Source organism: Camelus ferus, chromosome 23 (genome assembly GCF_009834535.1).
Source record: "Camelus ferus isolate YT-003-E chromosome 23, BCGSAC_Cfer_1.0, whole genome shotgun sequence".
Taxonomy (NCBI): domain Eukaryota; kingdom Metazoa; phylum Chordata; class Mammalia; order Artiodactyla; family Camelidae; genus Camelus; species Camelus ferus.
In genome coordinates this window covers 794029-866117 of record NC_045718.1, presented here as the reverse complement: position 1 = coordinate 866117, position 72089 = coordinate 794029, and the positions used below count along the sequence as shown (strand labels likewise).

General features: G+C 38.6%; 1 long non-coding RNA gene across 1 annotated transcript; it reads right to left on the bottom strand.

The window, feature by feature from the left end:
* Positions 1–14142: 14142 nt before the first annotated feature.
* On the bottom strand, positions 14143–67414 carry LOC116659324. The gene is made up of 3 exons (XR_004314640.1): positions 67286–67414; positions 14930–15035; positions 14143–14733 (listed from the first exon to the last, which is right to left on the bottom strand). It is a non-coding gene; the product is annotated as an uncharacterized LOC116659324 (long non-coding RNA).
* Between the last annotated feature and the right edge of the window lie 4675 nt (positions 67415–72089).

Sequence of the window (72089 nt, the reverse complement as noted above, 5' to 3'; positions counted from 1 at the left end):
CTTTCACTGGCCCCTGTGCTGCGGAGGATACGTGCACCTCATCACAGACAGTGGTCCCATCTGGGGGCAGAAGAACAGCAAAGCAAGCAGTGGCCCATAGCGACCCTGGACAGAGACTACTGAGAGTCAGCTGCCAAGGGGATGAATTTGGGAAAGGACTAAGATGATCCTCCAGTTTCCTAGAAACATAAGAGGAAAGCCTCCCTTGGGATAGGCTGATACTTGGGATGTAGAAGACATACGTGATTATAAGTTTACAAAGTGGAGCCCATTTCACATTATATTGGTGTATAAATCACCTCCTTAGACAAATGCTTTCCTTTGCCTTCATCTGAAGGTGTGAGAAAACTAGGCCAGTGAATGGAAGAACAAGGAGTTTTATTTAAAATTCATATAAAAATACATTTTAATAAGTTATTCAAATGCAGAATTAGTATGGAATATTATACAGTTATAGGAAGGGCTGGAGTATAACACACACGACTAAGGGAAAGAAGCCGGTCACACAGCCTGTTGTATGATTCTGTTTATATGAAATATTCAGAATATATAAATCCATAAAGACAAAATGCAGATTGGTTGCTGCCAGGAGCTGGGGAGAGAAGAAATGGGGTGAAACTACTGGATGACTGGAGAGTTTTCTTTCAGAGTGATGGAGATATTTTGGAACTAGACAGTGGTGGTGGTTGCACAGCATTGTGACTGTTCTAAGTGCCACAGAATTGTTCACTGTAAAATACCTAATTCAGAAATAAAAGAGGAAAAAAAAAAGATGTTGTGATTAGCCTTAGGATGTTGAGTTCTCCATCCCTAAAGTTGTTTGCTCCAGCATAGCCCAGAGGTTCACTTCTTAGAGACACAGTGGCAGGAATAAAGTCAAGGTTTGCACTAGATAAACCAAGGTTCCCTCTAGACTATGATTCTGTTATAATTTCACATGATCTCTAAAGATCTTAGAATAAAGACAATGGTCTTTCATAAGACCCACAAGTCCTTCACCATCTTGCCGGACAGACCTCTACCCACCCTTTAGGCTCACCTTCCCCCAGGCTCCTCTTGTCTTAACTGCACCGCTTTCTTTCAGTCCCTTCTGCTTACCACAGTCCTGCCTTTCTCTGGACTTCCGTGCATGCATTTCCACTCTCTTAATCTGGCTAATTCTTATCCATCCTCTAAGCATCATTCCTCCAAAGAAGCCTCTCACACACTGAACCGAGACTCCAGTCTGGGGTTAATTCATTGACTGAATTACAGAGGGTTTGCCAAATGCAAAAGGTCTACTTATCTTCTCACCATAATTTGCATAATTTACCTAATATATCTGATAAACTAGGTATTAAAGTGTATTATATTAACAATCTAATGTCAGTTCCTTGTCTAACTGCATGCTACTTAGAAGCAAATCTTATCCATCTTTCTTGGCTACATCTTACCTGCTCCAAAGCCTTATGCATGGTCAGCATTCTCTCTAAATAAATACATATTGAATGAATGAATGAATGAATGAATGACTATTTGCTGTGGCTTATTATTTAAGTTTTCAAGTATGTTAACAATCCCCAAACTTGTAAGATAATTAAAGGGCTGCGTATTACACTTCTTTGTAGCTTTCCTTGGGCTTTGCAAGTGCTAAGCATACACTAAGGCTCAGAACATTTTTTGAGGAAGAAGTGAATGACAAGTGAAGAAATAATTTCAGAATAACTCTCCAGGAGAATTCAGAGTTTATTCAATTAACTGTCAATTTCTACGAGCATAATGAATGCATTCAAATGAAAGTCTACACAAAATGTATTTAGGGAAGGCAAGCCCTGGGCTGGAAGGAGGCAAGGGAGGGATGGTTATTGCTTGATCACAGCTGTCACATTGTCACATTGTCACATTGTCACATTGTGTGTGGTGTAGTTCTGGAACCTCATAGCTGTGCATCCCAAAAGTACCAACAGCTCCTCTCTATTGTGAAGAATCACCCTCCTGTAGTTAGTGGTTGCTTAGTTTCAGCCATCGCGGTGGTCAGGATTTGTGATACATCTCAGCCTTTCATTTACACCATCTCCCTAACACATTCCCTAGACAGGGAGTTTCCCAACAGATCTCATCAGTAAGCAACATGGTATAATGGACTGAGAGGTAGAAATCCTGGGTTGCAGCCCCCAATATACCTTTAACCACACAATGAGACTTTAGGAAAAGAGAAGGCAGCCAGTGGTTTGCCAAGCACCTACTCTGTGCCAGACCCTTCACATGCCATTTACTTAATCAGCAAAACCTTTGTTAACATTGCCTCCTTTTCACAGAGGAGGCAACAGAGTCTGGAGAGGCTAAACGTCTTGCCTGAGGCCAAATACTTAGGATGTGGTAGAGTCAGAATTGCACCCAGGTTTTTCTGGTAAACCATGTTTTTTCTTTCTGGGCCTCAATTTTATCTCTAACATCAAGGGATTGAGCTGCAAATGATTTAACATCTGCATAATTTTTCAGAGAACACTTAAGCTATTCCCTGATGTGTAACCTTTACCACAGGAAGTAACCATTGTGGCAGGAAGTCAACCAGAAACTGACCAAAAATAGGCAAACCTATGAGGCACAGTAAACTGAGTAATATCTTTGAATATTCATTGTGAATAAGGTAGATCATCTTTACACATATGCCTTGCATATTGCATTGAGATATTTGTGATAAGTTTAAATATAACGTTACAGTGATTCAACAAATCATTTTCATTTTCTGAAACATTGCCTTACTTATTGCATTAAGATATCTGTAACAAGTTTAAATATAACATTATAGTGATTCAACAAATTATTTTCATGTCTTGTCATTTCATTTGCTCAAAGGACTGGTGTTTCAGTGCAGCTATGAGTGCAAAGAAATATCATTTTGGTGCCTGGACTGAAACTTTAAAGGAAAAAAGTTTGAGAACTAGTGAATGGATACATGTCAATGCACACCATTAACACCAAGAAAAGGAATCCTCTGCTTTGTGCTCATCCCCTCCTGTGTAAGTCAGTCTAAACAGGGGGGATTAATATCTTTCTCAGATGAAGGAACTAGACAGCCTGGTAAGCTTATTTTACTGGCGCGTAATAAAAACTTGGAAGCCAAGGACCAGGCTGACATGAGTCCCTGGGTAAAAGAGGTATCCCCTTCTTCCTCATCTTTTCCCCCAAGCAGAAGGCAGATGGGGCTCTTCTGCATCATTATATTGATTCTGGGGATCAAAAGTCAAAGTCAACCTTCGGAGAAGCCAATCTGGCACTCACAGAAGTATTCGGGTCACTTAAGGTATATGTGAAATAAAAAGAAGAGGGAGGGGGAAATGACTTGGGAAAGCCATCAAAGACGGCATTCTGTGGCCAGGCAGAAAGTGATAAAGGAGCCTGGGTTTTATGTGCTTAAGTGACTTGAAGCACGTCATCATTAACAAAGCCATCAGGAAACCCTGGCTCACATGTCATTCTGCCCGTAAGTGCAATTTCTAAGAGTGAGAGTGGATGCACCAGGAAGACTATGATTTGTTTGGGATTTTGCCCCCAAAGTGTAAGAATAGCTTAAGCGTTAGGTATTCCTAATTTGTTATAACTTGTGAGCAACTGGCTAAGTTGGCAACCGTGAAGAGGCTGGGACTGCATCGGAGTCTAATAAAAGCCCTAATAAAAGTTTTAAACTAGTTCACACATCTGCAGTCTAACGGGGGGGTATTACCTAATCCATGCCATTGCCACAGCCGCCCCACCCACCCGACAGGATACTTGCTGGAGAATGAGGGTGGAGAGGGTTTTGGTGCACCCTTCCCTCAAGGCAGAATTTACGGCTTCTTAGAAAAGCAGCCCTCTTCAGAAGAACCATGACGGGATTTATTTAAAGAAATATAGCTAATTCTCTTGGGTTCCCATAATTTGCACTTGCAAAAATCCTTTGAAAGGGAGTGACGTCTGCCTGTTCAATGGAGAGATATCTTCACCAGGAGACAAAAAATTGGAGTCTGGCATTTTAATGCCTCCCATGCAAAAAGCATCAACTATGTCCCAGGGTCCCCACAAAGGTTCAAAGAGAGCTCCCCTCCAAGTGTGAGGATTGTCTGATTTCACACCAGAGAAGAGGAAGAGGCAGGGAGCCAGTGGCAAGAGGTGGGGAGCACAAGATATTTTTCCACAGTTTGGAAATTGATCTAGAACCTTGGGAAAGTACCAGTGGTGGAATTTTTAATTAAAATGTTGAAGCTTTGCAACATGTTGCTATTAAATCCAAAAAAAGAAAGAAAGAAAGAAAGAAAGAAAGAAAGAAAGAAAGAAAGAAAGAAAGAAAGAAAGAAAGAAAGAGGAAAGAAAAGAAAAGAAAAAGAAAAATCTCCCATTCCAGAATTAGATTATATTTTTCTGAGAGAAAATATGCGCACCATAAGCCGACATGATGATATGTTTAATTAGGTGATTCTAGAGGTTATTCTAGCGCTGGGCATAAACCTGTCCCACATAAGGCCACTGGGTATCAGTGGAGTGAACGTGGTACTTAGCTGTGAACAGTAGCAGCCTTCAAGACCTGTGCCCACCAGGAACACATAGATCAAATCAGCTCTTCGAGTCTAGTCACACATTTCTATTAAAAGGGAGAAAAGTCACCTTCTGGGATTTTTCCAGGGCTTCAAATAGTCTCCCTTCCCTCAGCTCATCAAGCTTAGAACGGCTTCCTTTGTTAAGCCTTCAGCCACCCTTGCTTCCAGCCTAAGGAGATTTGAAACCCCTCTCCCCAAGTTACGGAAGATACAATGGACTTTTCAGTTCACCGTATTTTCCTGAAAGAAAATCTCTCTGTCTCATAAAAGCAGCCTCAAACCACACAAAAGTGTGTGGGCAGTGGGAAGGAGAGAGGCCAGGTCCAACTGTTGGTGCCATCACCCCATTAGCCTAGCTGCCAGCTGCCAGGTGCCCGTGTTGGATGAATAGCACCAGGTGCTCCTTGGGGCCAGACAATTAGCGAAATAATCTGTCTTATTCTAATAAGGAAACTCACTGCAATGCATTTATTGATCAGGATTTTTTTTGTTTTGTTTTTTGGGTTTTTTTTATATTTGCATTCTTTTTTTTTAACATTTTTTATTGATTTATAATCATTTTACAATGTTGCGTCAAATTCCAGTGTTCAGCACAATTTTTCAGTCATTCATGGACATATACACACTCATTGTCACATTTTTTTCTCTGTGAGTTATCGTAACATTTTATTGATCAGGTTTTTATCTATGTGTGTGTGCATTTTCAGACAAAGAAATACAGACCTATGGACCTGCTTTCACTTCAGTGGAGAAGATCACCTTCCATGTCATGCCCAGCCAAGGGGAAAAAAAACAAGAAGAAAGAAGCATTATTAAATTTAAGTCCACTAAGGAACCACAACTAAAAGTGTGTTAACTTCACTTTAAAAGCTTAAAAGCTCCGCTCTGTAGTTGCTGTCTTTTTTTTTTTTTCCTGTTCTCTAATTTTCTCATGAAAATTAGAATGGCCTGAATGTGAGCTATTAAATTAGTCCCAGCCATTTCATAAAATCACAGCACAGTTCTTCTTCTGTGATGTTTTCATTTGTTCTGCTTGTGCACCAGATAACCTGGAGTCTCATTCGGTTCTTAGACTTCTTAAGGATGTCTGAGGCACTGGCTTCAGGTACTGGGGAAATTGGGACTTAGGAAGGTCAATTCACACTATCTACTAGAAGAGTTAAGATTCAAATGCAAGTCTCTCTGGGTTTAGAAGCTATTACACACTTCAGTCCTTCCCGAGGCTTCTCCCTGACAAGCAATGCATAGTAGTCCTATAGTTTCTTTTTCTTTTTAGATTCCACATATGAGTGATACCATATGGTATTTTTCTTTCTTTGTCTGACTTACTTCACTTGGCATGATAATCTCTAGGTCCATCCATGTTGCTGCAAACGAAATTATTTCATTCTTTTTATGGCTGAGTAGTATTCCATTGTGTACATGTAACACATCTTCTTTATCCAGTCATCTGTCGATGGCCATTTAGATTGCTTCCATGTCTTGGCTATTGTAAATAGTGCTGCTATGAACACTGGGGTGCAGGCACCTTTTCAAATGATAGTTTTCTCCAGATCTATGCCAAGGAGTGGGATCACTGGAGCATCTGGTAATTCTATTTTTAGTTTTTTAAGGACTTCCCATATTGTTATCCATATGGCTGCAGCAAATTACACAGATGCTTTAATATACATTTATACACAATCATGATAATGTTGAAATAAAGAAAACGTTAGATATATTATTTTTCCATTTCAAGAATTGCTTTTTTCTTTTCTTTTCTTTTTTTTTTTTTTTTTTTTTTTTTTGGCTTACTTGCATCTTTTTCATATGTATTTAAGTGGATGTGGGAGTATCCTGCTTGACCATGTTGTATATTAGTTATTTTTCTAGTACCTTTGCACAAATAAGAAAAAGATGACTTCTCTGGATCATTGCTTGACAAGAGAAAGGCACTTTTTAAAAGTCTTTCCTCCAGGCAGGACTGAGCACAGACTTGATTTCTGCTGCCCGTCACTCCCTCTGAGGGGCATTTATAGGTAGTGTTTGAATGTGCAGCTTGTGCTTGTAGCCCTGAAGGTTTCCCCACAGTCAGCTCACAGTTATTCTTTTACCCCAATGTCATCCAAAGAAGTCTCTAAGGAACATTTCTGAACTCCTCCGTGGTGTTTTGGTTGAGATAAAGTTAGAGACATTTCTAGCATTTAATGAGAAAAGACCAGGTATGTTAGATGTCTTGCAATGTTCAGGGAAGTGCCAAACTACAAATGTTTGTTCCACATTCTGCAGAGTAATTTTTTTAACTGGTATAATTACCTGAAGTTTGGCCCTAATTTGTTTATACATATAAATTAAAGAATTTATTTAGCAGTTTTTATATATGTTAAATTTTTCCCAAAATGCAACTACTGTGTAAATCAAGAAGGGACTCTATTTTGTTACTTTACAAAGAATTTCTGAACAATTTGGAAAATGACACCACTAAAAGAAACTCTGGTCATAGGATTTGTGTTTCTAGTACAAAACACTTGTGTCGGTTTTTATAAGTAGTTATTCCATTCTGATCATATGTATGAATATATTTCTTTAGATCTTATTTCAAAACATCAAATATAAAGGAAAGTGACAACAATATCCCGCTGACTACTTTAAATTGAATCTTATAGTTTTGCCCATAAAGTCGCCATTGTGCCTTCAAATTCTATGTTTTATTTTTCCAATGAAGCAACAAAATCATTAAGATTAAAGAAACATTGTGCAACAAAACATCCTAATAAAATTGTTGAAGATATGCCACATTTCCAAGTAATCTTGTCTCTGGGATGTTTGCAAATAGTCTTTTAATCAAAAAAAGAACAAATCTCAGACAGTAGTATAAATGATTGCAAAATGTGGTAATCTACACAAAGCTGGAGAAAAGCTAATCTTACTAGCTGTACAAGAATTTACTAGAATGGTGATGGAAAAGAATAAAAATAACATGATTTTTCTTTTTACTTTTTCATTAAGCAATGTTACTATTTCAAAAAGAACTGATGAGATGGTAAACAGTACTGAGAAATTAGCCATGTAATGAACAGCAACAAGCAAATTTTTGACAAGTGTATGGAAGCATCCTTTATGACAATAAAGATTTTCTGCTCACATACATAAGATTTGCAAGGAAAGAAAAAGTTATAAGAAACTATTGTTGTCAAACTTACTGATAGAGGACAAAAAAAAGGATGTCAATAGTTGAAATTCTTAAAAACATATTAAACAGAAAAAAAAATCTCATTTCCAATATCATTGTTTGTATTATAATTAGACCAACTATGATTTGCTACCAAACAAGTTTTTATACACAACAAGTATCATAATGTTTTTGCAGTCCATCCTATTTTTCATAAAGAATCAGTAGACAAACATCTTGGTGAAACATTTCACAAATCAATAAATATTTTTATCAGTCTTAAAATTAATAAAATTTAGGCGAATCCTTTGAATGACAGATTATTTAGAAATTTGTGGCATGACAAAGATATTAAAAAATTTATCTGACACACTAAATAATTTTTTCCTACATTTGAGATGTCTCCCAGGGGAAACTGCTTATAAATATTTTGTTCACTATTTCACACTGTTGTAGAGTTACTCATCCAACCAATGAAAAGTTAGACAAATTCAATGCCAAAATTAAGAGACTGAAAAATGATGTATTTATTTTTCAGAGTTATTGACAAAGTTTAATGAGGTGATCCTTGAGATGCAAGGGAATGAGATGAATCATATTAAAGTGAAAAGAATTTTCATAGAAATTATCAAAAAACTAAATTTCTTTTAAATAACTTTTTTCACTGAGCATTTTCTTTGTTCTTCTTTCCAGCTGTTGGATCAGGTTAAAGATAATAATATTGATTTGGAAATATATTAGTCTTATATGGCTGAACCCAAAAGATAAGATGTAAAGATCTGAATGAATTTTCAGGAGTGATTGCGTGGGATTTATTTATTTGAAATAGAAAAGGGCATGTCAGCCAACATTTGCAGGCAGAGTTACCTGAGAAAGGAAGGACAGGGGACAAAGAATTTAATCAGTCTAATTACAGAGTTATGAATTTCAAACCTACATCTTTGGAAATAACCTAAATGACTTACTAGAGCATTTCCAACTCCATATTTAGTTGGAAAGCGATTCAGAGTTATCACACAGTTACTACAAAGTACAGTTACTATAAATACATTGCAATGGTCACTGCTTAAAAAAATACAACAAAGGTGATGTTAACTGTTTTTAACAAATTTAAATTTAATTAAACAAATTTAAAGCCCAACATTCTTAAATTAGTGGAGTTACATAAGAAAACATAATTGCATTATGTTTTAAGGATTATTTGTAAAATATTTATTATTATTATTACTATTACTCATATATATATAGTAGCTCAATAATAAGAGAACTGTGCTGTAAAAAGTGTGTGTTTTATTTATTTGGGTTGCCTTTTTTTTCTGAGAAATGCAGTTTTTATTGAGTCAGTTGTTAGAAAATTAAGATCATATATAGTTTATGTTTTATATGAAATATGTATCATATGGTCTACTCTCAAATAATGTTATAGTCACTCTGCAAGTTACATAAGAAGTTTATAGCAGTGTTTCTCCATTTTCCCCTCCAATCTTTTGCAATATTATTATCATTTATTTAAACTCTACACTACATTGTTACTTACTCTGCTTTAAACAGTCACCTATATTTGGAGAAATTGGAAAATGAAAAAAAAATCTTTAATATTTGCCTGGTATTTGCTATTTCCAGTGCGCTTAATTCCTTCATGTAGAACTCAGATTCTAAGCACTATCTTTCTCCCTTAGACTTAAGAAGATCCTTTAACATTTCTTGTAGAACTTAGAAAACAAAGTCTCTCAGCTTTTGTCTGTGTGAAAATTTCTATTTCATTTTTATTTCTGAAGACCTTTTTGCTGATTTAGCATTCTTGATTAACAAGTTTTGTTTTGTTTCAGTATTTTAAAAATGCCATCCCTTGTCTTCTGGTTTGCACTATTTCTGATAAAGTCAACAGTAATTGTTACCTCTGTTTCCTAGTACATAATGTGCCTTTCCCCCCCCCTCCCCCCCGGCTGCCTTTGACATGTTTCTCTTTCTCATCAGTTTTCAGGAATTGTATTACAATGTGCCCCTTTGTAGTTTTCTCTGTGTTTCTCCTGTTTGGAGTTCATTAGGCTTCTTGGACCTGTGTGTTTATACTTTTCTCAAGTTGGGAAATTTTCTGAACATCATTTCTTCAAATATTTTCTTTTCCTGGGACCCCAGCTTGCACATTTGTTAGACCTTTTAGATGATCGGGGGTGACTGGGATATTCGATTTGATTCGATTCTGAACAGCGTGAATGTTACAAAGTCGATATTCTCCATTTTGTTGTCTTCCTTTGAAAAGTGTTGAATTTCTGTTCCAGCAGCAGCTAAATTGTGTGTGGATTAGCTTGATTCTTTGGAATCTTGTTATTAAGCTTTATTAGGTCAACAAGCCTTGAGTAACCAGTTTGGCCCTCCTCGCAGGGCATGGCTTTCCTGGGGCATCTCCTAAATGCTCCAGATGTTTAATGATGTCCTTCCACTCTGACGGATCAGATTCAAACTCTTCTCAGCCTGTAGGTGCTCTAGGATCTGCTCACCTTATTGCTTCCAGGCACTTGTCTTTCCCTAGTAGTTATTTTTCTCCAGCCTCATGGAGTTCCACCCTCAATTTTGAGGACTTTTATGCAGATTTTCTGGAGACTTCTCTGCAATTCTCCTTCCCCTCTGGTTCTCTGCCCTGCAAATTCTAGCTCTCTCAGCCTCCCTGGGCTCTGATCTCAGTCCCAGGCTTAGCAAGACTGCTGTGCTGCATGTAGGCTGTGCCTCCCAGACCTGTGGTCCAGAACCCAGCTCTGGACCCCAAACCAGAGGTAACAGATGACACACTTTCCTTGTTTTCCATCTCTTGGGAATCACTATCTTGCACTGGCTCTTATTCATCACAGAACACATTTGTTTCTTATACTTTGTACCGATCTGTGTTGTTTATGGTGGGAAGGCTATTCCAGTACCAGTCCTTCATATGTGTCTGGAAGCAGAAGTGAGTTGCCTATCAATTTTGATTTTCCTGTTATACTTCCCCCAGAAACATATCATAAAACAGTTTTCTACAGACTCCTGTATGGATTACTCTTTTTTTTTTATCTTAATCCACCTTCTTCTCCCTACCACCTGCCAAAATATTTGGCCTTCAAAGTCTTAATAAATAGCAGAAACTGAAATTATTGTCTAACAGGTGGCAGGAATTTAAAATAGAAGATATGTTTTCTGTGCTCCCCTGTCATGACTCTGCCCTCAGTCATTCTGTATGAATTCTTTCGATCCTCCCCTTACAAGTGAGGTATGGCTCATTTGTCAGACTGTCACACTTCCTCAGGTCTCCATTTTATTGCTCTGCAATTTTCTTTGGCATATGATTCCCAACTTCAATGAAGGCAGTTTCTCTTTTTGCCTTATTATACACTAATGAATCTAGGTTGCTACAACCTATCCAAACACTCATTTTCATTTGAGTGTCACACCTCTGCTGTTTCATTTTCCTGCTTTTTATATGCAGCATGGTTTCTTACCTTCTTGCTTGTTGAGAATCCAAACATACTCATCTGACTACTTCACTGCATCTTCTAAGTAGTCCTGTTCCAGGCATTTACACAGTGAAATGCATATTGTTCTAAATTGCTTTTCTCTTCATTGTTCTTTTTGAGGGTATTGTGTTTACATGGAGAGACATTAATGTTTTCAGAATTATGTGTGTAGATAGATGATATCATTTATTGCTTTTCTTCCAGCATGGTAAAAACTACATGGCATTATATTGGCAAGAGGGCATTGGGTCTTATAGGGTTGGAGATGACTGATTTACTTAGTTAATACAAATTAGTAATTACTTTCCATGTTCAAAGCATTGTCTCATGTGAAATATAAAGGTGAAGTGGATGGCCTCAAGGAGTTCAATTTCATAAAACAGATACCCCAGAGCTCCATGAAAATAGGGCTTACATCTATTTTATTTGCTACAGTATCTCCTGCTCCTAGAACAGCTATCGACACAGAGAAGATGGATACATGCGTCCTGAATTAATGAAGGTAGGTCTTCAAAAAGCCTAATCAAGGGCAATATGTAAAGAATGACCTGATCGTGGTATGAATGGGAAACTGTAGGGGTTTGGGAGAGGAAAATACCAAACCTGCACTGACCATAACAGGCCTCTTACAGGAAGAGACTTTTCATTTAGACCATGATGTGTAAGCCAGATTGACACACAGGAAATTGACAAGGGCATTCCAAAGTGAGGGGACCAGCAAAGGAGTGCAAATGCAGAATGACATGGAATGTTGGAAGAATGATCAGTAACCAAGTTTGTCTGGACCTCAGTAGCCAAGTTCAAGTAGAAGAGTAAGGAGAGAAGAGACTTGAAAGTTGGGGCAGGTCAGATGGTAGAAGGAACTACACCACAGACAGGAGAAAGCAGAGCTCATTTATGACACAATGAAAAGAACACCCAAAGAGGGTTACTTTAGCTTCAGCATGTAAGGAAATTATGATGCCAGGAGACAGGACTTCACTTAGGGGTCCTTCTCCTGATCAAATGTCTACCAAATATGTGAGCAGCAGGAAAACCTCTTTTTTGAAACCAGTAAACCTCAGAAAACCATTATTATTTTTAATATCCTGTACCTGCAATGAAGAGATAAAGAGAAATTAGATGGATTTCAAGTCATATATAGGTTTAGGGAAAAAACAGACTGTGTTTGAAATTAGAGAATAATGTGATGAGATTAAGAGGTCTTCCCGGGAATGTGGGTGTTTTGCCCCTCTTCATTCTTCACAGTGGATAATTTTAATATCATCCTGGGCCCAAGGCACTGGGAGCAATGCAAAGTCACAGTAGTTCAAGCTTCCAGAAAGGTGTCCCCTTTCAATAAGAAACATTTGAAAATAATGATTGACACAAGGAGAATGTCACGTACTGAAGTTCACTGTTTTTAACCTTTCCTGGATGCTTTATCATTTCTTCTCAGTAACTGAGACTCTGACATCCTATGTATACGTCCCTGAGAGCCATGGATTCATTCAACCTCTAAGACAATGGCTAATAATACTTTATTTATTCCAAAGCCCAGGCAGCAAGATGAAGCCCCTCTCCGCGGACTGCAGCTGAGATGACACAAGGAGGCTGGAGTGCGGATTCAAATCGGCACTGGTCAGAAGGGATGAGGAGCCCTGTAATCTTGTGGTATAACATTCGGTTCTCAGTGAACACCGCAGAGTCCATTATGGGCCCCAGAAATCCCCTGGTTACTTCCACTCCCACACCCTATGAAAATAATTACTAGTTCATACCCAAAGATTAAAACAGCCACAGCATGAAACGGCTTCAGTGTTCCTCTTAGCTTACTTATTTGCTTAAGCCTTCTTCCAGAATATCCCATCAGTCAGAATTCCAGGCAGTGCTTAAAATGTGCAAAGTTGCTAAGCTTTCATCTCTGACTATTTTGACTCGGTCCCAGTCTCTTCCTCTAAGTGGGGTGTGATTTTTATTTTCATTCTTTCTCGTGTAAATCATACCTTTCTTCCATTTGATGCCTCCTGGTTTAGCTATGGTAACCAGGAATGAGGCCTCTTCCAAACTGAGTAGAGAAGTGGGGGGAAAAACAAAAAAGGTTATGAATGGTTTTTTTCTTAATCTGAAACTGCACAAATAAAATCTTTGAACTTTGAGCAAGAGGAATAACCAGCGTTCTCCAAATGGATGGGGTGATTCAAATTAACTTTAGTAACTGAGATATTCATTCTATTCATTCTAATTAATTCTAGTAATTAATTTTAATTCTAATTAATTCTAATAGCCTAACTCTAATGGACCTTTAGTCCTTGTGACAAATGGTGATTATAATAGAGGTACAGTAATAATAGCACGGTAAACCAACACAGGAATGGTATCTCCCAATCTTCCTGTGCTATCCTTTCTTGTCTCTTTTGAAGAGCATAGTAAGTAGAAATGAGTTTATTTGTTGATGTGAAACTGAAGCAGGAGAGTATGGGATCCAGAAGGTTGAACTATGGTGAATTTGTAAAGAAGAACCTCAGTAAAGCATAATGGATCCCAGGAACTCGGTTATTTAGCACGACTTCTTCTGTTAAATTACAAATAACAAAAATACCTCATCTTTATTGAGCACTTACTATGTGCCAAGTAAATGTTTTCATGCATTTTCATTATTTAATACTAATAGTCTTTTTATTACATAGTTCTGTCCAATTTACAGACACAGAGACTAAGCCTGAGAAATGGGAACTTACTTGCCTAAGTGAACTAGTGGGTGATGAGGCTAGGGCTTAAAACTGACTCCTTGTTCTTAAGCTCTTTGTTATTTTACTTTATATATATATACATACATATATATGTGTATATATATATTATATTACAGTATGATTTTTTCATTTTTTAAAATTTATTTTTTTAAACATTTTTTATTGAGTTATAGTCATTTTACAATGCTGTGTCAAATTCCAGCATAGAGCACAGTTTTTCAGTTATACATGAACATACATATATTCATTGTCACATTTTTTTTGCTGTGAGCTACCACAAGATCTTGTATATATTTCCCCGTGCTATACAGTATAATCTTGTTTATCTATCCTGCATATGCCTGTTACAGTATGATTTTTAATTATATCTTTAACATAGCATTTTAAGAGAATCTTACTGATTTTTTCATCATCTATTGAACAGATAGGACTATATTTAGTAGCATTAGATACAGTTAAATGACCTAAACAAATTGAGGGAGGTTCATTGTCTGGCATAACGTGAAGTCTGGGGTAACTGGCTGCAGAAGTAGGTTCAGTAGTCAGCAGTGTCATCAAGGACCCATGCTCTTTCTGTCCATTCATCACCTTTAATGCAGAGGAGCGTCATCTTAGAAGTGTGATAGTCACTAGGGCTCCAAGCATTAGGTCCATATTCAAGCCAGGAAGGAGGGGAAAGCCTGGATCAGCTGGACCATCTATTGCTTTTATTGGAAAATCAGAAGCTTTCTCAGCAGTCCAAGTAGACTCCTCTTACATTCTGCTGCCCAGATCCGTCACACGGCTACACCTAGCTGCAAAGGAGCCTGCAAAGGCAAGTAATATTGTTAGCAAATCCTGTGGAAGCAGGCAATGGAGAAGGGGATTGGGATTGGGCACTAAGCCAACCAACAGTATCTGCCAAAAGTAAATGTCCAATACGGACAGTCTTAATCAGTTCAAGCTGCTATAACAAAAATACCTTAGAGTAGTGGGCTTAAACAACAAACACTTATTTCTCACAGTTTTGGAGGCTGGGGTGTCCAAGCTTAAGGTGCTGGCAGAGTCAGTTCCTGCTGACAGTCCTCTTCCTGGTTTGCAAATGGATGTCTTCTTGTTATATTCTCACCTAGTGGAAAGAGAAAGATCTTATCTTCTTTTATAAGGACATTAATCCCATCATGAGGGCTCTGCCCCCACAACATAATGTAACCCTAATTACCTTCCAAGAGCCCCTCCTTCGGATATCAGGGATTAAGGTTTCAACATATACATTTTAGGAGGGGGACACGAGCATTCAGTCCACAGCAGAAAAGATTATTTGATCAATATGTTATAGCTTTTATTAACTGGTAATAGAATTCTCATGAAGCATATTTTTAAGAGGCAAAGTCTTGTGGAAAACATAGTTTTCAGAGTGATAACAGTCCTGAGAAATTCCTGCTTGCGAGTGCATGTCTGAGGCACACAGAGAATTAAGTGTGCACAGTCGGTACCTCCATACTCTTGACAAGGATGTAGAGTGGATGAGGAAGCAATTCAGGTTAACATGCAAATTACCAGAAGGTCTATATGACACAAACAATGAAATAGTGGCAAGCAAAATGCAGACTTCAGGGGAAGGAGAAATTATTTTTCCCTAGGGGGAAAGTTTTGCAACAGAAAGGAGTTATTTGCCTATTTGGTAGAGAGTGGAAAGAGAATTTTCAAATAAATGGCTCTCTAATGGTAAAACTTCAAATAGGATGGCAAGTATGTGCAAGAGGTAATGCTCCTAAACTGCTGGTGGGGATGTAGTTTGGTGCAGCCGTTACGGAAAAGAGTATGGAGAGTCCTTGAAAAACTAAAAGTAAACTTACCATATGATCCAGCAATCCCACTCCTGGGCATATATCCAGAGGGAACTCTAATTTGAAAAGATACATGCACCCCAATGTTCATACCAGCACTATGTACAATAGCCAAGACATGGAAGCAACCTAAATGTCCATCGACAGATGACTGGATAAAGAAGATGTGGTATATTTATACAATGAAATACTACTCAGCTATAAAAAACAATAAAACAATGCCATTTGCAGCAACACGGATGGACCTAGAGATCGTCATTCTAAGTGAAGCAAGCCAGAAAGAGAAAGAAAAATACCGTATGGTATCACTTATACAGAATCTAAAAAAGTAAAACAAATGAACTTATTTACAAAAGCATAGAAAATAAACTTGAGGTTACCAAGAGGGGAAGGGGTAGTGGAGGGATAAATTGGGAGTCCCAGATTTGCAGATACTCTATATAAAATAGATAAACAGCAAAATCCTACTGCACAGCCCAGGGAAGTATATTCAATATATTGTAATAGCCTATAATGAAAAGGAATATAAAAAAGGAATATTTATATGTATATAACTGAATCACTGTGCTGTACACCAGGAATTAACACAACATTGTAAACCAACTATACTTCAATATGAAAAAATAAAATTAAAAAAAAGAGGTAAAAATGCACAGTGTAAGTAAAAACACCAAAAACTGCTGGATGAATCAGAATCTGCCTGACAGTGTTTAAGCAGCGTGGCATTGTCCGCCACTGACTGGCGCACCAGATTTCCCGTGTGACAACACGAGTGTGACCATTTTTGATCACCTCTGATGTTTCGATATCCCCATTTGGGCACCTCTGGGGTTTTCCTCTTTCTTAATTGTTTCATCAACTTGAGATTCTAGGGTGCTTGGGGACAGAAAATAATTTGGAGTGTTAAAGAAACACATAACATTTTAATTGTGCTTGGAGACAGAGAGACTCAATGAGGGAGGCTAATTAAGAAACAAATAAATGAGGAGTTCTGCTTTGCCTCACATCATATCACTATGGTTCAGAATGAACTGCTAAGCTTTATTATGAGTCAAAGAAATGGTCAGAGTCACTGCCTTACTGAACAAGACTAAGGGCTGTATGTAACATATAAAGCAAAGAGTGGAAGCAACTAGTATACTACTATAATTACTACCTTTTATTGTACATTTACTTGGGTCTTCATAAAAAACACTAATTACATACAGGGCAGACATCATGTGCTCCAGCATAATCGGTGAATACATTAATACATTATAACATTTTTTATTTAATCTTCACATCCAACAAACAAGATGGATATTCTTATTACCCTCATTTATTAAATGAAGAAATAAGAATAAGAGCACTCAGGTGTCACACACTCAGTTATATATTCCTCTCTTGGTACAACAGCCACTAAGTGACACATCTTGTTTTGAAGCATGACGTATTAGCCACACACACCCCCAGCCCTGTTTGTAACCATCGTGTACACTTTGACATTTCTGTAACCCAAAGAAAAGACAAAAGAACTTTGAATTCAAGGAGAGTCTGGCAGATTCCAGGTCTAGAGAGGGTTGTCTTGGAAACAGCAACTAAATGTAAACATGTTTGACATGGAATATTAAAAAGCACATAGAAACTATGCCATGATTGGATGCACTTAATACAGTTAGTAACACTATATGTGAATGCTTGTTTCCATAGCAGCATAATTAATGATGCTAGATGTGCGGGGCTGGCAAGCTTTTCCTACAAAGGCGATATAGTAACTATGCTCAGCTTTGTGGGTCACAGTTTGTCACAATTACTCAACTCTGCTGTCATAGTGCAAAAGCAGTCACAGACATGAATGAATGAATGTGACTGTTTCCAACAAAACTCTATTTACAAAAATGGGCAATGGTGGACTGGAACTATTGTCCATAGTTTGCACATCTTGGTGTCAGAGGGATAAAATCATTCCATTTCACTGAGGAACTTCTAAAGGAGTGGTACAATTGCAAGCAAGAAAAAACAACAGATATATTTGGAATTAAGCAATACTTGAATCTCATGTTTATGAAGGGAAGAAGGCAACATGATTTTTGTTTATACTTTCAATTGTATTAAATGATGAGTAAGAGGAAATGGACTTACGTTAAATGATAAAATAATTCAGTAATTCATAAGGAAGACTTCCTTAGCTGTTAGGTTAACTAAACATTGGACAATACTTCAGAGGCAATATTAGCACAAAAAATAATGTTTACAAGAGCTGGAATAAGACTCAATATCAATCAATCTACACATACTTAATGCTGCAAGTCCTGTTGGAGAAATACAAAGATTTTAAAAAAAGTAAAACAGAAGAAGTGAATATTAGAGAATTAAATATATTTAGTTTATGAGCACTTATGTGATTAGTTATTAAAATTATTTATTTGGTGAAGTGGAAAACAATTCCGTAGTTAAGAGTGCCTAAATTACTTCTATAATTAAAAGTCTGTAAGGCAGCCCTCTTGAGAGATAGCAAAGGAGAAAACAGATCCACCTTAACACATTTAGACTTTTTAATCATCTGAAATAATGGAACGGATCCATATAACCTCTTGAAATTAGTTATAGCTCTAATAATGCCACAGTTTTATAAAGCAAGCACCAAAATGACTACATATAGACATACACACAGACATATGCATACACATAGATAGTGTGTGCACATACACAATTTATATATAAATGTTATATATATGTGTACATTACTTATTCCCTATTCTGTCTAGTATATATATTATACATAACATAATATATACTATATATACTTTGTATATATAGTATACAATGTGTATATGATGTATTTGCTACATATTATATATAGTATACAAAATGTAAATCTACATGTGTATAGTGTACACATAGTATATGCAGAGGATATATACACATATACTGCATTCTACACATATAGAAAACAGGCTAATAAGTGATGTACAGATTACCAACATTTCCACATCATTTATCTCATTGGATCTTCACATCAACAGATGATACCAAAAAAGGCAAAGTAACTTAAAAAAAAGATAATAGAGAATAGATTTTAAGGAGACCAATTTAACTTTGCCTGCACGTAATAATTGGATGGTTTGAAGCTTCCATCCACTTCTTCCCCCACAGATGACACAGAAGGAGGAAAATGGACTCGCATCAAGTTATGCTCCAAATCATATATCTTCTATAAAATGCAGGAAAGCCCTTGAATTGGTAAACATGACTTTTGTAAGCATGCCTAAAACATATTCAATATTTGGTGGCAAGGGATTTCCATTAAGCTTTCATGGGAGTCAATAAATCAACAGAAACCACTTACTGAAACATTTTCATGGGTCCTGTGGAATTCTAAGCAAATATCAGGTTTAAGAATGAAAAGTCAGTTATATTTTCAACATAATCTAACGTTCAAAGAAGTGTAAAAGATGCTTAAGTGTTAATATTTTATGTTTCCCTGCTCTCAGCAGTAATTGCAGCCCATTAAAAAGAATGCTAAGCCATAGCTGTTAGCACTGGCACGGGCCCAAGGAAACACTGAACCTTCACAGAAGGGGGTTAATTGCTACACGAAGAGGTAATTTATTAAGGAACAGTGAAGCCCTGTGTGCTCCCCAACGTGAGGCTGAACGGTACGATCCTACGTGAATATTACATTTGATAATCGAGGCCTTTTCTGTGCTAGACTCCAGAATGAGCTAAGCTAAACTACGGAGCGATGGAGGGGAGACAGGGAGAAAGGAAAAAAAAAACTCCAACGCCATTTTTCTGCCATAAACTTGTCCTTGGTGCCCTTCAGTCTGTCGCCCCCACCACCGGGAAAGTTGGCTGCTTCCTAAATTCTTGGTGGCTGATGAGAAAGGCTCATATGACCATCAAGTGGAGGGGCGGCTTCTACTGTTCTTTATTTGTCCCAACCTGGTGCTTCGGTCCTCTTCTGAGCGTTAAACTTAATTTTCACCATTTGTCACAAGTGGTGTTTTCAGGACTTTATCACACTGAACGAGCCCTTCATTTTGATCACAGTTTAGACCAACATCATGTTAACACGTAACATGAGAAAACAGTGGCCCCCAGCATCCCTTGCTTATGGTCTCCCTTCTGGCAGAGATTCATCTCAATCCTACGGGCTCCTGGTTGTGTCCCAAGCTTATGATTTTTGTCATGAAGCAAGAGTCCAAAAGCAATTGGGAAGACAAGGTGTCTCTGAGGAATCATTTCACCTAAAGTGCTGATGGTATTCTTGGCTGCACTGACAACAAATTCTGAAGCCTTGGAGTATTAGAGAAAAAATTAGTTTTACCTCCTTGTCTCTCTTTTTAACATCTCCAAAGGCAAATTGACATTGAAGAAAAAAATCCTTTGAAAAACAGGGGAAAGGCGAAACAGTGGTTTCTCTAAAATGCATCACTGATGTGTTCCAGCTTTTTCCACTTTGTAGCTTGGTCTTTTAGCCATCCCTGGTCAAACCCTCAATAAATGAGTGTTTATGGAGTACTCATTTTGCTCCTGGCACTGGGCTGAGAGAGATGTTTAGCAGAATACAAAAGGCATAGAGCACATGGCCCTACCCTTACAGAGTGTTCAATATCGTAGGAAAGATTTAAAAAAAAAAAAAGAATTAATGTGGAACAGAGAACAAGTTTATAGTAACTATATTGGGAATGATAGCAGAGAAATACCAGCAGATTCTGATGAGTCTTTATGAGTTAAGTCCTTTGTTGAACTTCTCTCCTGCTTCACTTTTTCTCCTCCTCTGCCACTTTTTCTGTCACTCAATAGCCTCTTCTGTTCTCTCATCTCCAGATGCTCAAAGCCATTATCTAGACCTTTCACTGTCCACTTAACACCATCCAAACTTGAAGGGCTCTGTGATCAAAATTATATCTTACACTTGAGCTATTCCCTCTAAAACACTCTCATTTCTTCAATGCCAATCAGCTAGGTATTCGGGGAAAAAAAATACTAGTTAAACCAGGTTACACTCAAGCATCCTTGGCCTTCGTCTTCTGCTTCTCCTTCAAGTTCGGATAGTCTGGATGTGAAACGTTTTATCCAATTCTGAGGCTACACCCAGACCATGCATTAGATGACTGGGACGCTAAGTCTAAACCAAGGGAGAGAACGAGAGGTTTCTTTCTCAGTTTCAGAGGACTGTCCATCCCACCATCCCCTTTTCATTTACCAGCAAGTTCCAAGACTGTTCTTGACCCTTTTCTATTTAGAGTTTGACGTGCAGACTGCTGTACTTGATATTTCATCAAGGAGAAAGAGAGAATCTCTCCTTTTAAAGAGCAAAAGGAGCAGGGTGCCCCAAGTCAAGTGAACATAAAGCTAGTTCTGCTTTCCAGCGCCCAGAGGGGATGCACCTGTCCATTGCGGCCCCCCTCCCCCAAAGACTGAAGGCAGTTGGGATTCCCATTGCAGAGCAAGAAGGAGGTTGGATCCTCCGGGGTGCAGATACATGCGACTTTCTACGATCTTCGAGATACTTTCTGTTCTCCCCTCTTTCCTCTCTCTGTTTGGAACTCCAAATTCTCACCCTGGCTATAGGCAATTAGTACTAAAGATGGTAATGTATATTTATGTCTAAAAAATGTGTTTTAAAAATGATTTTTAAGTTTTACCATTCAGGGTTTTTTTTTTTTTCATTCTTTTCACCTCACAGATACTTCCTAAATCAAACCAATATATCACACAATTAGAGCAGCCTCTATTTTGGATAATTTGTCACTTGTTCCTCATCCTAGGTAGATCTGAAAGTCATTAAAGATAACTATTAAGTTCACAAAATGAAATCAAACATACACACACATGAACACAAATCCAGGAAGTTAGTCCTTTCTTTTTTCTTTTCTTTTTAAAGAAAGCTTGCCTGAATTAGACCTTATTTCCTGCAAGTACTCCACTGAGGAGTGTTTTATCTTTTTAATCTTAAAGTTTATCTTGGAATTTATCTAGAAGGAATTCTTTTGGTCATCAAGGTCAACACCCCTTTTCTTTCTCCTTGTTTTCCATTTTCTTTCTAAGGAATTGGAAGAAGATGCAGGCAGATGAGCAGTTAAGTAATCCCAGCTCTGTGCATGTCACTTGGACCAGAGACAGGCACATGTAAAGGTCTCCACTTGCCAAAAACACACCAGGGACCTCTTAAGCAATCAAGAATTGCTACATGTGTGCAAGAGCTAACATCTTGAACACAATGGAAATCTGTAATTCAGTTATCTCCTGTTTCTCATACATTTGCCCTCTGAGCATCCCAACATGCTGGAGCGTGGAAATCCAAACTAGAAACTGCTGAAGGCTCCCCTTGCATGAGGACGGGCTACGGGGTCACTCCTTCCAGTTCACAAATGAGCATAACGAGGAGGAATGGAGACTTGGCTCTCCCCTCAATGAGCCCTGGGGAGACAGGAAGGAAGGGAAAGGGAAACAATAACAAGAAGAAAAGCTAAACAAAGGATAGACTAAAATCAGAAAGAAGAGTTAGAGTAATGAAAACAAAGTAAAGAGAAGCTTAACCAAGTGTTAATTCCCATTGCTCTTAGAGTTCCCTTGGAGGGGCACTGATAGCATTCTTGGGAACTGGTCCTCAAAAAAAGGGGAAATTTCTCTGCATGAGATTAAAAAGGACTTAATTTTTGCTGTTGGACATAATTTCTACTTAAAAGGAGATTCACTACCTTTCATCTTTCTCATATGCAAGTATTCTACTTCTGAAAATGGGATCCTAAAATACACAAGACATTATTCACTACCTGCATATGGTATGAGAATTGGAAAAAAATAATCCCCCGGCATTTTTACCCACATTTATTGTAGTGGGCCAGGTCATTTTCCATAAAAATGAGTAACTCCCAGCAGGAAAAAAAATGCATAGAATGTGCTGATCTTGAACACAGAATATTTATATAATATATTTTATCACCCATAGACATTACAGAGCTAGGTTTTTCTCCTGGGATGTATTGTCAATATTTCAACGTCTGCATATGCCAAATGGAAACAAAGATTGTTTGAAAAGGTAAATACTGTGCTGTCATTCTTCCCGGCACAATACAAATGCAGTATATTTAACTAGAGTTGCTAAGAAAACTACAGGTTTTTTACAAGAAGTGGCAACTTTATGCAAATGACTTAATCCAATTAAATCCTTTTAAGGGCTACATGTTACTCAGGGTTCTTTTGATTGCAAGTGACAGAAACCTAACTCAAACTTAGAGGGAATTTGTTGGTTGATTCTGAAACATCTCAAGTTATCAAATGAATGGTTAAATAGCCAGTTTGTCGGAAGGACCAGGAGGCTGTTATCCCTCAAAAACAAATGAACCGAAGTTTCAAAACAGCTAGGACTTCATGTCCCTTAGTTTTCCTTTTCTCTGAATGTTGGCTTCTTTCTCTTTTAGTTCAGATTTTTTCCACGGTGCAGAAAACCACGACCCTTGGTCAGTCCTAGGCTTCATACTCCACAGATTTAACCACAGAAAAAGTTTTAGCCTTTTCCTTATTCCCAGTTTAAAATTCCAGGTGAAGAATTCTGAGTGGCTTGACTGTATCAGGTGCTCATCCTGCAGCCAAAGAGTCACCCTCGTATCAGCTACTAGGATACGCTCTTCCCTTGTGCTTGGCATGCCATCGCCACACGTTTAAATCCACTCAGGTGGAGTGAGTGACCTTCTTCCTTTCAGTTCAGCCCCGAGAGCAGCATCATGGTAAGGAATCCAGGATGCCCAAGGTTGTGTGTGGGAGTCCTGGATGGGCTACCTGTGAGCTGAGACCTTGAGAGAAATCACCTACCTCTTTGAGTTTGAGTTTCCTGCTCTATAAAATGGGAAAAGACACACTTTCTCAAAAAAAAAAAAAAAAAAAAAAGCAGACTGATGCAACAACATGGGTGAGTCTTCATTTAGTCAGAACTCAAGAAACCACAAGCAAAAGAGAGCATAGTATGTCATTCCATTTTTTTAAATTTTGGAAATTCTGGAAAAGGCAAACCTGTCTTATAGTGATACAGACTCAATCAGTCATTGGAGGTGTGTTGAATGAAAAAAGGACCGAGGGTAAAAAGCACAAACTTCCAGCTAAAAGATGAATGGTGTCTGAGGATCTAGTATACAACACGGTGACTAGAGTTGAAAACATTGTATTGTATAATCAAAATTTGCTGAGAGAGTGAAACTTAAATGTTCTCACACACACACACACAAAGATAAATATGTGAAGTGATGGAGGTGTTAATTAATTACATGGCTGGGACTGGGAGCAGGCCGGAAGCCTAACAGGAGGGGTCCAAAGCCAGGGTATAAAGTGTGTGGCGCCCTCTGCAGGGCCACCAGGGTCTCCAGTGGCCAACTCAGCCAGGTCTCTCCCATCAGCTTGGTTCCTCTGAGCCACATGTATCCTTTACTTCTCTCTTTTCTCCTAATGAAACCTTACTGATTCTATGACGAATCCCTCTAGGATCAACTGAATCATAAAAGGATGTTAAAGACGGACAGTGGCTTCCTGTGTCACCTCTCCAAGAGACATCTGCATTTGAATTCTCAGAGCAGAAGCAAAAGACCCCAGAGGCACGAAGCTCTAACGGAATCAGGCAGAGGCATGAGGGAGATGCTTCAGGGCTGAAGTCTCGTCCCAGCATCACTCTTGTCATCAGATGTACGCAGTTTCTATGTGCATATCAAATAAATTTGTCTTCTTAAAAAACTTCACTCATCTTCTCCTAGAAACTTTTTTTTTTTTAATGTTTGGTGAGTGAATATCAAGAGACATATCAGAAGAGAGGCCTTGATTCCTTGTGGAAGCAAGCCGCTGAAACTCCCTCATTTGTTTTTGTCAGAGGACTCAACTGCAGAACTTTGGGTTCTGGGAATTGATCAAGACCAAGGGTTTGAGGGGGAAATGAGGTCAAGGTCACTGCAACGCCACATGGCTGGGGTTCAGCTGTTAGTGTGTGGGTTCGCTTTAATCATGTGGAGCAGACTCATAAAAAAGAACACGCTATATTCTGCAAAATGAATGAAGCCCAGGACTGGGAGACTCTTGGGTGGAGTGTGTTAACCCTCTCCTGAGCCAGAAATGGGACCTCTGAGGTTTCTCGTGGAAATTAACAATATTTGTGGAATCGAAAACAGAGAAGTGGCCAAATCTTCGAAGCTGAATGAGAATGACTCATTTGGGTAAGGTACTTTGCAGGCTGTCCAAACATTACTCAGTCGCTGTCAGGACTAGAAATGTCCTTAGGTGGGCTCTGAAGAAAGCACTTTGGTTCCAAATCCTGGTGACCACAGAGAAATGAACTTCTCTGCATCTTTGCTCCCCGTGTTTTAAATAGAAGGAATAAATCTACCTCAGGTATTGTGAGGAAAGAGCTGGCTTTGGAGTGTTTTGAAAACTGTGTGTCATACAGTAAATGCTCAGTAAGTGTTCCTCACTATTATATAAGCATTGTCAACTCTTGATCCCACTTGTTATGCATCAGAATCACACAGACATCCCCAATGATGATGACCGCACAGACGTCTACCTATCGTTGGAATGAATCATCTGCCCACATTTAATTCCTGCAGCAGCAGGTTTACTTTTCCAATTATGTTGCCCAGGCTTGGCAGCCTCCAAGCACAGCCAGCCCTCAGTGAGGGGGACAGCCCACAACACACTCTCTGATGGGAAGAAGGTGGGTCTACCCCTCAGGCCTCTTCCAAATGGAAGATATTGTGGTTTGGGGAATACAAGTTGCAGGTGAGTAATCCGCCATGTGCCCTGCATCTCCGATGGCGAACGAGGCACTGACTCATGCTGAGACAGCCTTTCCTCCGGGGCTTCCCACGCCGCGCAGCAGCACTTTCCCTCCTAATCCAGCTAATTGTCTTTCTCTCCTGAGCACCCGTTATTCATTCCAGGACCAGACAGCTGTGTTTCATCACCAGGTGACCCAATTGTTCTTTTATCTGAGTCAAAGTCCAAAGACCATTCTGGACGGTCAGCCAGAAGTGTGTATATTTTTATGGCAGGATATAAAGTAAGCAAACACAATGATAAATAAAATAGAAACTGGCAAGCTGAAGCAGCAAAAGTACAATAGGGGGCCCCAGGCAGAGTGTTAAAAAATAAAACTTAACCCTTGAGAATACTCATCAAAAACTTACGATACAGGCCTAATTCACTCATTCACTCTGAAAATGACCTGGGTATTTTCAGCAAGGAGTCAAAGGCAGAACTCAGCATCACTGACAGAGTTTCTGAGAATAGTTTTCTCAAACAGTGACAAGTGCTATCTGATCTTCTAGATTTGTGGGAAGAAGAGAAGAATTGATTTCTATCAATTCAAAGTTAGAGAAAAACAGCATTGACGGTTGTGAATAAACAACTAGTTCAATTTTTTTAAATGCAAGGCAGCTGAAAAACCCTGACTTATCCTTTCAACAATGAAAGCATTTTAAAGTTTTTATTGAGAAGTGTCTGTACCCAGCCCTCTCTACATGTAGAGCATGCAATGGGAAACCACCCCCTGTTTCTATGGTTTAAAATCTGGTGAAAATGATATGTAACACACAGATAATCAGACAAATATATGGTCCAGGTTCAGACAGTGCAATGAATAAAACTGAAACAGGGTAAGATGTAGAGATAATGGGATCCAAGGGCGTTGTAGCGAGGGGCTAGGTCAGACAGAATGATCTGGATCCCTCCTTTCTCAAGCACCAGTGTTGAGTTGACTAAAGTCCCTTTGTGTGACACTGATGGAGTCAGATCCAGTGCCTCCTCCTCAGATTTGTAACTCTTTCTGACCTTTGGCCAAAGGTAGGGAAATAAGAAATGGTAATATGTGTAATTGAATCACTATGCTGCACACCAGAAATTAACACAATATTGTAAACCAACTATACTTCAATACAAATAAAAAATTTGAAAAGACCCAACAGCTTCTTCTCCCCTTTCCAAAAAAAAAAAAAAAAAATTAACATATTGGCTTTCCTGAAATCCAGCGCTAACAGACTTTTTGAAGTTTCTTTCAGCCCTGTAACAAACTCCCCTTTATCTATTTATCTTCGGAAGCTGAGATTCACTTGTCCCCAAGCAGCTTGAAAACTAGTCAGAGGGAAACAGTGACAATGCTTGAAAGGGTTTGCTATTCCTCGATTTGCAGAGTCAGTATAAATAGACTGTTTTAAAAGGTGAACTAAAAAAAACCCAAAAGGTGGAAAAATAGAGAAGCTAAAAATAAGTGACTAAAAGAGAAAAGTTCCTGTAATTTTAGGTTTAAAATATGAGGTTGAGTAATCAAGGAAAGTATTTTTACTGCCTTGTCAATATTTTTCCTGGAAGCTCAAGTAAATAGACCTTCTTCAGATCTGCAGTGTGCGTGCCTAATGGTCTTAGGTGTCTCTGACCACAGAATAACTTTATCCCAAAGAAACAGAGCAAACAGGAACTTTGTGGTTTTAGCATTCCCCACAAATAAGCAAATACATGGATGTATATAAAAAAGGTTCAGTGCCATAGGACAGACGATTTGGATCTATTTGAGAAGTGTTTCCCCTCTGGTGGAATCTTTCATATGAATCTTTCCACCCATTGAAAGATAGCTCTGCTTTCCAAGGGTGATCTCCACCATATATTCTACATCATTTGTACTCTCCTCCAGTTTACTGTTGAATGCCCAGCAGCCGTGCAGAAAGCATAAGAGAGGTTGTCCCTCTTCTAAGTTGAGTCCTCGTTCATTTCTCCTGCTGGTGAAAACCCACTGGCTTTTCATCTCCTTTCATCACCTGAATCTGTAGCCAGGAGAAGCAGGGGGTCACAAATGTTGAACAGAGTTTAAAAGGGGGGAAAATTATCCTAAGAGCCTTCGAGCACACATTGCTCCCCAGTTCTAGCTGTCCCTGGGTTTTATGAGGCACTTGCCCAAAGCCCTGCTGTTCAGGCAAGGGGAACAGCACGTGGCTTTGTTGGCAGCCAGGAGCTCTGTCTCTAATTGGGGCAGGCATCCACTGGCTGATTCATTAAGTTACTCTGATCCTAGGGTTTTACCCAAATCTATCACTTGAATAACTGGCACCTCTCAACTCATGGAACCTTGATTATTTGTTGCTGGGTAGAAAGTAGGTGCTGAGAATTGTCAGGGGAAGAAAACAAATAACATATCAGATGCCCATACATCACCTTGAAGGCCATGGATACAGTGTGTGCTTTCCAGTCAGACATGACTAATAGGTCTTCAATCTGGACTTGGCTAGTGTGCAGCCTGCAGGGTTAACAGAGACGAAGGCTCACTCTGTCTTCCAAAAAGGTCTGATGTGAACCAATATCTCCATTTGTCTGATGGCTCCTGGCTGAAAAGATTTGAAAGCTCGCTTGGAGACTGGATTTTTAAAATTGGTAGATTGGTAAAATTCATAATTTTCCCCCAGAAGAAAAAAATAATGTTGCTTTTTGAGATTATTTGGCAACTTCTGACTTCATCAACACGCCAAAACTTCCAGTTAATTCAGTCAAAAAAACCCCAGTCAGACCAGTCATTTTCAGGCAAATAAAAGCAAATACTTCTTCAAATAGCAAGTATTTCCAAGACATTGTGTGGGTTGAAAATATCAAATGCTCTAAGAAAACGTTAGATAAATCTATTGTTAATCAACCTAATATAGTTTTTCATGGAAAAACTAGCAAGCATATCCTAAAAACATCCATAACCAGACTAAAATCAAGAAGGACAGCAACTACATTTTTATACAAAGTGGCCCAAAAAGTCAAAATACAAAGATAAATGGGAATTTCTTGATGTTCTTGAATTTGAAATACTGTGGGCAGGAATAAATGAATAAGTAAATAAATAATCAGCTGAGAATTTTTCTGTCATGTTGATGAGCCTTGTTTTTATTCTTCACAGGACATATTTGAGATGACTGCACTGTAGACCAGTTTGTCCTCACCATTTGACACATCTTTGACATTTCTTCCTCCAGAAAAGCAGTAAACAGTAGGCAGACAAGCAAGAACTTTCTTCCCACAGTGTCTTGAGTCTGGTCCGGTTTATCTTTCTATAACAACGGAAACAGATGTATTCCTGTTGCTTGCAGCTTCCCAGATGCATTATTCTAAAATTCCATCTGCTGTTCAGAGATGTTGCTAGTTTTTAAAGTAGTGAGGGCTTTGCCAAGTTAATTACTTGACTCAAGACATTGCAATTTCTGCATGCAAAGCCCACACTGCAGTAGTTGGGATCCTGTCATAGTGTGCGATGATCATAAACCCTCAGCAAAGGAGACGTCCAAGTGGAACTTGGAGTTCCTGGAAGAACTGTTTGACAAGAGTAAAGCAGGTGTGGTGCTCAGAGTCAGTGATGAATAAAATTGCTTTAATCCTGCCATTGGCTTGAGTCAGAATTGATTTCAAGGCCCTGTGCAATAGTCAATGTCAGACTGTGATCGAGTATCCTTGGTTATGGGAGAAAACAGAGTTTGAACCTGGATATAAAGGAGGCAAAACCTGACAGAGTCACACTTCAATTATTAGAGAAGTCTGGTTTTAAAAGAGCATATTTCCTTTTCTCTCAATTATAGTATTCTTTCACTAAGCGTGCTTGTTTCTTCCACTAACTTCAGCCTTTATCAAAAAAGTATACATATTTTTCTTTATAATTCTCCGTACCAATATACTGAGCAACATAAACTGTAGAACGATGTTCAGTTTGAAGCTGTGTAAAACTCAACACTTACAACACAGTAAAATATACACTTTTTTTTTCAGTTGCACACAGAGCATTTAGCAAAATTGACTCCATTTTTGGGCCATAAAACTAACATTAACAAATTTAAAATAATAGAAATCATACAAAGTATGTTCTCCAATTGTAAAAGAATTAAACTAGACATTAATAACAGAAAAATACTTGAAAAATTCCCTAAATATTTTGAAATGAAAACACACACTTCTAAATAACCCATGATTCAGATAGGAGGTCTGGAGGAAATTTTAAAACACTTTAACCTGAAAAATAATTAGACTACAATATAACAACATCTGCTGGATGCAGAGAAAGCTATGATTACAATTTGCCTACATCAGGAATGAAAGATGAGATGTCACTCTTTACCCCATAGACAAAACAATAATGAAATACTACAAACAATTCTATGCCCCCAAATTCAACAGTTTAGATGAAACTGACTTATTCCTTAAGAGACACAAACTACAAAAATTTATTTGAGAAGAAATAAGTAACAAGAAACATCTATTACAGAAATTGAGTTTATAGTTAAAAACCTTTACACAAAGAAAATTCCAAGCTTGGATGACTTCACTGGGTAATTCTATCAAACATTTAAGGAAGAAATAATACAAATTCTAAACAGTCTCTACTGGAAAATAGAAGGGGAAGAAACACTCCCCAACTCATTTAATGAGCCTATTATTACCCTAATATCAAAACAAACAAAACACTACCAAAAAATGCTACAAATCAATATTCTTCATTAACATAGATACAACAACTCTCAACAAAAAATTAAATAAAATCCAGCAATATATAAAAAGGTTACTATATCATGATCAAATGGTGTTCATCGTAGGATTACAAACTGATTCAAAATTTAAAAAATTCAACCCATATAATTCACTATATTCACAGACTAAAGAAGAAAAAACTATACGACCATTCAATATATGTAAAAAAGTTTTTGACAAAATTCTACACATTGATGATTTTTAAATCTCAGCAAACTAGGACTGTGAGAGAATGTCCTTCACTTCATAAAGGGCAGCCATTAAAAAACAAAACAAAAAATAAAAGAAAACAAAACCAAAACACTCTGCAGCTAACATCTATATGCTTCTCCCTAAGATCAAGAACAAGGCAAAGATATTCCTTCTCACTGACTCTACACAGCATTACATTAGATGTCCTAATCAGTGCAATAAAATCAATGCAATACAAAGAGATAAGGTGTATACAGATTAGAAAAGAGAAAAATAAAACTGTCTCTACTAAGACAAGATGATTTTCCACATAGAGAATTCTAAAGAATCTACAAAAAGATAATAGAACTAATAAGTGAGTTTACCAAAGTTGCAGGAAACAAGGTCAATACACAAAAATCAGTTGTATTTCTATAAATTAACAGTAAAGAGTAGAAGTTCAAAAAACATACCACTTATAATAGCACTAAAAATACAAAATTCTTAGGTATAAATCTATTTTAAAATGTGCAAGATCTCTCTGTTAAAAAGTACAAATCACTGATCAAGGAAATCAAACAAGATCTAAATAAATGGAGAGATATAACATGTTCATAAATGGGAAGAGTCAATATCACTAAGATATTACTGCTTCTCAAATCAATCTATAGATTTAACGCAATCTAAGTAAAAATCTCCGCAAGCTTCTTTGTAGATATTGTCAAGCTGATTCTAGAATGTATACAAAAAGTTAAAGAAAGTCAAAGAGCAAAAATATTTTTGAAATATTTTCAAATATTTTCAATTTTTGAAATTGAAAAACAGCAAAGTTCAAGAAATAAAACCATCTCACTTCAAAAGTTACTGTATTCTTACTACAGCCCAAACCCCCATAAACATAGACATAAAAATTCTCAACAAAATATTCACAAATGAAGTCCAGTAATATATAAAAAATGTTGATATCATAATCAAGTGATGTGTATCACAGAAATTCAAAATACACAACCAATAATCAAAATAGTATGTATTAGTAGAAAGACACACACAGGCTAGGATCTCATAAAGTTGAAATCGAGGTTCCATCCGAGCTAGGCTCTCAGCTGGAGACTCTGGGGAAGAATCTGCTTTCAAGCGCATATGGTTGTTGCCAGAAACCAATTCCTTATAGTTGTAGAACTAAGGTTTCCTTTTCTTGCTGCCTTATAGAGACCAGCTGCAATCTTTGTCATGTTCACCTCTCCATCTTCAAGCAAGCGACAGCATATCAAATCCTTCTCATGCTTAGAATCTTTTGGATTTCCTCTTTTGCTACCAGCTAGAGAAAACATTCTACTTTTAAAGGGTTTTGCAAATTAGCATTTTGTTTGGATACTGTAAGGTTAAAGATAAAAGTAACTGCACACAAATACTGTATTCAAGATAGTAAATAAGATGAGGCCCACCTGGATAATTTCCCTGTTGGTAAATCTGAAAGTCAACTGATTAGTAACCTTAATGATATCTATATAATCCTTTATGCCAGTGTAAATTAACATAATTAAGTACATTCACATAATTAAGTACATTCACAGTGCCACAGATTAAAGCAGGAAATCTTGAGGGAGCCAAGTTGGAATTCCTCCTGCTACATCATCTATATGCAAAAGAATGAACCTCAAGCTGTTATTTGAAAACTTATACAGAAATTAACTAAAAATGGATCACAGACCCAAATGTAGGGCATAAAACTTCTAACATTTCTAGAAGGAAATATAAGAGGAAGTCTTTCTGATCTTCAGTTAGGCAATGAGTTTTTCTGTATGACAACTAAAGTATAATTCATTTTAAAAGAATCAATTATTTGGGCCTTTTCAAAATTGAAAACTTTTATGCTCTGAAGACACATTTAAAAGAATAAAGACATGCCACATTATGGGGAAAATATTTGTACTTTCTATTTCTGACAAAGGATTTATTTTCAGATTATATAAAGAACTCTTGAGACTCAACAACAAGCAAAGAACCCAATTAAAATTGGACAAAAAATGTAAACAGATACTTCATCAAAGAAGATATGTAGATAGCAAATAAGTATTATTAATCATTAGGGAAATGCAAGTTAAATTCATAGTTAGATATGACTGTACCCCATCATAATGGAAAATTTTTTGTAAAAAGCTGACATACTAAATACTGGCAAGAATGTGGAATATTTGAAACTCCCATACATTGCTGGTGGGACTATAAAATTGGTACCATCACATTAGAAAACAGTTTGGTAGTTTCTTATAAAGTTAAACATACAATTGCCACACAGTCCAGGAATTCAATCCAAAATAAATAAAGACTAATGTTGATGTAAAAGCTTACATGTAAATGTTTATAGCAGCTTTGTTCATAATCACCCCAAACTGCAAACAATTCAAGTGTCCTTCAACTGATGAATAAACAAACCGTGGTACATTCATAGCATGGAATACTACTCAGCAGCCAAAAGGAACAAACCATTGATTCAAGCAACCACATGGGTGAATCATAAATGTGCTTTGCCAAGTGAAAGAAGCCAGGTCTCTAAAATTCCACATAAAAGTCAGATCTGAAAAAGTACATGCTGTGTGATTCCATTTATATACATTCTGGACAAGGCAAAACTATAGGGACAGAAAATAAATCAGTAGTTTTCAGAGGCAGAGTGTGGAGAGTTGATTTAAAATAAGCAGCAAAGGTAACTTTGGAAATGATGAAATTGTTCTGTGTCACGACCATGATGGGGAAAATATATTCATCAGAATTCATAGAGCTATACACCATAAAGAATAAACTTTGCTGTATGTAAATCTTTCAAAAAATCAACCAGGATGTTGTTATGAGGACCCAAAATGGAATACAGACTTAACAAATGAACCTAACTCTATCACAAACTAATAGCGTAGCTACACCAAGTGAGTAGAGAAGAATTAACTTGTTATTTTGGAAAACAGTATTTTGGTCAGATATGCTAAGACTAAAGAATAAAAGAACTGTACAATACACTAGTTAGTAAATTTGCTTTTCTTAGAGGAATAAATTACCAATTCTGTGTTTGTACTAGGGTTGAACAAATAAATAAATATACTGGAAATAATGAGAGCCAAGTTTCCCACTGTTGGAGAAAAAAAGTTATAAATAAGCAAAGGGGAAGGCTAGAATGAATACCATGGTGTTGGACTAGAATCAAAGGTATCACTATCAACTCATTTTTTTTAAATATAAATGCAAATAGAAACAGAAATAAACATAGATGTATGTGCATGCAAGAGTTACTGTATACATACATATACTTCCAATCTCTGTCCATTGAAAGGGTCTAGAAGTAATGACATAGTTGCAACAATGAGCACACCTAGCATCCAAATCTTTCTTTCTAAGTATCATTTTCCAATAAAAGGAACCAGGGGCCTTTGGAGAAGTGGTTGATTCTAGGGCTGAGCAGAGAAAATACAAAATGAAACTTGGTGCCAGAAAGTAAGGAAATGGTCCCACGAGATGGAAGCAGGGATACAAGAGCCAACCTAAACGAACTCCAAATGACCAAATCTGGACCAGTTTTGGCAACAAAAATAACTATTAGATTTATCCCATAAAATATAATAAATAACCTTGTGTCTATACCGATATGTAAATATTGAATAAACAAATAAATGAAGAAGGGACAGCTTTTCCTTACGGAAGAATTCCAACTAATAAGTATAGAAGGAATGAAAATTAACATTAGATCTATTAACTGATGCTAAAATTAGTAGGTGAAAATTTGAAAAGAAGTAGGGTATTTGCACAATCTCAAAGTACTTCTTCAAGATATTTATTTATAAAGGAAAACATGGCAGCTTCACAGTGGAGAAACCCATAATACATCACTTTAACCATGTAATCAAGGTTATCACCAATAATGAGATCTATTTATTTCATATGCTGTTTGATAAAACGCACAGAAAAGGACATATCACTTCTGTGGCATTCTGGTCAAAAATGAACAACCTTCATCTAGTCATAAGAAAACATTAGACAAAGCTAAATTGAAGAAAATTCTACAAAATCACTGAACAGTACTGTTCAGAATGGTCAAGGTCATGAAAGACAAGAAGAAGCTGAGGAACTGCACAGATTATGAGGAAAATTTTAAAAAATGACAACTAAATGTGATGGAGGATTCCAAATTGAATCCTGAAACAAACAATGAAGACATTAGTGGAAAAACTGATGAAATCCTAAATAGTTTACTTAATAGACTGTACCAACGTTAATTTCTTAGTTTGGGTAATTGTTCTATGATTATGCAAAATGTTATTTGTGGGGAGCTGGGTGAGGGGTATAAAAGAGCTCTACATTCTTGCAACTTTCAGGTAAGTCTAAAATTATTTGGAAACAAAACTTTAAAAAACAATAAAAAGGGAAGAATGAGAAATACATACCACTGACTGGTCACTCTAATAGGAAGGATAGAATTCTGATGGGCAGGATTTTGACATCTTTCTGCTCTGGCAACAGAGATACTCTTAGTTTACACTAGTTCTGCTCTCTGAGAGGAAATTTCTTGATTATTGTCCTTCAACCTCTTGCCACCGAACTCTGATAAGTTCTTTTCTTTTTAATTTCTGATTTACTGAGGTATAATTAAAAATAAAATTGTAAGATATTGAAAGTGTGCACTGTCGTGAATTGATATATGTATACATCGTGATAGGGCTTCTCCCCATTTCGTTAACATATTCACCAACTCAGTATTTATCTTTGTGTGTGAGTGTAAGAGAACATTTAAATTCTACTCTTTTAGCAAATTTCAATTAAACCATACAGTGTTATCAACTACAGTCACCATGTTTTAGATAAGATCCTCAGATCTTATTCATTTTATAGTCTAAAGTTTGTACCCTTTGACCAACCTCTCTCTGTTTCCTCCATCCCTCAGCCGCTGGCAACCTCCATTCTACTCTCTATTGAGCTTGACTTTTTTTTAGATTACACATATGAGTGATACCATGCCTTATTTGTCCTTCTCTGTCTGGCTTATTTCACTTGATACAATGCCTTCAAGGTCCATCCAGGTTGTCACAAACAGTAGGATGTTCTTTCTCGTGGCTCAATAATACTCAATTATATATACATATCACATCTCCTTTATCCATTCATGGTTGATGGACACTTTGTTTCCATATCTTGACTACTGTGAATAATGCTACAATGGACATGGGAGTGCAGATATTTTTGATATCCTGTTTTCATTTCCTCTGGATTTATACCCAGAAGTGGGATTGCTGGGTCATATGATAGTTCTATTCTTAATTTTTTGAGGAACTTCCAGTTTTCCATAGGAGCTGTACCAATTTATATTCTCACCAACAGCAACCAAGAGTTTCCTTTTCTTCACAACTCACCAACACTTACCTCTTATCTTTTTAATAGTAACCATTCTAACAGATATGAGATTATGTTGAGCACCTCTTAATCTATTTGTTGACCATCCATATGTCTTCTTTAAAAAAAAAAGTCTATTCAGATCCTCTGCCCATTTTTTAATTGGATTGTTTATTTTTTTGCTATTGACATATGTAAGTTCTTTTTATGTTTTGGACATTAACTCTTTATCAGATATATGATTTGCAAATGGTTTCTCCCATTTGGAAAGTTGCCTTTTCATTTTGTTGTTTATTTCTTTTGCAGAAACTTTTTAGTTTGATGTCATCCCACTTGTTTATTTTTGATTTTGTTGCCTTTGCTTTTCATGTCAAATCCAAAAAATAATTGCCAAGACTGATGTCAAGCAGCCTATTGCTTATGTTTTCTTCTAGGAGTTTTATGGGTTTAGGTCTTACATTTAAGTCTTTAATCCATTTTGAGTAAATTTTTGTGTATGGTATAAGATAGTTATTTGGTTTCATTCTTTTGTATATGTCTGCCTAGTTTTCCCAACACCATTTATTGAAGAGACTGCCCTTTCTCCATTGTATATTCTTGGCTCCCCTGTTATAATTAATTGGCCATATATCTACGGGTTTGTTTTTTTTTTTTCTGGGCTCTCTATTCTGTTCCCTTGATCTATGTGTCCATTTTCAAAACTCTGGTAAGTCTTTATTATTCCACTATCCTTCAAAGCCATATCTAAAATAGAAGATGGGAACTATGTTCTCTTGGCAACTGTACAACATGTATACCCTCCTTCCTGATGGAGCAGTTTTGATGTCCTGTGAATTGGCTAAATCTTAAACAGTTGTTTCTCTGACAATACAATTCCCTTAAAAATGTAATCATGGATTTTAGGTATTTTTGCTTCCAGTTGGTTTCATGTGTCAGAAAACTATCTGAAGTGCTTTTTTAGACATTTTTCTAATTTCTGCTTTATTTCTCTATTTCCTCCTGTGACATGTCTCTTGCTCACTTGAAATGATGGTTACTTGGAGGTCCTCTGAACCACAGGCCTGGTTAGAAAGGGCACACCCTTGGTCTGTTCTTGGCCCATCCTCTGTCTCTCTGATGGGCTTAATTTGTTTTTAGGTTTACCTGTAATAACCATCTCTTCTCTTCTCTTTGAGGTATATAAGGAGTTAGCTTTTCCTAACATGAAAGACTCCAAATTTTGAGATACTATCTATTCTCTTTCCTTCCTCTTTGCAAATTAGCCACCAGCCTTTTTTTTTTTTTTTTTTACTTCTGAGAACCTTGCTAAAGCAGCAAAGAACTGGAAATATACACTAAACCTCTGCTTTCTCTTGGTTCTCTTTAATCTACAGGCTCAGTGGACACAGGCCATATAATTTATTGCAGGAAACAGCATTATCACCTGTTTTGACACAGTATTATTAAGGTCCTAGCTTCCTCGCCTGTCCAGACTACCTACTGCCTGATCACTAAACTAATGCCATGTATATTGGTTTAGTTGGGAAGAGACCCGCTTTTAGTGCCAATGTCTGAGCTCAGTAAAATGCAGCTGGGCAAAAAAATATAGTGTCTTAAAGATCAAAGAGCCTTAACAATACTGTCTTTTATAGGACAAAGACTCCATTTCTTTCACGTATAACAGTCCAAGTCTGAGGCTGCTCCTTCCATCTTTCCATCTTGTTTCTCTACCCTCCCTTAGTGCATTGTTCTTATCAACATGATGGAGGTTGGGGAAAGAGCATGGGAGAGCGCATGAGCCATGGGACTAGGCTACAGCTTGGAAACAGCACATGCCGTTCTGCTCACATTCCACTTGGGGCACTTAATACACGGCCACACTTTGGTGCAACAAGGTGCTTGCAAATTCAATTTTTTGAAGGATGGGCACTTGCCCGGCTACTACTCTAATTCTGTGGAAGAAGGAGAGACTAGATTTGGGTGGATACTTATTCTCCATCACATTTTTCTCTTGGACTATCCACTCCTGCACTTTCCTGGTTTCCCTCTCACCTTCTACACCACTTCTTTATTCTCTTTTGCTGACTTCTGCTCCTCTGCTTACCCCCTAAATATTTGTTAGGGATAAGTGCTCCAGGGGCCAGACCTTGGATCTCTCTTCTTCTCTAGCAACACTTTCTTTCCTGATTATCTCAACCCATGCTATGTTTTTTAGCAACAACAACAACAAAATGCCAATTTCTAAACTCCTTTCTCTAGCACTGTCCCCTCCGCAACATTCAGAATGTGTATGATGGGTATCTTGTAACCAACTACTTGAGATCTCAACTTAGCAACTGAATATTATCATGAACAAAACTGAACTCTTCAATTTACTCCTTAACAAAATGACTTCCTCCATATTGTTTTGTTCATCATGCTAAGTAGCTCCATCATCCAGCCAGTTGCCCAAGCCAAAAACACTTAGGAGATATCCTTGATTTATAAATCCTTTGCTCATTCCCCCCATCCAATTGGTAAGCAAAGTCTTACTGGCGCTGCCTTTAAAATGTATCCTGAGTCTATGGTGGGTTGAATAATGTCGTCCCCCCTACCAAAGATTTCCACATTGTAATCTCCAGAACCGGTGACTGTTACACTGCATGGAAAAAAGAGCCTTGAGGTTGAAATTAAGTTAGGGACATGGAGATGGGGAGATTAGCCTTGATTATCCAAGTAGACCCAATGTAATCACAAGGGTCCTCATAACAGAAGCAAGAGCGTTAGAGTTAGATCAGAGAGAGGGAAAAGGTGATGAAGGTGACAGGGCAGGCAAAGGAAAGAAAATGTAATGTGACTCAGGGCCACAAGCCAAAGTATGAGATCAGCCTCTAGATGCTGGAATATGTGAGAAAATGAATTTTCCCCTAAAACCACCAGAAGGAACACAGGCCTGTCAATACCTTGATTTTAGCCCGGTAAAAGTGATTTTATTCTTCTGACCTACAGAACCGTAAGGTCATAAACTCATGATGCATAAGCCATTAAAGTTGTGGCAGTTTGTTACAGCAGCAATGGGAAACTAATACACTAATTCATTTTTCTCCATTTCCACTCTTTCTACCATAACTGAGGGGCATTGAGGAAGCAGATTCTGAAGCTAGACTACCTGTATTTGAACCCCAGCTCTGCCATTGAATTGCTATGGGCAAGCCACTAAAAGTTCCTGTGCCTCAGCCATCTCGCCTGTAAACTGGAACCGTGACAGGGCTCTAAGAGAATTCAGTGAGTTGCTATTCTTAAGATGCTTGGACCAGCACTTGGCATATTGTAAACACTGTGTAAGTATTTCCTATACACTTATGCAATGCGTTTCCTTACATTATTTCTGTAATCTAAGACTTGAATATTTATAACACAGACCACTTGAACTTTCTTCAGTTTGCCACACTGCTTTCCTTTCTTGCCCCTGCAACCGCTTATTCACAAAGCAGTAAGATTTTACAACATAAAATCATGTAATCCTCCTCCCTATGATCCTCCAAGGGCTTCCAACCACAATCAAAATTAAATTTAAGAGGATATAGCTCAGTGCTAGAGTGCATGCTTAGTATGCACCAGGTCCTGGGTTCAATCCCCGGTACTTCTAGTAAAAAATTAATTAATTAAATTAAGTTAAATTCTCAATTTTAAATATGACCTGAGAGGCCTGATGGGATCTGGTCTGCTCTCTCTGTTTCTCACTCCCTGTACCACAACTGTCTGTCATTCTGTGCCTCAAACACACCAAACTTACTTCTGCTTCAGTGCCTCCAAGTGGGCTATTCCTCTGCTCAGAGTGCCATCTTCCCATGTCTTCGCATGACTGGTTTGTTCTTGAAATTCAGTTAAGTTCTCCTCCTCAGAAAGGCTTTCCCTCATCACTCAAACTAAAATGGCTGCCTCTAATCTCTGTTTACTTATTTATTTCGTATTTCCCTCAGGAAAGGGACCTACTGCCACATCCCCAGTGCTCAGAATGCTATCTGGCACCCTGTAAGTGCTCAATAAATATTTCTTAAATGAATAAAGTGTTGGCTGATGTGTGTGGAGGCCATTTGTTGAGGTATCATATTGGTGACTCCCACGTACATCATGACTTAGATTAGGACAGTTGTAAATCTGCCTAAAGACAAAGTAATTTTCCAGTGATGATTATGTAAGTCTATTTTCTCACATTTTTCCATGTTCTCTTAACCCGTGCCTCTGAGGACGTTTTCTACCAAATCACTGAAATGGGGACTTTTCATAGCATTGTGGGAGAGGCTGAACTATGTTTAACCTCTAAGCCCCATCCCTTCTAACTCTTAATTCAATTGGATTTTTATCTTAAGTTGTTTTGGGAAAGAGTGAAAACCCGTGTGGTCTACGGCATCGACTTGAGGCGATACTGCCAAACTGCACAGCACCCCAGAGACTGGTTGTTGAAAGACCTGGGAACTTGCCGCTCAGAAGATGCAAAGAGAACTGAGATCCAGTAGAAAAGGAGGGTAGATCTTGTACGGTGCACAGACTAGCTCCCTTGATGTCCTCACACAGCGTTGTCCCATGGAATGTGGGCTGAGTCTGTACGTCCCGGTACCCTGTTCCTCTATGTTTTCCTCCCTCTCTCCTTCTTAGCCTAAGGCTTTGTCCAAATAGAAAGAGGGCTTTTCTCAGTTTGCAACTCAAGGCTTTCCAGCAACACCCCTTAAAATGCACAATACTTCATGCACCTAACCCATACTTTAATACTGATGGGGCCTTCTGGGTGTTTCAGTGTGGCTCTTCCTGGCTAATTTGGATCTGATAACCTCTCTTTGGTCATTTTTAAGATGTAACAAATTGTGACATGAGGGTTCAGGGTTAATGGGAGAAAACAGACCCTGGGAGGGTGATTCACTCTTTTTCTCCTTTAAGACAATAAAATGTAATCCTGGGGTGGCCTTGTCCACACTGCAAATGCATACCTGGTATTTCAACTGACAGCCAGAGAGTGCCTGCTATTACTCAGAAGAAGAGATGGTGTATCTGATAATCGGAGAGAACAAAGACGCCAGTTACTTCATCTCTCTTGCCTGAGGGTCTGGAATTAATTGTGTTTCTTTATACCCCATCTAGTTTTACGAAATCATACTTCTCCATGGCAGTTTACTAATTTACCACCTCATCTAAGATAAGACTTTGCCAACAGTAATAACATTCAGAAAATGTTGTCAGACCTGCTGAGAATGTTTCCTGCCCCTCCCAACCCCGACCCCCGCCACATACACACACTCACCCCTACACAGCTTGCTCAGCTTTTAAAGCCAATAGAACTGGCCTCTGAAGACACAAACACATCAGAATGAATGACCTGGTGCCTCAGAAATTCAGGACAAAATCAAGAATAATTGAATCTATTCAGAGACTTCTTTGGGCATCTGCTTCAGTATCCATTCAGAGTAATTGAATAGAAAGAAGTAATTCAATGTCTTTTTAGAAAAACATTTCCATATATTTACATAATCCACATTTATTGTGTACTTTCTGTGTAAAAACCACTATGTGGCTTACCTACCCTCAAATATGAGGGGAAGGGAGAAAAGCACATAAGTGGCAAAATTTGGAATAAGCATGGAAATAGCAAGCCTGAAGATTCTAAGTAAGAATGTTGGTGGCGTGGTGTTTGGGGGGTAGAAGGGAGGTGGGACTTCTGACATTCATTACGATTGCATAATCAGTTTTATCAAATCCTACTCTATTCCAGCAGGCCCAGTATACATGTGTCTTCTAAATTCCATCACTGGAGTATGGCGTGTACATGGAGACCCCAAGGAGGACAATAGGGCAGAGGTCACCAAAATCATGTGTTCCCCCTAGACTATATTCTCTGGGCCATCAACCAATACACCCCTGATCTTTCAGCATGATATGGTGTGTATGCATGAGATGTGTGTGCGCATGCGCGTGAGCATGTGTACTTATGTGAGTGTGTATGGGGTGGAGTTCAAAGCAAAGCAACATAGTATATGTTTCCCTTTCAGCTCAGATTCCATTTGTAGATACAATTATTTGTTTAACATAGTCACACCATATTATGTTACATTCTATGATTTATTAGCAAAAGCATGCTTTTTAAACTCCACTTTCCCAAGCAATGATGATTTCTTGACATGTTTCATTACTGGGGAATAACACAGGCATTTGTTATATTCTCAGACAATAAAATATTGCCTTGCTCAGATACCTTCATGGAATATTAAACAAAATGAATGTGGTTCCTTTTCCTGTGTTTATCATATCACATTAAAAGTGAAGACATAGTATTTATGTTTTCTTTCCTGATAGACGAGACATTGGAAAAAATGAGTTTAGTTTACCCTTCATCCAACTGGCTTCACTTAGCCATGTCCGAAGCCTCCGACAGTGCTGTTATAACATCATTTCAGTCATCCCGCTTCTCAAAGGTCACTTCTAATATACCTTTCTTTCAAATCATCCAAAATTTCTCCTGTAAACTTGCTCTTGGTCTCAACTCCAGATTCAGTTAGTTTCAGGCAGTGATGGAAATGGCAAAGACTGGGGAGAGATCCAGCAGAAGGACTGAAGAATGAATCTCCTTAGAAATTGATTCTGGACCAGTCTTATAAATCTGCTGTAAATATTTACCACTCACCCTACTAGACCATTCCATGTGCACATAAACACCATATAAAACATACAGAAATATCAAAAAGTGTTACCTAATCTGAGTGAGTGAATACCTCTTCACAGGGTGGAATATGGATGCCCACAACTACACAGATACACACATTCATTTCAGAGAGTTTTTCCTAATCCTATCGACTTTCTGTGTAAAGCAAGCTCACATTAGAGAATAGTAAATTATCCTTGGAGTTCCATCATATGTATTGTATACAAAGTGGGATTTTTCAGGTCTACACGTAAAGTTAAGTTGAATCCTAGTATGTCTGTTTTTCCAGCTCTCACTTATAGAATCAATATTAAACTAAGATGAAATTTGGTAAACATCAAAAATTTTAGCTAAGGAAATATACATACTTTTTGACACGATTGTGGAAATATAGCCTAAACAATCTAAAACAACCCCAAGCTTAAAGTCAAATGGTCCAGGTTCTATGCTTGTTTTTGTTACTACTTTGTTTGAACGTAGGCCAGTAAATCATATTCTCTACATTGGTTTTCCAATATTCACTGGAGAATAGATTTGCTCTATCTACAAAAAAGTAGATAGAGCAAAAAAAAAATCTTTTTTTATAAACTTTTTTTTTAATTAAAGTATAGTTGATTTACAATGTTGTGTTAGTTGCTGGTGTACAGCAGAGTGATTCAGTTATACATATACATATATTCTTTTTTATATTCTTTTTCATTACAGGTTACTATAAGCCACTGAATATATGAAAACATAGGCAGAAAACTCTTTGACATAAATCGCAGCAATATTTTTTTGGATCCATCTCCTAGAGTAATGGAAATAAGAAACAAAAATAAACAAATGGGACCTAGTTAAATTTAAAAGCTTTTGCACAGCAAAGGAAACCATAAGCAAAATGAAAAGACAACCTACGGAATGGGAGAAAATACTTGCAAATGATGCAACCAATTAGGGATTAATTTCCAAAATATACAAGCAGCTCACACAACTCAGTATCAAAAAGTGGGCAGAAGACCTAAATAGATATTTCTCCAAAAGAAGACATATAGATGACCAACAGGCACATGAAAAGATGCTCAACATCACTAATTATTCAAGAAAAGCAAATCAAAACTACAATGAGGTATCATCTCACACATTTTGTGTGATGGCCATCATCCAGAAGTCTACAAATAATAAATGCTGGGGAGGGTGTAGAGAAAAAGGAATCCCCCCTACACTGTTGGTGGGAATGTAAATTGATAAACCACTATGGAGAACAGTATGGAGGTTCCTTAAAAAACTAGAAAGACTTACTGTATGATCCTGCTCTATCTACTTTAAAAGGTGGTTGGCAGAATGAAATAATATTACACCATCAGGGCAAGCGTTGTAGGAATACAACCAAGGCAGCCGCATAGGGCTCTGCTCTCGGAAGGACCACGCACTTGGCCTAATGCTTTTCTGTCACTTGAAATTCTTAATAAGTTTATCTTTGGAGTTGTGCTTTGTGAGTGAAGTCTGATGGGAGAATGAAGCATGAGCAGAGCAGGTACGCCAGGTGTCAGCACACGTATGTGCAGACTCTGGTACGGGGGACAGTGGGCAGAAGCATCAACAGTGGCAGTGGTGGCCACGGTCATGGCTGAGTGAGTGAGTAGGGACTCCTCAGAGCCACAGCACCAAGACCCATGGCAAGAAGTCAGCTTGCCCATTTATCCCCATACCCTGTCCCTACAAGCATCTGTACCGAGTGCTGGAACAGGAAATACCTATGCTTAAGCAGTACGTTTTGTTCGCAAATTATTACAGAATAAGACTGTGCACACAGACGTGGCAATAAACCATATTCGTGAGTTTTTCAAACTCTTGAAAGGATTTAGAATCTCTGGTTTTGAAGACTTCCACAGCATTGCAGAGCAAACCTCCACAAACTTAGATCCAGAAATTAAATTTACAGATTGTCACTTTCAACAAAAGAGAACATTTTTCTCACATAAAGCTTCAGATAAACTATTAATAAGGGAGACAATTTTAAAATTATTTTTCCCTTGGAATTGACTATATCATAATATAATGTATAAGCAAATATTCTGAATTGTATATAAATCTTGAAGCCACTTTTGGTTTTTTTATATGACCTCTGCAAGTTACAGGAAATGTTAGAGAAAACAATGAAATGCCACTGTATAAATTTATATCTAAAATTAAATTCAGACTTACATGATGTGTATAAAAAGTTAACCTTTTTTTAAAATGATTCTATAAGAATCATCAGTTCTAGATGATTTATCCCAAGGTTGTCAGTCTGTGAAATACTATTAACAGCTCTGATAACAGTTGCATCAACAGAAAAACATTCTTCTTAAAATCAAATATTCAAGAATTATTTGCAATCTCGCATTTGCCAAGAGAACTGACACTGCTTTCAATTACATCGATTGAAAATGAAATTTCTAAAAGTATAAATTTTTAGGACCTAATAAATTTGCAGCAAACTGTGTCAGAAAAATTTTATGATTAATCAAGCTATCACATGAATAAAGTATTATTGTTTATTTAAAATTATGACACCAAGATATTATTGCAGTTTGCAGTTTATGTCATTACTCAGGTATCACTATCAGCCCTATTATGTTTTATGAGCAACAAGATGTTTTTAAAGAAAAAGCTTTTTACTTTAGTGTTTTTAACGATATTTTTTTTCCTTGCTTTTTGAACAGGGAGCCCTGCATTTTCATTTTGCACTGGACCATGCAAATTATGTAGCCAGCCTTGGATATAATATAGTTCAGATTTTTGCCACAAATTTGCTGAGTCCTACTTAACCAAAGTGGGGCTCATTTTTCTTTAAACATTTTAAGCCTGCTCATTATATGTTATTTATCCAACAAGTCTGCCTCGTGGATATTTGTTTCTTTGTGTGTTATATAAACTCTGAGCGGTGTGTTAGTGTTCGGCCTGTATATATCTCTGACAAGCCTGTTGATCAGGGTTGAAATCTGCCCCTCCAATGGGAATTTACACATTTCCGTCAGACACCCTGGGTTGCTGGTGGGCTGCCGTGTTAATACTTTAGCTTAGGGTTTTGTAGGTCAGTTAGGTAATGTAAAATTGGCCCTTCAACCCATTTGACAGTAGGTCTGTGTTAAACACTGTCAAGAAATTTGTTTTCCTACCCAGAGCCCAAACAGAAAAGGGCGAGTTTTCTCATCATTTTCTTTTTGTGAGAAGTTTTTTTCTCCTAGTACACATTTTCTTAAGGGTGTGTTCCTTCAAACATCCCAACTGGCCCCCTTGCCCAGTTCCCAGACTTTGCTCCAGAATTCTCTCCCCACCTGAACTGAATGTTCAAAACCAACATTTAGGTTAAGAAGTGTTCAGCAAACCCAGTGACCCTTCACCTTCTGCTTAAATTTAGTCCCTGGTAATCACAGTTACCCTGCACACTGGAGATAATTTTGAGAACGTTTTATATGCCTTCTTAAAGGGTTTTGTAGGAGACTATCCTATCTGACAGAAGGCCAGGAAAGGAGGTTGGGCCTTCATTTTCCATTATGTAATATGAAAGTGTTGAGTTAAATAAACCCTGAATTACAGTTCACTCTTTCAATCTTCCCCTCAGTGTTTGTTGAGCATTTACTATGTGATGGACACATGGTACAAGGTGCAAAAGATACAGAGATAGATAAGACATGGCTTCTGCCCCTGGAGAGTTCACAGTCTAGTTGGGAATAAAAAGACAGAAACACAATTTAAATTAAATGTGGCAGTACAACCATAGACTTATGTATAGGGTAGCATTCAGTGTGGGTCAGTGAAGGCTTCCAGCAAGAACTAAACACTAAGCCAAGTGCTGAAGGATAAGTAGAGGTTAACCAACTAGGGGTAGCAGGTTGGGGGAGGGGCACTGCTGGAGTGGAGAAGGTGATTCCAAACCAAGGGCGGATCACAGGGACAACTGATATAAAGACACACAACACGAGAGCTGTGAGTTTCAGTTTTATTTGGGGACTTACTGAGGACTATAGCCCGGGAGACAGCCTATCAGATAGCTCAGAGGAACCACTCCAAGGAGGTAAGGATCAGCATATATGTGATTCTGGAGATGGGGTACATGCAACCAAGTGCACGTCTCAGTACATTGCTGCTTCTAGTCATGAGGAATACATATCACAGTTAATGGTTTTAGTACTTTTCTAAGTATGGGAAGATGTAAGGAATTGCGCTCATAAAATTTTCTTCTGAAAATATCTATGTGAAGGCCAGTTCTGCCAGTTTTCCCAGAGCACAGAGTACCTCATTCCTGATCTCAGTCCCGAACTCCTTTCAGGCTGTGTTGAAGGTCATTGAATGCAGTTGCTCATGACTCAACCGTGGGAGGGCCATATAGGGGGTAACCTTCTTTATTTGGCAATAGCAAAAAGACAGAGGTGAAAAAGAACATGGTGGAAAGGAGAAGTTGACTGATCCAAGGAAACAGCCTTGTTCTAATCATGTTTTTATAAAGGATACTCACTAGATCTATGAAAATAGGAACTATAATTGTCCTATCGGTTCTCCTGATTTAAATACTTCTTAGCACAACCGGGGGAGATTTATTCTAACTTAAGGTTTTATTTCTTTAACTTTACTACCTTTTTGAAATTTATATAAACTAAAACTATACCCTGGAATAACATGAGCTTTTAACAGTTCAAGCATAAGAGTGTACAGCAAATTACAAATCACTTGCAGATATAAGAACAATGTCGTTCTGGTGGAAATTAATCAAATCCCTTCTCTAGGGTGTCGGCGAGACCCTTGGCCAAGCTGTCAAGAGAAATATTTTTGCTCCATTTCCTGTTTCTGTTGTCTAGATATTGTCTCCAATCCAACTTGCATGTGGCTACGATTCTCATTGAACCAAGCTGGTCTGATTACTTCCCTCATAGAGTGCACAGTCCTCAATTCTCTGCAACTGTTCCAGGTTTCCATCTTAAAATACAGGATTTTTGGCTCCAACCGCCCTAAGATTTGCAACAGAACAGTTACTGCTTTTGCAACTTTTACTCCTGTTCCTAATTTTTTATTGCACAATTCCATACAGTGTTAAACCTACAAGAGATGATGTCCCTCTCAAACTCAAATGGACTCTGTCCTATGACTTTTAAGTAGGAATCTTTCCTAGTACTCAGATAGGTTTCTCTGTGGCTTTAGGTAATTAGAAAGCATTTTCTGAGCTGAGTACTCTCTGTCATTACTCAAATGATCTTCCCTTTAAGTGTTTCGTCCCCTTTTTTCAGCTCATAGACGTTCCACTGAAGAAGAAATTGCTTATCTTTACAGCTGAATTGGCTTGAAATTCTACTGTTTAGCTGTTCTGGGTCCACTGTTGTTGGGCCACAAATTCAGTTTAAAATGGTTAGCAGTGGTATATATAAATGCAAAGGACTGTTATTACATGTAAATTACTACCCACTTTGTATAATTCTTTCCTTTCCCTCTTCAAAAAAATACATACTCATATTAAGGTTTAATATGTACGTTTTTCCTGTAGATTTCTGTGACTAGCTATACGATACTCAAGTTGTCAGGATTCATTTCAACCCAAGTGAAATTTCGTCAGCTTTTCATTTTCCAACAATGCAAATGCCAAATTACTTTGTGTTTAAAGATTACATGAACTGCTGTGCTACAGAATGTGAAACTTTCAACTTTGAGGGGTTTTCTTAATGTCTTTAAAGGGCAGCGTCATGATGTTTGTAGTTTATGTTAAAATATTTCAGCATAGATATTATGATGTTATAAATATGCCATTTAATTGAGGCTTCAGCTCTAAAGCAGTCACTTCCCCAGACCGAAAATCTGCACTCCAGAAAAATCTATTAGTACTATATCAGAAAGTTCACATACGGCTGCTATGAGCACTTCTATTATTCATATCTTGATCCACCCGTGAGACTTTGATGTTTAACAGACATATCAGATTCTCAGAGCCAGTATTCAGAATGATGAATGTTACATTTGGGTGCTTATTAGTGACATTTAAATATATGAGCTACATAGATTGGGTGAAATATTTTATTAAATTAAAGGTATTTAAACTATGTAAACTGGGAATTGGATGAAATATTTTGAACTGGTTCCTTATTCTCTGGTGAACACTGTACAAGAATCTAGCCAGGTTCCAAACCTGAGCCCTCAGGAATGTTGGAAAGAATATATATTTTTTAATAGTTAAAATCATGACTCCATGATATAAAATGAACATGTATCAAAGGTTTTATTCGACTCATTAGTTAATGAGAAAATCAGAAAAGAAGTTGCAATTTGTTCAAAGAAGACCTCAAACACGAGACAAATAATATGAGTCCATGGGTTATACTGGAATGAATTTTCTTAACATGTGTAAAACTGGCTTCTTCTACTATCATAAAGGAAAGCCAATTGAACCTCCTCTAGATAGAATGTATTTGCATGTGCACAGACAAGGATTATTTGCATTACAACCAGTTTTCTACAGGTTCACTTAGATCTACAGAATTATAAAATAGCTCAAAGGCACTGAAAGGCAGAATCCCCATAGAATCAAACAACCAAAACAAGTATGCTCCAAACAACATAGTACTCTACTAAAGATACCTAGTAATCTTTCCGTCTATTTAAGTCTTTCACAATTTTCCTTTCAACAGACCTATCTCCAGCCGCTGGCTTAGAAGGAGTTCTGGTTGCTGCAAAACAGGTAGCAGAAGGCTGCCTCAAGAATGCTGTCTAGTTTTCCTTCAGCGAAATTTCCTTGAAAGACATTGGTCAGAGGAACTAAAACAAGAGAGAACTGGACCACACTGAGCTTACAGAACGGACCGTATTGTGCTTGCTTGCTCATAAAAGTTTGTTTAAAAATGTCTGTGTCTATGATGAAACTTGTCAGACACTTGCTTTCATTTTATCCTTGTAGCAGGGAGTTGGGGGAAGAGGAGCCCATATCAACCTCAGACATCTTGGGTTATTTCCTTAATCTACCAAAAAAAAAAAAATCAACCTAGGAGTTGCACATATCCAATTTAACTTAAGTAACTTCACAACAGGCAGAAATTGGTATCAAGGTTAGCCTTTTCTTTTCTTTTTTTTTTTTTTCCTTTCCTTTGAGTGAGGGTTATTAATTCTTCTTACTGAGAGTCAGAATTATCCTCTGTAAAAGATTTTGATGGACCTATAATGGATTTTAGCCTCTGTGAGGGCTCAATCTGGCATTTACACTTTGTTCCCAGTTGTACTGTGGCATGGACCTGACCCACTCAAAGTAAGAGGAGCAAGAAAACACTGGTTTTATTTTTTACACATCCCCACCATGCCCCCTACCCACAGCGCCCAGTCTCCTTCTCCTTGTTACAACCTCCCTCTACCCTGTGTCCTGGTGAGGTGGCATTAGGAAGAGTTGGGAGGCAGGTGTGGACCCCCCGGCTCAGAATCTCTGAGTCAATATTTTGTGCTCTTTTTTGAGTAAGATTATATCACTGGACTATAAGATACTTTGGCAGTAACTACACCAAATGTAAACACATATGACTGGTGAGAAAGCTACGTTTGTCTTATCCAGTTCGGTTACAGAAGAATTAGAATTTCCATACACCTCCAAATGAACTCTCAAAGGCAGGCCTCAGTGAAAAGGAGGTAAAACAAAGACGACAACATATGGTTTATCTTTTCAGTAATTACATTTTCAAATGTAATCCTATACACTTTTTCCCCTTAAATAAAGTCTTGTTTAAAACCAAATGTTTCTCTGTTAGCACAGAGTAGGCAGATGAGAGTCCACACGCGGATATTGAGATATTCCGTGGTTTCATGGTTTTGAAAAGTTTGAATTAACATGCTGTACTTGTGGCCTCCTGCAGAATAAGGCTGTGCAAAGGGAAAAGTGGTTACGGGCTAGGCTTGTGTCTTCCACATGGACAGACTCTTTCAGGCCACACTCAACTGCAGAATCAGCATTTTTTTTTTTTTCCAGAGAGGACAGAGCAACTGTGCACTATAACATAACCCACATGTCCACATCAGAATGGCGTATTACTGAACTCCAAGTTCCAAGAAGAAAATCTACCTTCAGATTCTCCCCTAACTAAAAGGCTTCCACTGAGCCCTTTATATCTCTTAATCACTTCGAAGGGAAAAGCATGGATTTTTAGAAGCTTTAAACCAGCTAATAGGGCAAACCATCTTTATGAATCACTTACATGGTTCTTTTCTCTTTTTTTCTTAATTAGCTGGAATGCAGAGCTTCAGTAATAATATATGACATTATAATTAAGTAGAAAGCTTAAAATATTAAAAGCCTTAAAGCCCACACACACACACTCACACATACATTGAAGGGCTCTTGGTCTTACGGGTTCTTACATGTAGAAGGCACACAGTATGCCACCAGACACCTGCATTGCCCATCGCCATCTGCTCCTGCAAAATCTATTTCTATGGACAAGAAAATGAGTCCATGCAATTCTATGCCCCAGACTCCTAATTTCAGACCACAGCTGAAGTTAAGCACTTTGAAAACCTTGAGTTTCTTCGTCTTTTAAAGCCAGTATGAGAACCATTCCAGATTTTATTTTATTTTTTGCTAGGTTCTTGGGATGACTCTGAAGAGAGTACACGTGATTTTTGGAAACTGTAATCCTTTCCAGTCCCTAGAGATGGGGAGGAAGAGTCAACTGGGTGCCAGAAAAGTGAGCTGAAACAAATTATGCAGTGGGTCTAATAGAAAACCCACCATGTGATGAAATATTCTCTCTTTTTTAATTTATGAAAAGTACTCCCTTGTATGTTCCACACCCATCTCCCCTGGGGCTTCCCAGTCCGTTTAACTGCATCACTTAAAAATTAACTTTTTTTTCTCTACAGCCAAGGCTATTAAGAAAATAAGGCAAAGATCAGCATCACTATTCCATTGGTTCAGATGGATTCCCCTCGAACTCCCTTCCAATGTGACTCTAAATATTACCCATCCACCCCAATTTTGAAATGATCTTATCCATTTACCTAGAGGTCAGGGTTGCAGAGCAATAGCTAACGTGAAGCCACCAGCTCACAGAAGAAATCCTTTTAGGAAACCACCCCAAGCTCTACTAAACAGAATCATGTCTAATCCCATTGTCATGGTATGGTTTTAAATAATGTGGGAAAGCCAGCCTACTATGGATCATAGCCAATCCCTTACTCTCTCTGGTTCTGTTTGTCCACATATAAAAATAATTAAATTAGAGGAGGAAAAAAGCAATATGAACTAAGATGTTCATTGGAACATTAAATATAATGGTGAAAAATTAGAAACATCTTCCAAAATGCTAAAATCATAACAATAGTTTACTGGATTCCATTAATAATAAAAACAACCAGAATTTGTGGAGCAAAGAGCTTTATAAAATGTTTGCAAGTACACTGCCTAATTTGTAAGCAGCCTAACAAAAACCAGATCAATTTATGGTTTTTATTTATTTATTTATATATTACAGATGAGGAAACTAAGGCTCAAATAAGTTGAGCAATTTGTATCAAGTTACACAGAGAGTACATGACAGAGCACTTAGTCAGATCCAACATGGACTTTGGATCCAGGCAGGGTGGGCTTTGAATATTAGCTCTGCTATCTTCTATCATTATAGCTTTTGAAGCTTATTCATCAGTATAGGTCTCAGTTTTCTAATGAGCAAAACAGGCTGGTGGGTATGTGATCAAACAGGAGAACATACATGCAGTGCAGTACCTAGCAGGTAGTTGTTATCATCAGTCCTCTTTCTCGTTCCCTTCTCTTTTAATTAATCATCCCGTAGCCTTTCTACAACTAGACCATGTTACCTCTGCCATCACTGGAATTACTTACCAAGTAATTCTACTTTCTCCGTATCTCTCCTGTCTGGGGCAGTATTTTTCCCAATAGGCCATCAACTTTATTAATAACCCTGGCCCAGGGCCACTCACATCCAACAGACAGAGGGAAGAAATAACCTTTCCCCTGGCATCAGGGTTCACTAGTCCTGTTCCTGCGGACTCTGACTTTGGGATTTCTGCTTGCCTCTTTAAATCTATGGCACTTCTTGGTTCCTGAGTTGAGCTCCCTAGTGTCAGAAATCAATGTGGATATATTCATGTTTCTGCCTGTTCAAGGCTTTCTGAGTAATCTGGGCTAAAGGATGAGTGAATAGCAAACAAGACTTGGAAATTAAAGACAATAAATTACCCAAGAGGGACTTACAGATTTATCTCCCCTGGAGCTATTTGTTCACATTCCAAAGGGTTATAACACCCTGAGGACCTTTCTCTTCTCTCCTCAGAGAAGATGTGTTTATCTTAGAGAGCAAAGATTTCTGTCCTTCTCTCAGGAGGGAATTAAAGACACCTGTACAACTACTTATATATGAGCTCCAAGATTCATGATTTCAGGGATCCTCTTCTGTCCTATAGCCACCCTCTCTCCTCCATAAAAGGAGGTGATGACGGCCTTTATTATATCACCCTGAGGGGGGAAACGGGGCACAAGTAAATAAGCCAGTTCTCCTCTGATCCAGAAACTTTATGTTTACTGTAAGAATAAAAGTAAATAAATATAAATATAAAATATTATTTCCTTGGCTTGATTTCTTATTCATAGAAGCCTGAAATATCTTTCAGCCTCTTTCCTGCTTGGTTGAACCTGGGTTATTTATCATTTACAGAGTAACCTCAAATGAATTCATAGGAAACTTTAATCTGATATCAGTTCCAACCTTAATCAAGAAGAATTAAAAGGAAAAGAGAAATCTGCTTATCCTGAGAACCAGATTTAAGGCCCTAAACTAAATGCTACATTTAGGGAGGATGGGGTTTGAGAGAGACCCATCAAATTCATCAGTTACTATTAAATATAATATCACAACATAGGACTTAACTATTTCAACCTAAGTAAAGAATGCAAAATGGTCTCTCAGGCCATCTATGTATTCTTCTGCCAGCGCAAAGGTTTTTCCAATAAAGTCATGGCCCCAGTGACAAAGAAGTTGGAGAGAACGTGAGAATGATGCTGCTTGCCCTCCTGTACTTGATTCTGCCAAGAAGTTGGAGCAAAAAGTCCTTTTCAACCCAACTGCAATCAAGATCTTCAGGTTTTGGCAGTTTTCTTCTACACGGCTGTTTCTTAGTGATCTTCGTAAGCCAAAACTGCCTTCATTCAGAAGCACATAGGAAGTCAATCTCAGTAGGGTTTGGTCAGAGACTTCTGTAATCCTCTAAAAGTGTCTGGGATCCAGGGCACCACAAGGTTGCCTGAGTCAGTACAAGTGAGCCACAGCAGCAAGAACAGCAGTGAACAGAACTCGAGCCAAGTTGTGACTGATCCCGTCTCCTACCCCGCAGGAGCTCAAGTTCCCAGCACAGCTTTGCCTTCAGACTTTAGATTTCTGGGGCCCTTCAGAGCAGTCCTTGGTTATCCTTTTGTATAAAGTCCAGAGGGTCCTATTACTCAGCTATATTACTGCTTTCCAGATCCGAAGCACAGCCAGCTGCCCTGCTGGTATCTTTTCAGAATCTACTCTCTTGTCCCTCCTCTCTCTGCTCCAATCAGTTCAGCATTTGACAAAAGCAAAAACTTGGAAAGCCTGGTTTCTCTTATCATCTCAAAGGTAGATTTATTTTATGGCTTTGGACAAGTCATTCAACCATTCTGATCTCTGTTCTTTTAAAACATAAGTAGCCGGCATAGATTGTCAGCACACAGCTCCTGTGTTTCCAGGCATAGCTTTCAGCGAGTTATGAAAAACCCTCTGGAAGTGTTAGTTTATCCAAAGCAGGCAAATTTCAACCTTGGAGAGGTTAATCCCTTCATAAAATAGCATAAAAATTCTAAGACACTACGTTTCAGGAGGATGGAATGTGTCTGTAGCTAGACTGTTCTGCCAGTGTCATGAGCCAAAAAAACCTTAATGATTAAAATGCATTTGGATAATACAGTGGCAAAACCAACTTCCTGAATGATGGAAATTATATCTTCCCCCAATGGCTCTACTCTGTTGGCATGATGGCATGAAAACTACTATGGCAAATCTATTTCATGGAGTAATTGACCAATATACCAATATATCAGCCTCACTATTTTTCATTTCTGAGGAGCAATAGAAAAGATCAGCGCCCTGCCATTTTAAGACACTAACAGGACTGAAAATAGCAATGAATCTTATTTACTGGAAGAGGCTTTTGGGTGATAGGAACGATCACTTATGTCCATGAAGTTAAGGGGTTTGGTTGCAGTGAAAAAGGCTGATTATTTCTATCTTATCTGATTCTGTCATAGCTGTAGAGTTGGCTTCTGCTGGGGATCCGGTATCCTGGGAAACCGACCTCTTTGCTCTGCAACTGTTAAATCACAGAAGCCTGTGCAGTCCCACCCAGCTCCCTTTGAAGGAACATCAAGGCAGTTCTGCTCTTTACTGGATGAGAAATTATGTGAACAGCTTACACCCAAATTAATAATGAACATGGTCTCTGTTCTATAATGCACGCATCTACAGAATCTTGCACCCAGCTTTAGTGATTAAGCTGGCTTTGATTGTTAAATTAGACAGCACCAAGCTAATCCCATTTGCTTATATCAATCTAGGAAGAGTGTGTACTGTGTTTGAGCCCAGAGCAAGACTCTTTTATCGGCTGTTTTATAAGAACTAACATTCCCTTCCCACCCAGAATGGCCAGTTAATATGCCAGGGCTAAATGTTTGGAGAATCACTCTACCATATGGAAGTAGCAAATGAAGAACATAAAAAGCAGAAAGAGCTATGCCCTGGTGGATAGTGGTCTCAAATTCACTCATTATTCATATGAATGCAAGAAACGCAGGGAACAGGAGAAGGTCAGTGGGGTCCACGGAGGCCATTCCTTTCCAATACGGCCTTTTATCCTTGGGCAGCATCTACTTGCTCCTGTGCGGCTTACACTGGGCCTGGAATTCTATTTCAGATACTTGCTATTTTCAGAAAGAAAGAAAAAATAGTCCTGGTGTCTGTTCTGTATCTAAATTGTTGAATTTCAAATACTATTCAAGTTGCTGGCAGACAAGGTCCTGAGCAGAAGTGGCTTTTAGGGGAGACTTACTCTGCTTCCCAGGAGGTTTCTCCCCTCTTGGAGAGAGAGTGAAAGAACTACTTTTAACCCTAAGGCTTATTTGTCATTTATCATTTTCTATTGGAGGTGTACGTCTGGAAAATGGTGAGGAATGGGGGCAGTCATAGGATAGATTTGTTTTTAAAAAGAAATCATGCTCCCTGGTTCTCAGGAAGAGAGAAGGGTGAAAAATACATAGGTATTACCTCCTTCCCAGCCATTAAAGCATGTCTTTCTTTTCTTTTTTCTTTCTTCTTCCTTTCCCTTGTTTTGTTTTGTTTTTTCTTTAATAGCCAGAGCCCATGAGAAAACAGGTACCTTATCTGGAAAGTCATTATTTTACCCCAGTCTCCCTTGTTCTAAGGAAATGTCCAGTGTCTTCAGGATAGCTACTGGCCCTAGCTAGCCTATACCTTCAGATGTCTGGGAAGCTACCCGAACTGCCTGACACCAGACTCCTCAAGACCCAGGAACAGCCAAATCAGCAGCTGCTGAAACTGGGGCAGAGAGAAGAATCAAAATTGTACTCACTCTCAAGTAACTTGTAGCCTTGCCAAGATGACACTATCCATGCCTACCAATTAACTAAGAATGCATGACAATATATTGAGAATCTATGAAGAAGCTCTGAATTCACTACATTAAGGCCAAGAGCTGGGCAAATCTAAGCCTAGGTTCTGAAGTTCTGCAACTAACAACCAGGAAATGTGATAGGGTCTCTTCCTTGCTACACTTAAGGATTTTTGTAATACATTAGTCCTTAAAAGGTGGGTCAGAGCCACACATTCTTTGCCTAATAAATAGAATTCCTAATACTCTGGGGTTCACAATTTTCTTTACCTCCTATGATTCCTTGGAAGGGGGTGCTTCCTATCTTGGTATACGCAAGGCAATTATATTATCAGACAAAAGGATCCTTCCTTTTTTAAAATTTCAATCCAGCAAGGAATGAAGTGATGTATTTGGGCTGGAATTCTCTCATTCCTGGGACCGAACATTAATCATCCAATGAGCTGGTCTGTTCTTCCTCAAAGCAAGGTTTAGTCCATCTAAAGCACTGTTCTCACACATGAGAGCTGGACAACTTTTGACCACCATGGGCTGCCTGCAAAACAGGATGGAGTTTTCAAAGAGTGCTATTCATTACCTCACAAATCCTACAGTATGTCTGCCTTGGGTTTATTAGTTCAGTGAAATTTTGATGGATTTTAAAATATATATAAATAACTATAGTGAAAAGCCTGTGTAGCTTTCACCCACACATGAACTGAGGAAATTAACAGGCACAAGTATGATGAATACAAACACACCCAACTGGCTTTGTTTGGAGGGATGATGATTTCACTCTTGGAAGCTCTGCTACTCTTGGATATGCTTTATTTTATTTTATTTTATTTTATTTTTTTGTAATATAACAATTTTGCATTCAAAAAAGTGAGGCAGAATGGCTTCTCCTTGACTTGTGCTTCTATAAATACCAATAAAAGGGAAGCAGCTTAGGTTAGAAATAAAACATATAAACCTCACTGAAGGCAAAGGACAGAGACTTAATGAATTTTCTAACGAATTTTATCCCAATAACCTTGATCACACAAATGTCAAGTATATCTTTTGATGCCATGGTGTCAGAGGGTCAAGAGAGAAAAAGCCACACAGGTAAAAGAAACTTAGAAGTAACAAGAAGTAGAAAAATGAAAAGAGGTAAGAAATAAGCTATGCCGATGTTAAGGAGTTAACAGTTTCCTAAACTCAAGCTCTTTTACCCATGCCTTAGGTTTGAGGGGAGGGATGAGTTGAATGAATTATCTTAACTTCCCAGACTTATGTTCCATTCAGGAAAAAACTTGTTATCTCTAACTTGTTAGCACTGGAAGAACCTTAGAGACTTCCTAGTTCAATCCTCACATTTTACAGATAAAGAAATTATGACTCAGCCCTGAAGCTAACATTGTACATCAAGTACACTTCAATAAAAAAAAAAAAAAGAAAAGAAAAGAAAAAGAAATTATGACTCAGAAGTAAAGTGGTTTTCCAAAGATCTCTCAGCTGATCAGAGAAAGATCTAAATTCCAGATCTATTCTCTAACCCATTCTTATTTCCACTAAAATTTCTTTCTTGATTTCTGGTGAACCCTTATAATCTCCTGTCTTTTTGTGTACCCATCCCATTCATCCTCCACCCTCCCCACCACCACCACCCACAACACACACACACACACACTTGCACTTCTGCTATATGCTCATGAAATAAGAGGTCTGCATCAGTTAGGATGGGTTGACAAGAAATACAAGGAATATATTTTGACAACACAAAGCTTGCACATGGAATACAAATGCTATGTAAATGACTGCATGGCACTCCCAGCTATTACATATGCCTGAATGTGACCTTTGGGAAGCTCCTGATGGAATTCACCCAACTTGTCTCTGAATCTACCAAATCATTGCACAGTACAAATCCAGCTGTGTGAGCCCTCCTTGTAGGGGAGCAAGAAGCCGTAAGGCTGGAGGCACTCCCCAGTAGATTCATTTGTTGACGCCATCCTGCTGTTTTGTAAAATTTTGAGGATTCAGTGGATTTCCTCCAAGCCACAAAACAGGTAAACCACTGAGTTCCAACATTTCACCTCCTGGGCACTGTTATCCCCCAACCCCATCCCCACCATATGATCCCATCACCCTACACACACTCCTCCCTTTGTTTCCACCCTTAGTTTAAGAAAAACCCCACCCGCTTACTGCAAAAGGCCAAAGTGAAATGGTAGAAAAAAAAAAAAAAAATCCCTTCATTCTAAATTAAAAAAAAATTTAAGGGGCTTTTGTGATGTAATGTGCCTCTTCCTATGGACATTGCAGTCACTGACAAGCCATCAGAGGAACTCGAGCTTTAAGATGTTTTCTTAGTGATAAGGATGATTAGACAATTGAAACTGGTTAAGCAGCATAGTGGGGGTCAGGTGGAACAGTTCCATCCTTAGACTATTTAATATTTGAAGAGCAAAAGTTCAGGCCAACAATTATGAAGACATTTATGACTGCTATGCAGAAGGGGAAACTTCAGTTTAAGGCAAAGAAGGACTTTCTAATGAAATATACCATTCCATACTATTATTTCAGTGGAGGTTGAATGGCTATTTCTGTTCAGATATTCCTGGTAGGAATTCTTCTGAGAAATGCTGGACCAGAGACTCTGAATCCCTCCCAAATCTCCACACCTGTGGCTACAGATATCCCTAAGATGGTTGGTTGCAAACAGAAGAACATCATATAAGTTTGGAAAGAAGCAGACTAACTGATCAACACATGCAGTGATTCTGTAGTTCACAGGGTACATTGTAGCTAATACAACCTTCAATGACCTTCTATAATGAGTAGTGAAAAACTATTCTCTAAGAATATTTTACAAGCATCACACCACAAATGCACTTGGCTTTTCAACTGCATGTGCATATTTCAAACGCTTCCTTCCTCAGGTAATATAAATAGCCACTTTTAACAAAAAATTTAGGAAACAACAGTCTTTCCTGTATAGAGGCCGTGAGGTTTAAACGAAGTAGTATGTAAAAACTGCGAGCAGATCCCCTAGAATATTTGTTTATTTTGTTTACAGTCACAAAATAAATAAATTGATTTTCTCAAGAAGCCGTTTCTTAGTAGATACTGTCTAGATCAATGACATACACTAGGTCAGAAGGATCCCGATCTCAGATTTCCAGAATTGCACCATGTGATCTGCATGGCACTGAGGAACCCACATACTGGACACAGTATCATGCAGATATTGGATGCTCAGGCATGCAGCGTGTTGGTATCAGTGTCTCTTGGTGTGACCCAGTGGGTATAAACTAAAACAAAATCTCCAAAGGCTCCATTTTTCTAAGACAGTAAGACCTCATGAAGGTGGAATAAAAGGGGCAAACAGAAAGAACTGGGGCAAGAGAAACCTCATACAAAGATTTTTGTGTGTGACTAATTTAGTGGGTTACTGCTGCCTTGCAACTCGTGGCATTTTCCAGCTGGCTCAAATGAGTGGAGAATTTAGGGCCAAACATTTGGTGAGTTTCCTAATGAAAGAAATTAAACAATAGCTGCTCTGGCTTTTTCAGTGAAGATGTGTTCGTTGAACTCCAGAAAGAGAAGCAGCTCTCACTCTGTTCCATATTCATGGATGCATAGACCTAGACCAGGTGAAGGCCACCCCAAGGCGTGTTTCCCTTCAGCAGGCCGGAACAAAAAACAGCAACATACACTTAGAGGGACTCTTAAAAATGCTTCTGAAAAGTAAGCAATAGACATTTTTTACCCACAAAAGCAAAGGCACAAATTGCCCAGAGGCAAATGGGTAAATGTCCATTTAGCTCCCATGCAGAATGCAAGACCAAAGAACTGAAAAGCTTAGATGCTTAGGGGACTCTGGACCCAACTCAGACTCACTGGATGATACAACCCAATTTAGGATTAACACCCTTAACTGACAATCTAGCAGAGGTCTCCTTTCCAGGGACTGGTCTTTCAGTGACTGCCTGTGTTTCCTCAGCTAAAGTCAGTACATATGCACACACACACACACAAAAGACTGAAAAGATGAGGTTCCCTTTTTGCCCTGATCTTAGACATCAATCCTTAGGAGCTGTCTGGAATATCCAGTTGGCATATTCTTAGACACCGAAGAGTTAAAATGGTCTCTGACTATGTCCACTTCACAGGTCATGAATTCCACTTTACCCAGAACAAAAAAGCTACCCACAGCACACACAATGATTCTTCTTTCAGCATAAATGATCCAAACTGAAACCACAGAGCAGATGGCAATCTTTTAGGGGCATATCCTATGACTAGGATACTGACAATTCCGCGGAGTCTCAGCATTTTAATGTAATGATGAAATGGGGTGTGTAATGGGCAGAGCTCTAAGATGGCCCTCAAGGTTTCTGTCCCTCAGTGTATATATCCAGTGTAATCCTAAAATTCCTTTCCCTTGAGTCTGGGCAGGACCTGAATAGGGTGGGATCATCACTCCATTGATTAGATTACTTTCTATAAGATTCCATCATAAGACTAAAGAGAGGTTCTCCTGTTGACTTTGAAGAAATACACTGTCATGGTAAGAAGGCCATATGGCTAGGACCTGAGGGTGGCTTCTAGTCACTGACAACAATCTTTGGTTGACAGCAAGCAAGAAAAGGGGACCTTATTTCCTAAAGCCAACAGGGAAAAGAATTCTGCCAACAACATGAATGAGCTTGGAAGGCAACTCTGAGGTCCAGCAAGAACACAACCCAGTTGACCTTGATTTCAGCCCTGTGAGATCTGAAGCAGAGGACTCCGTTAAACCATATGTGGACTCCTGACCCATGGAAACTATGAGATAATAAATGTATGTCATCTGAAGCTGTTCAGTTTGTGGCAGTGCATTATACAGCAATGGAAAACTAATACATTGCCCCAGCTGAGTGGCTCTGTGTCCTCATTTACAAACTGTGCGGCCTCTAGCAGGTGAAATAACTCTCTGAGTCTCCACTTTGTCATCTCGAAAATGTGAATTATAAACATATCAGCTCAATTGCTCTCATGTGTTTGAAGTGAGAATGAAAGAGAGAGATTTTTTACGAAAGATGTTATTTTGAAAATTGTAAAGCAATAATCAAGTAATGGGTCATATTCAGTGAAAATCTTTGAAGTCTGGAAATCCAAAGGTTGTTATGGGCTAAAGACAGGACCTTAAGCTCTGGCTCCACCCTTTCAAACCAGGGTAAGATTATGAGAATCCCAGCTCTCATGACCTATCTCCAAAGCAAATGGCAGACGAGGTTTGGGTTCATCCAGAAAAAGGTGGAACATGGGGAAAGGGTCCTCCTTTCATGGAAATTGGCCAAGCCCCATCCTACAAATGATCTGCTCATCCACAACAGCATTTATTACCGTGCCAAGTGCTACGTAGGCACTGTGGATAAAGAGGCCAACGAGACCCAAGTCCTCTTCTTAAGCCAGTTAAAGTGCCTAAGAAGACACAGATAACAGATGAACAAATCATAACAGCATGAAAGTGTTGTACTAGATGATAGACAGATCATTGAGTGAGCACAAGGAAGAGTATAGAGAACAAGTACCCTCTCTTCGTGGAGATGTGCAGGGAGGTGCCCCAGAGGAAAGCAGGCTTAAGTTGATTAGTTAAGGGTAATTGGGGTAATTAAATACATGCGATGGACAGGAGGCTGAAGAAGAGGCATTTTAAGGGAAACAGTTGAAGTCAAGACATAGAGGTTTAAGAACATGACCCTTTGGAGGACAAGCACATTAGTGCCCTCTGGCTTTGTAACAGAGAACATGAAGGCATGTGACAAAATTAGAGTTGAGAGTTGGGGAAAGACCAGACCATGAAGGATCTTACATTCTTTGCTGAAGAGTTTGACATCCATTCTGAAGGCAATAAGGAGTCATTGATGGCTTTTAAACAGATTGGCATTTTCAACTGTAGGGCAGACTGGGAGTTCAAAATTTGTAGATGACTATAACTCAATAAAAAAAAAAAAAAAGAAAATGGATTTGAAAGAGTAACAAATCCCCATTGAAGGTAATTTGAGTAATCTAGGTAAGAAAAGATAAAGATTTCAATGCAGATGAAAAGAAGGATGAATTTAAGGAGAACAATCAGGACTCAGCTGGCCAGGGCGCCAGGGCGAATCTTGGAGAAAAAGAGATCATAGTTGAATCCAAGGTTTCTTTACGTGATGAGTAACTGCAAGATTCAAGAGTCGCCCTCAGCCTTCTAGAAGGGAGAGAATTCAGGTAAGGACTTCAGAGCTTCTCAAGGCTTGTCAGGAAGTAGGAGGGGAAATTATTAATACAGGCCACTTAATTTATGTCCTAGATCCACTGATGCAAAATTTTATCCAGAAATTTTTCCTCACTAGGGAAGGAGGTTAGGGCAACACAAGTCCTTTCTGAAACTAGAACAAGGCAGTGTTCTTATGTGTTCCCTGAAACCATGAATGACTGGGCATACAGATATTCAAAAAGTGCATCGTAGGTCATTTCTCAATGGGTGTGTCCTCATCCTGGTACAAGTAACTGTAAGCATTTAGAAGGCAGAGTCAGGAGCTGGTTGACTGATTGGTTTAGTGGCTTAGGAATTTAAGGTAATCATAGTTTAGTTCAATACATAGTTTAGTTCATATGCACTCTTTTAAAAGGAAATATAAAGTGTCTCTGATAACAAAAGAAATTTTAGTCTTCAAAAGTTACTCCTGCAAAGAGGTGAGAGTGGTGAGGGCTCAGAAATCTTGTCAACATTTTTTTTTAACTCAGTTTTTAGAACCACGTCATTCAAAATGATGTTTTCAATTATTCCTGCACTTAAATTGAATTTTGCCTGGAAATAAATACACTCTACTACTTTTAGTGCAAACACCCTGTAAAACGTTCTGAGAATGTGGAATCGATTTTTAGATTGTGCACAAGACCTTGTATTCACCAAAGCACAGGACTTCTTTTAAAACATGTCTCAAGTTGATCACCTGCTGGGGAGCATTGTTGCACGACTATTGATCTTGCTCCGATCCACCAGTGGTCAACCAAATCCACCTTTCTTAGGATTCATTGCTGTGGTCTTGTAGGTATCTGGCTCATGCTCATTTTTTGACTGAATATGTTGTCTCTCTCCTGTCTGGTAGTTGTGCCCAACTTCATTTTTCTCTAAGTGCCCAAAAACATGATATGGTCTTATCACCATGGCAAATCAACTAGTCCTTGCCTATTATTATTCAAACAATAAACAAACAGACTGAATAAGAGCTCCCAGAATGGAGATGTTTTTTATTGTAACTTTCTTTGTCATCTAGAAATTGGTGACTGCCTTCTTTTTTCGTTCTCTTTTCCATTATAGCAGAAGGAGGGGATAAAGTGGCAGAAATCTTCTTGGATTTGGAATAACAGAGTTCAAGTTTCGACTAGAGAAGATGGACTCAGCTTGGTGAGAGACAGAGAAAAAGACAGGAGGAGGACAGCCAGGAGTGGGGGTGAGAGGGGTTATGGGAATGGGAGATGAGGAAGCCCTGTAGCACCCACCTACCAGTGGTGAAACCCAGAGAATGAGGATGAATACTAGAGAATGAGCAGCTAGTTTAGTAACTGGGAGGGTCGGACCCAAGATAGAGTCAGATTTGAGGAAATGGTTAACCACAGTAAGAGTTACTGTGGTTATGGAGCAATATCTGTTGCAGCTCACCCTTTCACGTGGTTCCCAGCCTGTTTTGACCAGTGGAAGTGGGTAGAGTTAACCCCAGGAACAGCACAAGGAGCTCATCTCTACTCGGTGCAACTCTAGGAACTATGCAACCAGGAGTAACTTGATTTTATTTCTGCATGGCAGGTGAGGAAACACAGGCTGTGGTCTCTTACAGAAGACTGTGACTTTTCTCACTTTTCTATAATCTTGTTTCCATGAAACTTAGCCAGCCAACAGGTCCTTGCTCCCCAAACCACTAACCAATTTTATTTTCAGTTTGGGATTCTACATCAGTTATTCCATTCCCTAATTCACCACCAGAGCTCTGTCTAGGAGATTTATTTATGCAACAAGCAGTTGAATGAATCTGGGGTTGAGGTGCTGGCAGGGGGAGGTCAGAAAGAAAAATGCAATTAATTAACTGATGCTCCATCTTTAAGACACATAGATGGCTTGACTGTTCCCTACTTGGACTTACTATAATTTATGATCATTCCTTCTCCCTCTTCCCAAAAATCCAAAAACACAAGAACTTGCCATATGTCTTCATATGTTTTCTAGGACTCAGTAATTTCTCTTTTCAAATATTTCTTTTGGGGTGGTTTTTTACAACTCTGGAAGCTGAACGTAATGTGGCTTCAGATGGTTTGGGCCTTCCTCTGTGAAACTTTTCTCCAGTGCTAGGCAAGGGAGGCCATGCTGGAAAGCTCAGCTTACATAACCTCACTTGACAAATATGATACATGCCAAAAACTTGACATTTCACAATAGAAACTTTTTATGGAACAGCTTTATGTTTCAAACACAATACAGCATTCAAGGAGCATGTGATCATCCAACCACCTCCCCAAGTCCCAGGGGTTCAGTTAAAAATATATGGGGGAAGAAACAAAGCGCCTCTGAATGATGGTATCAAATCCTCGGCTCTCCCTTTGATTCTTCCCTCTTCCCTCCCGTGTTCTCCAGGGTGGCCAGACTAATGCCCTTGGACATTCACTTCACCACCACTCCCAGGGGCTGGGAAAGCCCCTGCTTTGATCTGAGAAGGAGTGCACTGAAAGAGGTCTCCAGAGCATCGTATTGTGACACAGAAGGGTCATTATCTCAGATGAGATAATGAATGAGGAAATGCTCTGTAACCATAAAACCCTAAGTGTTAATGATTATTTTATTATTGTTAGTAATTTATTTATTAGTATTGTAACTACTAATAATGAATCACCGAGCTCCCTGCTTAAGAGTTCCAGTTTAAGCTACAATGCCTCAGAAACGTATGGTCTGAAAAGCGATGAGAAAAAACCAGGAGAAAGGTGCCCCAGTCTCTGGGAAGAGTTGTCACGTTTACAAGAACCCACCAGGACCCTTGCTGACTCTCAGAGTAATTTTTCACTGTTGGAATGATTCTCCTTTATCAGTGATAACACACCCATGTATTCCTAGTGTGAAGGATTTTTGCTGCTGACATCTCTAGTGATTCCACTGTGAAACGATCGCCTCTCCACACCTGAGACGCTTAAAGACCTGGCCACCTCCCCACCTCCCCCAACGCTCCTGAGCTTTTCTCAGACCTCTCCCCTGAAGTTCTCCAGCTATCTCACAAATTGGAATCACCACCCACCCCAAAAACCCCAAAACCCAGAATATGATTCAAGCAAAAATCTGAGTAAGCAAACATATTTGGCACTAAGAGATATGGAAAGTTGACTCTGAAGCCAGAGATGGTTACTTGACTCTGCGCATAATTCTACACAGACAGTTACATGCCGTGAACTTGGGGGGCTCAGATGAGCGTAATGGGAAGCACTTTCGACTTTTTACTTTTGAGTGTTTTTCAATAAATAAGTCCATTTAAGCTCCAACAGAACAGCCTGCCAAGCTACTTTTTCAACCTGGACTTTAAAAAGAAAGAAATAACAAAGAATAATTTATAATGATCAAAGATAAAGTAAAATATTAGTCTGGAAGAAATACAATTTCAGGTTTAGAAGCTGGTTTTATGAGGGAGATAATCCTCCCCCATTTTTTCCAGGCCTATAAATGTGATTTTTATTTTATTTTTACCCCAGCCCTCGGGTTCCTACAAAGATTGAACATGGGGAAGATTATTTCATTTATTTTCCAGGGGGGAGGTACTTGGCAATAACATTTTGCAGGCCCACCTTGTGCTGTTTGGAGTATAACTTGGAAACGCCTTGCTAGCTGTTGCTTGTCAGTGGATCTAATCTACTTTTACAGTCTAATGAAGACCCAGCCCTTTTGTATCTGGGGACAATCTGTGATTTTGGTCAGTGTCTGCCATTGTGGTTTATGCTCATTATCAGCAATTAGCACAAAGAACAGATAAGATCTTGGCTGTTTCAGCCTTCGGGGAAGACCAATGTCTTGCTTTGTTTTGCTTTTTTTTAAATGCCAATTAGAATATAAAACTTTATACCAAACCACTCATATGAAAGTCACAAGCAATTTTGAAATAGGTCCAATATAAACAATAACCTCAGTTTATGATATTCTGCTCAAATCTGTCCAGTAAGCTACTATTCCAGAATGCGAAAAGAGAGGCTGCCCTGGTGTTCAGCTCCCTCTGGGCATCTTCCTGCAGCATGAGAGCATACTCAGGAGAAACTTTAAAAAAAAAAGTTTTTTTATTTCACTTGGTAACAGCTTATTGAGTTCCATGGTAAACATCTATGATCATACAACTTAGATGATCTAGCTTTTCACTAGAAGAATGTAAGTGAGAAAAAAAATGGCACTGCTTATCAACCTCTAAAATATTTGAGGATGAAAAATTGGAAAGAAGCACACAGAAAGGGAGCTAATCTTCTATCCTAAATTAGATTGCCAACCGTAGTGAGATGCAAGCAGAATATTTCTCAACCCGTGGGACAGAAAGGTGCTTATCGGTGCCCAGAATATTTCCACAACATCCATCAAGAAATGAGCCATTACCAGAAACGCAAACCAAAAAGTCACCTTTTTCATTCAATTTTCCAATAATGTAGTGTTCAGGGAATCTCAGGACAACAGAGATTTATTTAATAGGGCAACAAGGCTAATGCACAATATGGATTATTCCAAGTAATGGTCTTGGTAATGCAGGTGGGTTAGATTTTTATTTAAGGTAAGATGAGTGCTAGGTTTGAGACCAAGCTCTGGCACTAAGTCGCCATGTGACTTTGGACAAGTCTTTGAGCAGGTTTCCTTATCTGTCAAAAGAGGATAATTATGGTATCAATCTCATGGTCTTATTGTTAGGACTAAATGACTTAATAGATATAAAGCAGTGTCCAGAACATAGTAGTCTCTCAAAAAATGCCATCATTATTAATAAATTGCTATAATTATTAGCAATCTTCCCAGACCTTTCTCCTGCTGTATTCTGATTTTCTGTACCCATTATTAGTTCTAGCTGTCATTTAAAGGGGACAATGTATGCATTTCTGAGAAAGAAGTCATGTCAGGAACAGACAAGCAAATAAAGAAACCCCAACCAAGGATCAGAGAACCCTGTCACTTACATTAGAGATAAAGTTCCATTTTTCTGGAGCGCTAAAGGGAGCTGGAGAAACTCGAGCAAGATGTTTTCATTTCTGGCCTTCTTTCCTGTCTGTGAACAAATTCCAATGCTATGTTTCCCAATAGGGAAAGCAACTTAGTAAACCAGAGCATCGCAGAGAAAGTTGCTAGAGACCTGCAACTTCTCTCCCCCAACCACCACGTAGACCTAGCTAGCAATTCTAAGCTGGCTTCTCATCTGATCACTAAATGTGGTAGCAATTAATACACATCTAAAAATGATGGGTATGTAGTCAGCCTCTGTGTATGTTCTGCTTCCTTAGAAGGGCCTTTCTAAGAACAGAAATAAATGGAGTCTTTTTTGCTTGATAGAGAAGCGTGCTGCCAACAGATTTTGAGACCAATGCGTCCAACTTAGAATGGTTAACCAAACTATCAAGGGAGGATTCCAAGAGGAATACCAGAAGCACGTTCCAAGCATGGGCTTTTGAGACAAACAGATCTGGTTTTAAATCTTCCATCATGTTTCCGTGTATGATCTTGGGCGAACTAGTCAACTCACCCTGCCTTATTTCCCCATCTGAGTTGCCTATTCATGCAAGTTTGCAAGGGACAGTCCTGGGGCATACCGGTTATCCTTGGGTGATTATTAAATGCTGCCCTATTGCTCCAAAAGGGTCTTGTTTGAACAATAAATTAATGGCTACCTCCTTCTTCTGTAAAATTGAAATAATAGTCACCTCCCAGGGTGGTTGTGAGGGTTAGCCATAATATATTTTAATTGCTACCAGAGTGCTTTGCACATAGAACTATTCAATATAAACTAGTTCCCTCTTCATCTATTTCCTTCAGATCCACTCTGTCCACTACAGTAGACATTGGCTAATGTCTTGAAACTTGAAATGTGGTGAGTTCAGCTCGAGATGTACTATAAATATAAAATACACCAGATTTTGAAGATTTAGCACCTAAGAAAAAAAAAAGAAGATAAAATGTCTCATTAATAATTTGTATATTAATTCCATGTCCAAATGATATACTAGGTTAAATAAAATAAATTATTAAAATTAATGACACCAGTCTCTTTTGACTATTTTTGCATAGCTACTTAAAAAAAAGAAAACCAAATTACATTTGTAGCTTGCATTCTATTTCTGTTGGGCAGCACTGCTCCAGATGGTCCATATACGTGTGGACCTCACACATCTCATCCCACTAACACCAACCCACCTTATTCCCCCGGGTGGAAGGAAGAACTCTTCCTTCTCAACTGAAGGTGAGAATCGGGTGTGCTTTCATCATATTTATCAACATGTTCTTACATTTATTCTGGGCTTTTGAAGGTGAAAGAACAATATATAGGGGGCAAAATAAAACCGAGTTTGAGCATGCCTCTCAGCAACAGTTTCTCCTCGGGGATAGAAACAGTGACCTTGAGTACATTAGGAAAGCTGGAGAGCCAGGCCAACTTTGGAAAATGTCCATGCTGGCAAGAAAAAGAAGCTTAGTTTGCCAGAAAAGATATCGCAATCTCTCCCTGGGTTACGTTTGCTAATTCTAGCGGATGCTTGTGAAACACCTCTGGTCCCAAATCCAAAGAACGTAAAAGAACCAGGAATGTGAGCATACCAGGAGGTGCTGCCTCCTTGAAAAGAAGCATTTCCTACCGTGAGGAATCACCAACTTTCTGCCCCCCAAAATTTCTTCTGAAAGCATTCAAAGAGCCTCTAGTTTGATTCTTGACGCTCCTGACATATGGGTGGATGAGTTGCAGAACAGCAGAGTATTGAGCAAATTCTCTCCAAAACAATAGTTGAAATCACTCAGCGCCCATGCCCCACTGATGCAACTAGTTGAAAAACACCAACGTTGAGCTTTAAAAACATTAGCAAATTGGATGTTTAAAACATTTTAATCAAATAATCTTCACAGAATCTTTTCAGATATTTTTTTAAATGGCTTTGCCTGGACTCACATGTCAACTCTGTCCTAGAGGCAAGGAGAAATGATTCAAACTGTCTTCTTAGCACAACCGAAGAAGTACCGTCAGCGTATGGAATTTCTCACATTTCAACCATCTGCTTTAGTGCTGCGCAGACAGAAACGCTGACGTCAGTCCTCAGAGGAGCACCATCTTTCTTGATGGCCCCATAGTTTGGAAGAAGGGTAATGACAGACAATATGAGAAGTATGAGCTGGATGGAGTTAATATTTAATGGGTTCCAGGAGATGCTTTGTGTCTGAGCCCCACCAGCTCTCATCAGCTAACTCCCCCACCCATCACCCCACAATCAAATAATTCCCCTCTCTTTGATAACACGCCAGCACAGGGAGAGGCAATGGTTTGGAACAAGAGCGTCTGAAGTGGAAGAAAACACAGCGGGCCTCTCACTTTCCCTTTCTAACCACAACAATTGGAGGAGACTTGGGCCTGAAAAGTCTAACTGCTACTAAATGGTACCCAGATGGAAGTCACAGCTGCTCTCTGGTACCAGCTGTACCTATGCCCACCCATCTTCGGAACACACCTGCAGCTGAGGAGAGAGAAAAATTGGGCTGACGGAGCAGTTCAAGGGCCTCTCTTTTCTACTGCACACTTTCCCTTTTATCTTTTCCCCTTCAGTTTCAGAGTTTCTTGTTCTCACCTTCATGCTGTGGCAGTGCTGACAAAAGAAAACTGCAGCTCTGGAAAACCCACGGTGAGTAATAGCCCTAGGCTCTGAATACCTAATGCCTATTGTATGTGTGTGTGGGAGGGAGAGTCAGACGGAGGGGAAGAATTTGGTCACATTGCCTGGGTAGGTCTAGGACCTTGTGGTGACGACCCCAGTGCGTCCAGAGACTATCTGACTTCTGATACCTGTCTTCTAATGAGATCCAAACATCCAATAGGCACGGCCTTTAGGAATGCATTGTTCAAACAGACTCGATTCCTGCCCAGAGCCTTTTCAAGCCACTGACCACTTTGAACCTAATTAGAAAAAGCAGAGGACACTGGAGACATTTAATAAAAGGAATCGGGTTGTGCTTCATCTTCATGACCTGGGATTTATAAGGGAATTTCTCTGGCTTTGTAGCAACATAAAATAAATAGACATTAGATGATGACAGGGAAAACAAAATTGCTGCCAAAGCTAAAAAGAGCTTGGCAAAAGAAGAAAGAACTACTACATAGTCAGTCATTATTTACTGTACAAACCTTTCCATAAAGCACAGAAGAGAGATACATAGAAATAATAGGCCCTTGCTAAAAGATGAAAAGCGTTTTCTAGAGCTACATTTTTCCCTTGACGAAGGCACTGACGTGTCCCAGTGCTTACACAATCTTATTGTTCTGTTCAGCCATTCAGAAAGCTGAATGAGCAGCCCTGCTCTGGAAATTTAAAGGCTGACATAAATAGTCCATACATTTCCAAGGAAAAGAATAAAACTATAATGGATGGAAGTAACTAATTAATTCATTAATCCTTGCAGACTGCCATGGTCCACTGCGTATGGTCTAGCCACTTAATCATTCTTTTGTTTATAATGCTGAAATATAAATAAGTTCAGTCACCTAACTTACCAGCTCCAGAGAAAAAGATCCAACCGTTCATTATGTCATCTAAAAGAAGGAAGGCTTTGCTTCTTGTTGGTGGTGGTGTCTTTGAGATGTTGGCAAAACAACGCGACCGGAAAGAGTCATCTTAAAGAAAGGGTTTGATTCTACATTATATTCCCCATCCCCGCCCCTGGAAGCCAAAATCATGTGCCTTCTTTAACTAAGGTTGAGTCCACCCAATCCAACAATAGGAAATTATTTTTAAATGTTAATGAAAAATGTTTTTTAAAAATGGTAGTATGTTCTTAGCTGTAAAGCACTGTAACTATAAACTTGGTCTAGATTAGAACAAGAGAGTCACCACGGAAAGACTCGAAGAACCAAGGTACATTATTTATTAATGCTAATTAATAGTGTACGGTGCTACTAGATTGCATTTCAATAGCTAATATAGGTATATATTACCTACAGGTAATATACATATACCCATAATATACAGAGGTAGACCCACTTAGCCTTTCCTGTGTGTGTGTGTGTGTGTGCACGTGCACGTGCACGTGCTAGGGAAGGAGATTGGTGACCTGGGGTAGACGGTGGGAAAAATTGTGTTCCTATGGCATCTAAGAAACCTGGGGTAAGAAAGTGAAAAACGTATCTGGGGAATGCGCAACAAAGGGGTCATTCTAACAAAGGAAAGAACATTGACCTCATAAGCTGTACTGATATATTTTATAGTGCTCAAAGCAGAGCAAAACCTCACTTAATGATGGTGGTCAGAAAGTGGTAAGTTCTGGTCAGTCCCACCCTTTTGAGCAGTGGGGCTATGTAAAGACCAGTCACTGAGGTCCCACCCTGACTCTATATCTTTCGGATCTCAGGGTCTTGGGCAGGACAGCTGTCCTTCCTAAGCCACCACTTCCTCAACGGGAAAATTGGGAGACTAGCAACTCCTGACTCAGAATGTTGTAATTTCAAAGATCGAATACAAAAATTCCGGGAAGGTGTTCTGAAAGGTGTAGAGCCCTGTATGAAGATGTAGTTTAATTTCCTACAATAAAGAAGCATCACATATATAAGCAATAGATGAATGTCTCAAAGAACATGGAAAAAATACTCAACACTACAACAATCTTGAATATAATTTAGTCATTCTCTGAGGGCTTAGAAAGTATTTTTGGAAGCAGCAATGTCTTCCTCTGTCACGAATAGGCATCAAGTCCAGAAATATCCAACTGAATTATATGGCAAAAATTAAATTCTGATGA